Genomic DNA, 70015 nt, shown 5'->3' with positions numbered 1-70015 from the left:
TTATATTCATTTTAAGGATAAATCATTAAAACATTTAAATTTTTCTTATTAAATTAATATTAAATAAAGTGGAAACACAAACGAAAAGAAAAATATTATAATAGAATTAAAAAAAACTTGCAAATAAAATATTTAAGTTTAATAATATGTGAATAAAGTTATTGTTTAAAAATCTTTATTTCTAAAAAACTAACTTTTTCATAAAAATGAATTAAAACAGATCTTTCATAATATGTTTATGTGGTACAGAAATAAAGAAATATCTTTAAATATGTGACAATTATTAACTAAGTATTAATTAACTAATTATTAACTAAGTAAGTAAATTTTTTTTTCTTAAAAATCCGAGATTAAATATATGTATAAATTAATGCAAGAATATATAAATACAACAATAATTTAAAAAACAAGAAATATTTCAGTAATACTATATACTGTACGTAGTTAATTTCATAAAAAAACGTATTAATAGTTAATAACAAATACTTATTCGTATAATGCATCAATTTTAATATAATTTTTTGTAGCCTATCCATCTAATTGATTGATAAACTGACAATGAGTTTTTTTTATTGGTGAACCGAATTCTAAGCATTATGAATGAATAGAATTTCAATGGAAAACGAGAAATAACTATTCATGATGTGAAAATCGTTTCAATTCTCTATTACACGAATTTGTCAATCCATTATGAGGGACAAATGAACAATAACAAGACTCGTTTGCAGAAATAGTGGTTACGAATAAAAATATAGAAAATATGAGATATTATGCGTAAGTATGTAATGATCGAAACAAACGAGAAACGATATGACATTTATGAATTAATTTGTGACAAACAAGCTAAAATGTTTGGTTTCATGAATTTGAATTAATTATGAAAAATAATTGCAACCGATAATCGTTATTAATTTTATAATGTTTCTTATTATATATACATATATATATATGTATATATAATAAGGTCCATTATAAAATTAATAACGATTATCTTATTTTTTAATCTTACTATATACAATATATATAAAGGTATATTTATCGTTAATATAAAATTTTTCATATATAAATATATTTATCTTCAACATTTATGGTATAATAGAAATAATTAAACAGACTATTAATAAATAAGATTAAAAATAAAAAATAACACTAAATCAACAAAAATAAATCATATATTGGTTTTATTCATTAGCTTTATATGAAATCTAAGTAAAATGACATAAAATGTAATAATTATTTTTAAAGAATAAACAATCTTTTTGTATATTTAAGAGATTATTTTTTGTAATTATATAGTTAGAATTATATACACACTAGCAGTTTTTCTATTTGCATTTTTTATACATTTTATTTTAGAAATTATATTTACAGTGTGAATGATTGGTTAATTATTCTATTTAAAAAAAGATTATTTTTAATAATAATTTTCCAAATGTAATCTTGTTAAGAACACAGTGTTCAAAAACAATAATGTTGAAACAGGGCGAATGAGAGTGCAGCGTAATAATTAGTACGCAAAGTAATAAAGTAAAAAATTCTTCTCTTTCTCTCTTTCTCTCTCTCATATTACTTCTTTAATTCATACATCCAATAATTTAATAGAACGTTTTAACTCTCTTTGGAGTATTTCTCAGTTGATATATAAATTGATGGAACTCTTTTAATAATTGTCAGAAATAAGTCACATCAAATTTACAGATTTAACGTTATAAAAATCTATTGAACATTAAAATGTTAATAAACTTACAAGATGGTAAAAAGCAAACAAAATCAAATAAGTGACTCATTTCAAGTAATCGAAGAATACGTCAAAAGCCTTGGATCAAACACAAAATTATGATTAAATAGCATTGCGAGGATCTATTACTCATGGCATTCTTAAATATATAATAATATATCATGCTAACAGTAGTTCGTCATAAACATAACTGATACATTTAAATTCCAAGAAACAATTCGGTTAAACTAATAAAATTGATGCAAGTAAAGAAGAGGCAAAAAAACAAATAAGGTAAATGTACCAGTTAGTGAACAGTTAGTAGATATAACCCAATTCGTTGGACAAAGTGATACAAAATTGTAAATATTAAGCTTTTAATGATATATACAACTTTAAGAGATAAAAAAAGAGTTAAAAAGTTTAAGTGTAAAATTAATTAAGTTATAAGGAATTGCCATAATAATATCATTAATATATCGATAGAAAAAGGAAGTTGAATACCAACAATTTCCAATTCCTTCAATTTCAAATCTTGCATGATTAATCTGCTATAATCGAGGTAAGTGTAGAGATCTCATAGATGTACGAAATTTCTACTTGAAAAAATCGCCATTAAAGCAAAAATAAGTGGAATTTAACATTAAACGTACAGCGGATAAAATTTTATCTTTCGGAATGTTAATAGATTTTGTTTAAAAAAACTCCATCTCTTCGTAATACTATCAACGACCACTTCAATAGGAATATTTGTGAACAGAGATATAATGCCTAGTGAAATTAAAGTAAAGCCGGTTTTCAACTTTATACCAGACAATTTCTGTATTAATTGGAAATTGTTATCAATACTAAACTTTAATAATTATCTTGCTTCAAAATGTCGTTATGTCGATCGGCCGTTACAACGGACGGAAAGTCTTATTTTCGATCACGTTGCGATGTCCGAGTTTCTTGTAAGGCTTGTAAGCTAATGAGGTTGCGGATCCCGCCAAGAACTCTCACTTACACTTTGTCGCACGTTTATATTGTCAAGATTAGGTTGGCAGGTCGACGAGGTATCCGTAAATAAATTGCGTCTGTACCCAAGAGATTAGTTTGAGGATAAAATATTTAAACTTAATTCCATCCAAATAAATAATTCACTCAATGTTATCTGGCGATTCGTATGCCTGCTATATCGTTACCCCCTTTATGCTGCGAGAGATACTACAGTAATACATATGAGTGTAAATGTGAATACGTACGTATACACAACTGTTACAAAATATTTCTAAAATCGAGACTATTTCAACATGTTATTACTAAAGATATAAATTTTAACAGTTACAAAAGGAAAAAGTAAATCACTCTATTTGGACTGCTTTATCACAATCCTTCGTTTTAAGCCTGCAGGAATATTCTGAAAAAAATTATATTACAAATATTATATCCCAGTATTGCTTGAGATACATAAAAGTGTTACGTTACAACTCTCTCTTCCGTAGGAAGGACCGAGGAGGCTTCAACGAGCGTCATCAGCCGCCATTATGCTCACCTCGTGCTCACTCCTTATCCCTCCAATGTCACTAATGCTAATCAAATCTCAGGAAAGAAAAAGTACAAGTGAGTCAGTGCCCACTGAATTCGCTTCGTCTTCTACTGCGATAACTAGGTCTTAGTCCCGGCAGAAGAGTAGCTCCAAAAACGACACGGTACGATACGATACTCTCAAATCACTCAAAAACGTCAAAAACAGAAACTCCAAAACAGCCAGCAACGTCCCCTGGGCGCTCTAACCTCTCCTCGTACCGATAGCGGCGATAGCCACGTCCGGGTATCAGCAGTCGAGGAACGATACGATACAATACTCTCCGCCGCCACAGGAAGGCACGGGATTGAATCGTCAGCTCCCAGATCAGTAGGGTACGAAAAGAAATGAGGAGGTCTTGTCATGGAAAAGATTCCATTAGGGTGCCCCTTGGGGGGGGGGGGGGAGAGAAAAAAAATCAGTCCTGTCATGGGAAGGATTCCACCAGGAGGCTTCTTTGGGGAGTGGTTTTAATTAAGAGAAAGATGATTACTTGCAAAAAAAATTTATTATACTATATAAGAGGGGGGCTCGGTACTAGTGTGGTTCGACAACACGGCATCTGTTAAGTACGTCTCATGTGGCCCTTATCCGGGTGGTATGGGCCCAAATCTTTCCAATCCTCCTTGCAGCGAGGGCATGTGCGTAGGGTAACTCCCGCCCGTCCGCACCCAAAGCAGAAGTCCTCCGCGCGTGGCCGGGGGCACCCGGAGTATCGATGGCCGTTCTCCCCGCAATTCCAGCATCCCCGAACGGCCGAACGGGCGGTGCTGCTTCTCTGTCTCTTGGGAGTCCGCTCTCTCGAGCGGTGAGCCCGCTTAGCGCTCACCAGGTCCGGCAGAAGCGTCTCTCTGGGGCGACTCTTACGGTCGCGCCTCTCACATTCTCGGCTTCGGCTCCTCCCGGGTGCCCGGTGGGAACACTGGGGTGCATCGGTCTGCGTGCACTTCTCACTTCGATCGGGGCCATGCTGGACGGCCACGTCCCTTGTCGAGGGTAATTCCATCACCACAACTCCACGAGTGGTACGTTGGTGCTCCCAAGTCGCGCGGCACAAGTCCTCTAGGTCTTCTAGGAACCCCGGGTGCCGGCTCATGATGGCTTCGAATATGCCTCGACACTTCCTCTCAAACTCTCTTCTCTTTCTCTCCATGATTTCAGCAGCTAAAGGGGGAGAAAAGGAAAAATCTTTGAGATTCTTAATATTACTCAATCCGGAGAGGTATACGGCTTCAAGTCCTTCACATGAATCTTTCCTGCAGAAGCACCATCTAGAGCAGCAAGCTCATACACTACCGGCGACAAAACGCCAACAACTCTAAAGGGTCCCTGAAATTTCGGTGCTAATTTCGCAGCCACACTCTGAGCCGCGGACGACAATATATTTCGGTGCCTCCACACTAGATCGCCAACAACAAAGACACGATCTCGCCTGTAACGATTATAATATGTGGCCTGCTTCTAGTAAGCAGCTTTTAAATTTTCGGCAACCCACTCGTACAATGACTGCAGATCTTTCATATGCTTCGACCACTCTCGCACGTCGCGAGGCTCAACTTCGACCGTCAGATTGCAGCATTTACGCAACGAATCACCAGGCTCCAATTCGCGGCCCAAATTCATGAAAGCGGGGGAAGATTCAATCGACGAATGATACGCCGTGTTATACGCGAAACGGAAGTCGTTCAAGTGCACGTTCCACTCGCGGTGGTCACGATCCAGAAAAGAGACTATCGTCGTCTTGAGGACTCTACCCTTTCAACCGGATTCGCTTGAGGATGATAAGGTGACACCGTAGTATGCTTGATTCCGTTCTCTAACGCGAAGTCCCGCAACATTTTATTTACAAATTCCGTGCCGTTGTCGCAATTCCAATACTTCACCAGGCTCGCGGGAGTCACGGTCGCGGCATCGGCAACAGTGGCCGTGGAGGAGGCAGAAGGCCCCGTCCAAACGGCCTCAAACCGTTTACCTCTTCCGGCCGCCACTATTCCAAGAGTACGCGGAGTCTTTTTAGGCGGGTGGTACGCCAAATCGGGAAACAAAGATCTCTCAGGGGCCGGTGAGGCACGGTAGTGTGTTGCAGCGTCGTGGCTCACTTCAACACGCAAAGCCATCCGTTCCAAGAAGGCGAAATCATAGAATTTATCGCGCCGAACCGCAATTTGCAACCGCGGTAGTATATTACGATGAGCATAATTTAATTACTCAGGCAAGCTCCACGGACGACATAGCCGGTCAAATAGAGCTTGCATACACGTCAAGTAATCTGCGACTAGGGTTACCAGTCGTACTCTTTAAAGAGTACATGTACTCTTTTCGAGGTCGGAAAACAATGTACTCTTACATTTCACACTTATTGTACTTTTTTTTTTTTAAATGAGGCAAAATTAAAAAAATTATTATTTAATATTTATAAATTTGGTAAATATCAAGTTTAGGGGAGCCCCCGCCGATATTAGTTTTTTTTTTTTTGGAAAATGTACTCTTTTTGGCAACCAATGTACTTTTTTTCTGCAGCCTAAAGAGCGGTACCGAACAAGAACAACGTATAATATAATCGAATACTAACGGCAGAGACACAGAAAGATCCCAACAACACGAAAATCACGTCGTCAAGCGTGATCGAAATAATGCGGAATGACAACAGTAAGAAAAAAAGTATACTCAACGCGAAACAATAACACGCGAGACAACTCGCATACTATCACGAATATTCTCGAAAAGAATTCTTACGCGTGCACTACACCGAGATTTCAGGATCCCTCAATAAACTTTAAGCACAATTTCTCAACAAAAATAGCAAAATGAGCAACATACACTACTGCAAGAAAGAAATTAACATACAAGAAATACAAGAAAAATATACACAAGAAATATAAAAAAGGCACAAGAAATAAGCAAAAAATACAAGAAAATACAGAGAAACAAAAAAAAATAATATACAATATCACAAAATATAATCTCTTAAATCTCTCTCTCGCTCTCCGAATCCGCAATTAATTATTAAATCTTCTAACTCGAGCCCCACACACACACGCGTTGGGCGCCAAATTTGTGACCGTGCTCACGAGCGACGGCACAACTTCGTCGCGTTCTTCCACAATCTCGTTATGCGATAGCTCTCAAATAGGACAAAAATAATTTAATGAGCAAAAGTGCGATTGGTTGTCAATTCATATTTTGCGGTAGCCGGTAATTTACATTATTTGGCAAAGATCTCCCTTGCCGTATTAATTCTGTTGGGCACCAGGCACGAGAGAGCGTGCCGCACTCTTCGCACACTTACTAAGATAATTTGCTCAGACCTGGAAATTGTAGATTAAGCAGAATCTCGCGACGGACGAAAAACGGATAGCTCACAATCAGCCACGGAATTGGCAGAGGGGAGTGGTTCGCGGTAAGCGGGAAAAATGTCGGAGAACGAGATAGAGAGAGAGGGGCTGAAATAAAGACACAATAGTTAACAATAACAGTGGTGAGAAACCAATATATTATTCAAAAAACCGTTACAATAGGCCTGTTCTTTTTACTGAACTGGTGCATAGAGTGCAATAAGTTGAAGTGCAACAGATATGTTTGTTTCATTTCAACTTATTGCACTGTGTGCACTAGTTCAGACAGTGCAGACAAAAAGAACAGGCCTAATGATGACAACAGCGTTACTACGTTGACCTTCCACGCGTAAGTTCGCGGTGTTAGAACAATAACCGGCTTGTTAATCCATGGCCGGCGGCAAAAGTTACCTCGATAATAAATTCGGCGGACAAGAATACGCGGACAAATCTGGAATCTAGTGAAAATAAGTAGTTTCGTAGAACAATCGTAATACAAGATTCGGATTCTGCCTATTAAGGCGGCAACGATTCCGTAACGCGCAATAATTCTAGCCTCGTCTACAATGGATTCTCGTTAAACAAACAACGAACATCTATGACTTGGCGGCAATAAGGGCGAGCAACGATAATGACTTTAACTTCTCAGACATCGACAGACATCGACGTCCGAGCGGATGGCACGCAATCAGCAACGATTGCTCTAAACGCCCGTAGGCAGTCGATCCAGCATCGACAACTCTAACGCGAAAGTCCTGCGTGCGATCCACTCGAGACACATGCATCACGCCCCGCGATCGGTGGTTTTATAATACTTACAATTAGCAATGACGCTCGCCTCACCACGGCAGAATTCCTCGCAGCTCTCGCTCGGTATCTTCGGCAACAATATATCGGCTTATTCGCTCTGAGATCCTAAGTCCCCTTTACAGCAGCTGACTTCACCGCACAAGTGATCAGGAGCTTCCGCGGATCCACGCAGGCCCTTCTCTTATCGGGCCGCTTCCGGCTCTAATTGGCTTATCGCGACCACGCGACTTCGCGACAAATCACAGGGGGTCCTGCGGGTCGCGTATCCTTAAGGCTGCGCAGAATAAAAGGAACAGGGAACAGAGAACAGAGAATAAGAATTTCAACCTATCAGAAATCATGTACTATGGAATACACACTGTTTATTCCACAGTATATGATTTCTCATGGGTTGAAATTCTTATTCTCTGTTCTCTGTTCCCTGTTCCTTTTATTCTGCGTATCCTTTAGGCTATTTGGCGCGCATTTCCAAATAGACGGAAAAGGCTTTCTTGTCGACCGACGATGTTTCGGCGATCTCCACAGAACTTGGTGCTTTGACTAATGTCCAGAGCCAATCCTCCGAGGTGTCTGTAATAAAGATGCGATAACCACCAAACGATAGCAAAATTAACAACGATTATAGAGCAATACGACCTGCGTGTACCGCGCTCCTCGATGACGCAATTTCGATCCTCTCAGGTTGCTGTCCGCTTCTTCGGTACGAAGTCTTCTTTCTTCCGCCAGTGAGTGAGGTGGGAAAAATACACAAACCTAACGCAACCACCGTTCGCATCCAAATATGATTCAAAATGGCTGTAAAAGTGTCTGAAAAGTAACTAACGTATCTTATACAAGAAATATAATAAGTTTCGTACGCTCGCTTGTGCCCTTGCCCTTCGACTCTAGAGGACCCAGGATCTCCGCGTAAATTCCGTCAAAAGTGACTGACAAAAAGTGTCACGTCACAGTATCTTCTGTATTTTTTTATAATGTATGCGTTATTTTTATGCAAACGAATGTATAGTATATGTAATCATTATTGCAAACTTGTCTTCACAATTCTAAAATTATTCAAAAAGTTCTTTCTATCTAGTTGACGATCGTACGGAAAACGCTTGTTAAGAACAGTGAGTTGGAACCGCCGAAAGAGCATTTTTATCGGCCATGATCCACGGCATCCTAGTCGAGTTAAACTTAAAGATCCGGAAAATCACTGATTGTAAAGTTTAACTTCTCCACGTTGAGACTGTTCTCTTGAATATGTAAACGCGCTACTGTTATTCGAGAAGATGATTCCACCGTTATGGCCTTGGCTAAATCCATTATTACGCTTCTATAATCAAGCGCTGTTCCTGAACAATTCATCGCCGGCGGCCGAAATTATTTTCGCAGGTTTTGCATAGAAGCAAACATGTTACTTGTTTCTCAATTTACCAATGCTAAAATACTTTATCTAAATATCTCTCTCATTTTACATTGTACTGGTTGACTTTGATTTTTAAATACTTTTTATAAAAAATTGGTAAATATATATATATATATATATATATATATAATTGCATTAATTGCAACAGAAAAATATGCGCCTGAGATTTGATAGGATGTTATATATACAATATTTCTTTCATTGTGTTTTTTATGCTGTATCCACTTTTGAAATTCTAAAAATTATATAAAGTTGATCGTGTACACTATAAGAAATATATATTGTATATTCTCTGAGAAGATAATTGATTATTTATTTCATATTATTAAAATATTTTTAAATAAAGACGATTTTTATATATACAGTGAGTGCAAAAAGTATTTGTACAAGAAAAATATATTTTTTAAAGACCTTATTTTTAAAAAACACACATTATTCAGTGAGAAACGACTCATCAAATTGAATCGATATCGATACGATAATTTGGATACCATTTTGACGTCTAATCGATGGTCATTTCTTGCTGGGTAATTAACAATTTATTTATAAAAAATAAAATAGACTGTATATTTCTCAAAATAATATAGTATACTAAAAAGATGCGCATTAATTATAGAAAATATATCATTTAAAAAAACAGCAAAAGTTAAAAACTGCATTTGTTTGGATGCTTAAAAAATATTCGTACAGTCAAAAAATTAACTTCTAAAATTAAAGACACACTCGAAGCTTGTTTGTTTATGTTAGAATAAAATGTATTTGTTATATTAATTTATGCTTATTTTTTATAAATAAGATTTATTATAAAAAAATTTCTTGTACGAATACTTTTTGCAATCATTCTATATATATTATATATGTATTAAAATATGACAATTATTTTATTCAATATTGTAAAAGGAACTGTAGTTTTAATAGAAAAATATAATATTCAAACGTTTTAATTACTGTAAATATACATATATGTATATATATGAATAGAATTTCTCTTTGTCTGCAGACTTTTCATTTTTTTCTTTTAAAAATCTCAAATTTAACTTCTATATTTCTGAATGCAACGATGTGCACTGTTTTGGTCGAAAATTGAATTGATTATTGACAAAATAAAATATCAAAAATATCCGGACTCTTGCTTGGAGAAGGTCTCGATAGCTTTCCTGTTCTATTCGACCTGGTGAATCTGTATAGGTATAGCAGCACAAGAGAGCTGCGCGACGTTACCATGAGGGTTGATCGATCCACTGGTTGCGCGCGCGCTTGTCGCATGCGCGGAATTAACCCGCCGACATGCCGCGAGTCGCACGCACCCCCGAGCGAAAGAAAGGGAGAGAAAGAGAGAGCTGTTGTCGACCGATAACTCGCGAGGCCTAGAATCCGTAAATAAACGCACGAGTCTTTTTTTTCTCTTGGACTTTCTGTGACGTGTCGCGTACGGCGGGAAAGACACGCGGGCGTGGCCGTGCGGGGGTACGTGTGTGCGCGATCGGGGTTGTGCGAGCGGTCAGCTCGCGGCAGCGCGCGACGTGTGCGCATCATCGTCCATCGTACGAACGTACTAAGTCGATGGTACCATCGACGGCGACGGCGGATGTACGGTGAGCCTCGACCCGGCTTGGCCGCTTACGCCATCAGGCTGTCGCCACCAAGAGGGGAGGAGGTCTGTCTCGCGTGCCATCACACATCAATGGTTCAGGTGAGTGAATGAGGCACTCTGTGCAAGGGCGGAAGGTGCGCGACAGGGTTCGTCGCTGTCCCAGAAAGATGACGATAGCACGCGAGTGAGCGTCCACTATCGTGGAGATTTGTGCCATTTGTGATAACGGTAGTAGATGTTTGGTAACAGCGACAACACGACAAGCAAAGTACTGCTCGCCTTGCTTGTCGTGTTGTCACTGTTGCCCAACGTCAGCTGTATCTGACGATGAACGGACCGAGAGAGATGTCGCCACTCGAGACGAAACCACCCTCACGTGGTGGTGGTAGCAATTTTGGTTTTACTCTTGCTTTCCATCGATTTTATCTTTTTCCTGCCCTGTTTAATATAACGCGTGGCGTTATATATTGAGTTATCGATTGAGATTTATATTACGTTGGCAAGAGTTAGCGTCTATCATGCTGATTTTTAATTGATGTAATAAATTCGTGCAATCCATAACGTTGACAGTTACGATATGTTGCTCTCATATTCATAATTTATGACATTGATATACCGCTTTTCTGCGCGCGCGTATATACACTCTGTCCGTGCGAGATGGGTACATGTGTATGTAAAGCGTTATTTGTATCCGCTGTCATCGATAGCGGCTGAGATATCCATCGATAGGTACACTTATGAGCTTTTATATGAGATTTTATAGGAACTTTACCTATAACTGTAAATCATGTATTGATAAACGATAAAATGTTAAAATCTATATATTTCACTCGGTGATTCTAGTATAACGTGTACAAATAGATTTTTTAATCAAATAAATGTGGAATGAAATAAAAATTTCGCAATAAACCTATAGCTGTATGAGTTTGTAATAAAAACGTATATATGTATATCAAATACTATTTTAAACTTTTTTTAAATTCCGAGCAGCATTAATTGACGAATCGTTTCGTAATCTTTAATTCCCTTAGTAAAATCATACGCATTGAATAGGGGGAGGGACATAATTCGGAGCACAAAGAGTGTTACGCACGTAAATCGTTTCGTAATCGTGTAATTTCTATCAGCTCTTAGTTGCAATTGAGTGCAGGGTCATGAAAATCGCGCTGCATTCAATATAATTATCAATCCGCGATGACCCGAGGCAGGGGGGAGGTACTCCTTGAAGAAAGGAAGAGACTGGAAATGGAGTGCGCGGTTTAAATTCTATATAATCATTTCCGGTTCTGTAATGGTCCTTTATGTAAATGGATAATGGTTCTACAGCGGTTGGCTGGGTTCCTAGACGGTGAGTGCGTTGCTACTGCCGAAGGGCAGTTCATTAACTGCCAGACACCGGGTTCGATGAGAACTACAATTCGATAGAGAGAGAGTGAGTGAGTGAGTGTGTGTATGTGTGTGTGTGTGTGTGTGTGTGTGTGTGTGTGAGAGAGAGAGAGAGAGAGAGAGAGAGAGAGAGAGAGAGAGAGAGAGGAGGGGGAGTAAGAGAGGCGAAGGGGTGCGCGCGGTGCTGCTTTGAAGTGGTAGGCGCCTCGCGGGCGTCCAGTGCGGAACAACGAGAATTATCTTCTATTTCTCTACGTTCGCTCTTCTCCCTCAGCATCCGTTTATGCCCATCCATCCCTTGACACGCGCGCATCTATACAAGAATACGCTCCGTTGATTGGGACGCTCTAGGCGAGGCAATAATCGTGCCGGTTACCTGGCCTTATAAAAGCTCTCTTAATGACTTGACGGCAGACGAGAAGTGTTAATATATGTTACTTTTGTATTCACGTTTTTTATATTCAGTGAGTCTATGATGTCTTAATTGAGAATTGCCAGTTCATATATAAAGAAATGAAACAGTTTTATTTCTGTTTAAATGATGAATATTGCAAGGAATCGATAGAAAGAGATGAATATTGCCGAGTAAATAGTCAATAATGTGTATAATGTAGGGTCTACGATAGAAGTCGCAGTGGTCGTAGGGTCTAAAAAAAAAGTAGAAAAGTTGACCAACCATAATTTATTATTTTTCTTCTTACATTAATTATGATTGTAATGTTCTATGATTTAAGACTCAACGACTAACTGCTACGACTTCTATTGTAGACTCCGCGTTACTTGTCTGATTACAACTGACACGAACTTTGTCACAGTCTATATTAATCACCTGAACAATTTCGCGACATGCGAATAATTGAAAACCATTCTGTACCGTAATGAATGAGATTATACTATTTGTATCATACGTCAGAAACGAACAATTATACTTTAAGGATACATCTCTCATTATTATAGTCGCAATTATTTTCACGCGAGAAATCTTTTTTTCTCTTATTTTCTTGGAGAGGCAATCTCTGCATGTAAAATGATGCTGATATTTTACACATTATTATCTCATTACAAGTTTTATATACAGAAATTTATATATTATAAATAAGTTAAGCTAAAAATGTCGATTAGCGCTTTTTGCCTGTAATCAACAAGCAAATTATAATGATGGCAGCTTACCTAATTTCCTATCGAAATACTCTTTAGCGGCATAATCATTGTCCACGTAACGCGTAAACATAGTTTTCCAAACACAAGCGACAATTTTGTCCACATTTTACGCTTCCATAAGTCTGTATATGTTACTGAATGTGGAATCGACGGCGGTTTTTTCCTAATTGCGGATTCATCGCGCGTTAATTCATCCACTCTACTACGTTGTCCCGTTAATTATCGGCTTGGCTCATCACTCCGCCTGGCAATTATTAACGAATAAATCTAATAATTAACAGCGTTTCATTAACGGCCACATCGATACCGACGATTATTTATGTAAACTATTATTATTTATGTTTTAATTGCAGCACATTTATTATTCTACATCAGGTACATGAAGTCCTTTTTGCGACGAGCTAGTCGACGAGTTTGTAATGGTTTACGTTAATGGTTTTTACGCAAATACATATACTAACAATAGAAGCGTTAAGTTTGCCATGTTAAATGATAATAATTATTGTGCTCGCGCAAATATTAAAAGAGATAATTATTCATTGTATAATCATTCGCGGTAATGATTAACGAAATCTAGGAATTTCCTGTGTTCTATGTATACGTGAATACAAGTGCACATTCAGCAGAAGAGATTAAAAAGTTCTACATTTTTCATATTATATTTTTTTTATATGTAGTGCAATTTCTCTCATCGGTTTCATCTTCTCATTCTGTTCGCCGATATCTGTGCTATAATTCTGCTGATGTGCACGTTTGATAAAATATTCTGGCCATCTCAAAGCTCTTTTCATGTATCTCTACAATGAATAATTATAACATGCGATGCGCAGACGATACTTAAAATTTTAGGAATCAATATAGAAAATAGAAAATATTTTCAGCGACGTGGCAGTGTATTTTTCATTATAAATCGTCATTTCAGCACAATAATTTTAGTCTCAATCGGCGCAAATACTCAATTTTCAAATAATTTTGTCAAAAATGTCATAATTCTGAAATAGAATCAATTTTTAAATGAGTATTGATCGGCAACGCGCGACCGATGGCCCGAGAAATGGATTTAGAACTGCGGTGGTCAGGTGCCCTCAGAAATACAGTTACATCGTCGAACATTCGTAACTGGTTTTCGTTCGCGTTACGTTACGTCGTCGAATGAGCTGACGAAAATCAGCGTCTGTATAATCCGCCGGATGCTTGATTGGCCAGCCCGGAGCGAAAATATAGAGTACTCGACGTGGATATACCGACCTCGAAACGACCAATTTATTCGCGGTCGAGTTACCCTTCTGTGCCACTGCTCTCGTTGATAGTATCTCCTGCCAGCGAGCAGCGTCCGAAATCGTCGGTTCGATCTGAACTATCGACCCCCACGTGTATTTGGGATGCCCGATAGAGTCCTCTTTCTCCCATCCATCCAATCTTTCGCTCTCTCGCTCGTCAACCTCGTAACTTGTTTGATTTCAATCATTTTCGAGTGTTTTCAATACATTTTCCAAGTGTTTTCGATGCGAGGCTCGCGAGAGCGCGACCAGGTATATTGTTTTATCGTTTCCGGCTGTTTTCAATAGGCTCGGATGCGTGCCGGATATGCGAATCGAAAACGTTGCATTATAGTGTACGCCGAATACCGACACCGTCCGTCTGAAGTCCCTCGGTGCTCTGGACGAAATATTTTTATTTATATATTTTTTGTTTTTCGACGTCCACGCTTCCGTTTTGCACGCTTACACCGGAGAGGCCCCCTGTTGTTTTTTCACAGGATACATGGTGCCCGATTCTGTATGATGAAGTACGATCTTGGAATACGCATCGCCGCACCGTGCTGGATTTGATGAAGGGCTCTTATTAAAGGGCGAATACAGGCACGTTTTCGCATTCCGATCGAGTATAATATTTACAGATTTTAAAATAAGAGATATGCGAGAGAAAAATTTAATTTCACGCACGAAAAATTCACAAGAAAATTTTTTCCGTATACGCATTGTTGTATACAGTCTGAAAGTATGAATTAATATAATCTAGGTCGTTTGGTATTAATTAATTTAAAACAAATATAATCCTTAATAATTTTGGCCAATTTTTTACTTGTAGTACTTTTATTATATAACAACAACATTATGTTTAGATACAATTTCGTTACCAATAAGTTAGGAAACTTTTTGGCCGAAAATTGTGCTTCTGGTGGGACACAAGGAAGAAATAACTCTTGTTAAGATCTACTGAAGATGGCTAAAATATATAACCGAAACGTCTGGAATTTCTAATAACGATGTACTTACACTTCATGGAAATAAACGTCGTTGGATTTTATTACATCACTTAGTATAAATAAATAATTTTTTATTTATATTAACATTGCGCACCACTTACCGCGCTGACTCCTATCTAGCCGATTTTAAAATTGTTCATGTTATATTTATTTAATTTATTTTTCTCTCAGAGATGTATGCAACTGAAGTTATACTATTTTATTAAATACAAGTTTACCGAACATTCCTTTTTTTTTTTACTTAATCAGGATTCGATATATTTGCTCGGAAGAATTTGAAGTATATTATTTTAGAAAGTAAATCATTTCTCTAATTAGTTTAAACTTATTTAAATTTCTATTTGATATTTACGGAGGATAATATACTTTATTAAATTACACCGTTAAATATTTCCATATATACCTCGACAAATAGAAAAACCATATTTACAATTTACATTTCTAGCAAATATAGGTATGGATTTAACACTAAGAGTATTAAATATAAGTCTTTTCGTATTAATCTAAACTCCAATATGGACATGGTGCAGATTTATCGTTAAGGATTTAAAATCATGGATTAAAATCACAGCCTATATTAGTGTTTATACATTGAGAGAAATATATTAAATTTTAATAAATATTTATTTGAATAGTGCCAACTAAACATATTCTTACAGTAAATAAATACTTACTTAATAAAAAGAAATAATGGTCAGATCAATTTAAAGATTCTTGTATCAAATAAATATATATCTTTATATTTAGTAAATATTTAATAGCACTATTCAAACAAAGATTTATTAAAATTTAGTATATTTCTTTCAGTGTTTCAACGCGGCAAGAATGATATAAGCACAGCGTGATGTTAAATTGACACTTATATTTTTTAGAATGTAGAATTTTTATTTGTTACCTCAGGGAAGAAGTAAAACACATACTCACCCCCGGTTAATTTTTTATGTTAATAATAGCGCTTTGCGCATGAGATGCAATAATTATTCGTCGGAACGATTCCGAATGACGCAATTTACATATCTGAGAAACAGAAAATTTGAAGAAGTTTAGATATATCTATAGGCTTGACTATCCATCGCGTCTCCTTATTTGCGAATCATCGTGGACTTCCCTTTGCATCGCCAGCGGCTGTCAGTGACATGTCTTAGAATCACAGCTTGTTTAATTATCTCAGCAGTTATGCAAAGTAAACACGTGCAGCGGCAGGAAAATTGAAGATGCGCTAATTATCGCGTAAAGACGCAAAAAGATGGGTTCACAAGCAAGGCGACGCAAAAGGAGAGAAAGAAGAAAACGGGCGAAAGGGAAAGGGTAGTTGTTTAATTGCAGTGGTTTTGCCACTTGAGAGAGAGAGAGGGTGGAGACGGGCATGACTCTCTTTACCTTCAGCTACAATATATACTTCTGCTTCCCTGTGACTTTGCCGTAAGATACTCTTTCCAAGCACTCCCATCGAAAGCGACTAACTAGCTTTTACACTCATATGCAGTCGGTAATTACGCGAGTAATATTTCTGGATGACAGATTAAGAAACTCCCTTGATATTTTACTGCGTTATCATAACGATTTTAGCCACTTCAAACTTGATTTCAATAAAACTATATTAAAAAACATTTTTTTAAATTTAATTCAACAACACTTTAATAAGTAATTTATAAAAAATTAATTTTTTTTCACAATTTTAACTATTTTTGCAATATATACATTATTATGTATAATTGGTCTCAAATGATGTCGATAGAACTAAATAATTTCAACTGTAGATAATGTCTTCAAATTTAATGTACATTGCAATATTTTTACAGAATTTGAAGAGATTAATTTTGCAGGCAACTGGAATCTTTAAGGGTATTCGATATACCTTTAAGGTACATTCAATATTTTGATTGTAAATTTTGATAGATAATTTGACTCTTTAAAAAATAACTAAAATATAATTCGGCTTTTATGATGGAGTAAAAACTCGAATTAAAGCTTTGATAAGTATACGGGAACTTTTTCAAATTTTTATATAATTCGGAATAATTTGTAATAAAAAATTAGCTTTATTTCTTGAAGATCCCTACTGCTGACGAAAGATTAATTCATGTTGTTGGCGGATAGTCAAGTATAGGTACGATATAGACGAAAGAAATATTTTTAGTCACGTCAGAAAACATTTAGAATTCTTATTTTTTTATTTTTAAAATACCTTTAAGATATTACATCTCATTTCTGTTATTATCCGTTGTTATCTGTAAAATATCAGGCGAATTAAAAGAGAGCGATAAAAATTTAATCTGTGAAGTTACAGATAAGAAATTCATTGCAGAGTGAATTTCTATCGATTCTCATTTTAATCCACTTATTTTCCGTCGAAGATGAAGTATAATAGAAATTTATTAGCAGATAACGAAGTTTAGTGTACATTTTCATGAGCAAGTACGCCAGCACTCTTAAGCGCCTAGAGACAGACTTAAGAACGAAAACAAATGAACGAGTATACACCGAAAGGGTGGTGCCAGAGTAATAGAGTGATTTTTTTTAATCAAAATCCGTTTAGCATAAAACGATTCAACGAAGTATCGAACGTTCTGCGCTGCCTTCGGTTCGGCAGATACCGCTCTCGAGAGTTCGATAATACGCACGTTAGCCTATCGTCTCGGCCAAGGGAATAGGCGAGGATTCGTTTATTATCGCGGATCGCATCTCTCTCTCGAATGGCCCTTTTCAGCCGTTGTATCCGATGGTTGGGCAGTAACGGAGGGAGAGAGGGACGAGTTTCAAAGAATTTCCAATTCTCAGCTTTTCAGTGGCGCCTTCGACGTTGGCACCCGTGCACGAGATGGGTTACCGTAATGAATGGTATTCAGTTTATTCTCTAGCTAAGTTACGTTGCAGCGCGCCGACCGATGCGGCGCAGCGCGGCCCGCAGTCGTTGCATCCAGGCACTGAACCAGAAATAAAATGGAACTGCGGCGAAATTGAAAGGCGGAATTTAGTCTTTATCCGTTATCTGCACGCGGAACTTCGTATACTCTCTCTTTTTCCCTTCCTTTCCTCCCGTCGGCATTTGGCCTTTCTTTCGTGCCATTCCGCAACGGCGGCGCGGCGTATTCCGATACAGAATAGAATTTATCGTATGTTTTTAGGACGGCAAAATACAAAATACGAAATAAAAACAGACACGATGAAAAAAATGTATCGTTGGCAGACAAGGATTAGCGTACTATGAGATAACAAATCAAGATTGATATCAGGCAGAATGAATGAAAACAGTCTGTGAAAAAAAGAATATAGAAAAACACTGTTCATGGTAGATAAACCAATCATTTGATAAATAACAATACATAAATGGTGCAATGAAAAAAAGCTTACTGTGAGCGAAGTATGCATATACTTTTCAGAAATGATAAGCAAGAATGAAAATATGGTATCTGAAATGTAAATGTTGTTATTGAAATATGAAGAATCTAATTTATTAAAATGAACAAAGCCACAACAATAGAAAGGATTGTTATAAAGAAATATTCTTGAGCTTTCCGGCATTTTATATAGAAATACGTTACACCATTCATTAATAATTTTTATTATTACCGATATGTTTATTTGTTCGTTTATTTTCCCATTGTTTAATGAAGAAAATCATTAAGAAATGAACGACGGATGTAAAAAATTATTAATAAAGGTATGGCAAAAGTATCCGCATTCTGCACACAATATATAGATTCTTTTATTCTTTTATTTTATTAATAACAAGTGAAATTGTATTTTCTCGTCAATTTAACGGTCCATAACGGGGAACGTGGATCTCCTATTCGAAAACTGCGAAATCGCACGTTAGTTCGTGGTTTTCGGACAGCGTCGTGCATAGAACATGCGTCCGTTATCGAAGCCGTCCGGGATCCGGAACGTCAGGATACGGAAAAAAAAAAAAATGCACGAGAGTTATTTCTGGTTTTCTCCTGGTGGTTGAACGTGCGGAAATGTAACCGCGCTGCGTGTGCGTTATAAAAATAATTTCGCACGAATGTGCGATGGTCGCGCTCCGTCACGCACTGCGTAGCAGAGTAAACGATCGGCAATTTCGTAATCTCCTGTCGCCCGCTGAATTATAGAACATTATTGATGAGCGTATAAAGCGTGGAGTTCCGGCAATTCCCGAGCTGGTTAATCGTTTTGTACGGAAAAGTCCAAAATTTTAACTCTCCATCGGCTGAAGGCACGGTTGACTTTACAATTGTGAATTTAGATAAATTTAAATCTGTAGAAAATAAGTATAATATAATACAATCCGACTTCTATGATAGTAAAACTTGTTAAAACTTTCATAAGTTATTTGCAAGAATTTTTTCAGATTTTTAAACAACTCGGAGCAATTTAAAAATCTACATTGAAGCTTCAAAGACCTCCAGGTTGTTAACAGAAGAACAAAAAATTTCATACGGCCGATGGAAGGTTAAGAGAGTTTTAGATTGCAGGATACATTTTATTATCCTTTGATTATTACGGTTTCTGATATGTTTCAATTTTACGACTTTAGATTTTTTATGCTTATACCATATCTCTCTCAGAGCTGCAATCTGAAAATCAGGGAAATTATGGGAATATCAGGGAAATTGAAAAAAATTAAAGAAAACAGAGAGGTCAGGGAATTTTTTTACAAAAATTGTCAAGAAAATAAAAATTCTTGATTTTAAAAAGGTTTAATATGCGCACATCACACGCAGCTTTGAAATACTATACAACTTAATAATTAAATGCAAGCAGTATCATCAACGTTAATAGTAATTCACATTGCTATGTTAAATTACTCTTTCAAAAAAAAATTCAACAGTTTCTAAATCAGGGCAGAAATATAAAGAATTTTAAAATATTATTGAAAGCATTAAGGAAAATCATGAAATTTTGTCTTGAAATCAGGGAGAAGTCATAGAATTTTATGACAAGGAATTTGTGGCAATCTTTCCTATAGTAACACAATTCATTAACGCAACATCGGCTCAATATATACTTAACGTATGCCAATATTGAACCAATGTGTCGTCAATGAATTATGCTGTTCGGGTTGTATAGAATACGGTGAGTTGTATACGCAAGCGGGTAATCGCTGTAAAAAGCCAAGAAATTAAAACGCGAACGTCTAATTTCGAAATTGGTTATGAGATTTTCACAAGAGTTCGATCCGGGTTTTATCCCTGCCTGAAGCGATCGCGAACGAGAACCACAGCCCAAGTACACAATTTGATAATGGGTTAGTTGTGTAATGTGCACACATTCGATGGTCGGTTCCAGTCAGTATGCGCGCGCTACACGCGGCAGACTGAATCAGTGATAACAACGTGTTCGCATAATCAATCATGCCGTGACTCCACCTTCTGTATACATCGGCATCATCGCCGTGCCTCCGTTAGAGTACTTCGCATACTCTACGTTAGTATCTACACCGCCGGGGTTCTCGTGTACCGTGTAGAGAAACGTGTAGAGTTGTGCGTTAGCAAGCAGCTACCTGGGTGTGCACACGAGGTTCCATTGTGTTTGAATTACCATAGGTCGTTGGAACTTTGTACATCGTACGACCATTGATGGCGGGCCTTCCGATCGCTTTTGATTATTTGATCGTATAATCGATATCTATACGTTCGATCTCTCGCGGGAGCCCGAGGAATAATCAGATGCAAGAGCAAAAATAATTTCTATTCAGCCTAGAGTTCAATATCATCGGCGATATTATATGCATCGCTATTATTTTGCAGCATCAAAAATACAAATCTTTTTTATTTCTTTTTTCCTACCTTTCTTTTTCTTTTATTTTTTAGTTACATCGCTGTTTTCGAGCCTGTTACACATTTGCGTAAGTGCTCTTTGCTAACGGCCTCGGGAATGAATATCGACTAAACTGCGCGCGCCCTCGACAGTTGTGTTGTCCGATAAACGTTGATCGGCTTCGGCGATGCAAAGCGCAGATCCATCTATCGATCTTCCTCTTTCATCTCCTTCACGTGGATCATAGTTGCTGTTACCGCCGCAATCGCCACGTATTTGCAAGCGACGTCCACACGAGCTCCCAATGCTTATCGTACAAGGCGCAGTATTTATCGAGAAACGATGCTACTTTGTGATGGACTCGATTGACGAACGTTTGATGTTACTGTACGACGTCAATCGCTGACCGGATTCTGCAAGCAAGCATGATGAGATCAGAGAGAAATCATCTGTATTTCAACAGTTTAAAATTTAAAATTTCGCAGACGAAAGAAGAAAAATATCATATGTATTTTTTAAATCGTACGCATATTATTCTAGAATCTTAATAAGTATCTCATAAATATGAATTTGAAACATTCTTCCGGAAAGAGTATAGCCAAGATGTTACCTCAATTTTGTTGAGCTGAATACAAATATATATTTTTAGTTTGCACCGATTTTCCATTACAAAGTTATAGTTTTTATGTAAATGATATTATATGCATTATGTACATATATTGCACATGGGATTATATACATTTTGAGTTCAGTTTATTGTGTCGAGTACGATTGATGGACAATGTGAGCATTTCTATTCCTTCATTTGGAATGATACTGTAATCACATTATGATCATACGGCAATAGCCATGATTGCATCAATGTCCATCAATTATACTCGACATAGTTAATAAATTCAAAATGTATATAATTCCATGTGCAATATATGTATTCATAATATACATAATACATATGATATATAATACATAATAATATATACTCTATTTTGAAACGGAAAATCGGTTCAAAACAAAAATATGTATTTGTATTCAGCTCAACGAGATCTTTCATTTGGTATCTATTTAAAATTTTAATTTCACTGTCAGAATTGAAGAAATATGTTTCATACCCATTTGGCCGTACTCTCGATGGTTCGATAAAATTGTTTTCTCAATCTTTAAATATGAATTGATACACAGACTGATGAAAAGCAAGTATGATACGTGTGTATGTACGTGTGTGTGAGAAAGAGAAAGAGAAATCTGCACTCAAGCAGTTTGAAATTAAAAATTATGTGAACGAAGGAACAAAAATGTGTGTCATATGTATATAAATACTTTTTAAATTACATATTTTAGAATCGTCATAAATATCTCATGAATTTATCATATGAACTGGAAACGTTCTTCTGGAAATTACGTTAGTTTAATTAGATTTCTCTTACTTTAAATATCGATATAGAAACCGATTACACGAGCTCAGTAGTTGTGTACGTGATCTCACGCCGCGGTTCGTCTTTAATGGACTTTGAGAGAGTTTCCTCCGAGCTCGAAAATATTAAATTTCCCCTCTCTTTATGCGGCGGTTGCGTCACACCGGTCGCGCGTCGCCGGAGTAAAAGAGGGCAAAGCGGGGTGGATGGCCACAACCCTCGAAGAACGTAGAATCGAGACACTTCCGAATGCACATCCCAATGCATTCTGATATTACGTCTGCGACGCGCAAGAGAGCCCGACCGCACCAGCCCTCTCTTGCAATTGTAATGAGCGTCCGCTGTGCGCGACGTAGGGATTTGCTGGCAGTAATAGCATGCAAACATCCTTGCGGTGAGGGAACACGACGAAGGACATCCCCGTCCCTCTTTTACCTCTTTTCTCGCAGCCGGGCGCGACGTCACGACGAGTTAATACATCCGCCCACCAGACACGGAGGACACCAGGATGGTAGTTGTCCTCTCGGGCGGACGTCGACGGCGGCAGGAATTTTCTCGCGTTTTACACCGGCGTGCACGGATGCACTCGGAGGTTTCCGCACTGGGTTGTAAAAATCCCTGCAACTGATGTTGCCTCTCAACGGCGACGCTCCGTCCTTCTGCGGACGCTAGCGACATGTGCAACGAAGGGCATCAAGCAACGAGACAAGGAACGTCTAGAAGTTTCATAATACAACACGAAAACTTTTTAATAGTTTCTTATCTTAATAATGTCGTAATGTGCATATTGGCGAGTGTTTATTACTATATTTAACAAACATATGTATTATACTTATTACATATTATGCTTCTATTTACTTGCTTTTATATTTCTTGTTGTATTATTGTATAGGGGGAGGGGGAGGAGGTCCGGTGGGTCGAAGATGGTAGTGAGTGAAAGGTGAGAGGGGATGTTAAAAAGTTATAATTTCGGACGGACGGACATACAGACAAAGGAGGAGACGTTTCTTAATTTTTCATTAAAATCACCACTTTTCGATCGCTTGTATCTCCAGAACGGCTTGACCGATTTTAAATTTTTTCGGCTCAAAAATTACTCGTGGCGATGCCGCCTTTCAGGACATATAACATTCGATTCAAAATTTTTTATATTTTAATAGTTATGCACCCTCCAAAAATGGACTTTGGTGGCTCGGGATAAGAGACTTGTAGTGTCTTTCAGTTTTTGAACATGGCCGGAGACACTACCGCGTCTCCTGATTATCGCTTCTACCACATTAGTCTTTATTACTTATGTAATGCTTTTGTTCTGAGAAGAATAGTGCGGGAGCAGAATAATCTTTCGTAAATATAGACATTCATGAAAATCCTTCTATTTACAATTCACATTTGGAATATTCCAAGTATTATCATGTATTTTTCTTCGTATATATTGACTTACGTGATAACGACTGAAACATACGTCTTAACGGAGAATTTAACGTTGATATCATATTGCCCTAATAAAAGTACACTGCAAGTTGTTTACTCTTACTTCATTGCACGACATTTCTGTAGGTTTTCACGTACGTTGTAACGTTCTGCGTTTTTCTTTATTACGCAAAACAAAGATAATTGCGCCATCGAGGTACTCGTTCGCACTTTTTTTTTTTTTCGCAATAATGATACGACAAGCAACGAAATGGAACGAAAACATGATGATGGAAAAATCGCGTTTGCCGAACAAATTATAAGAAAATAGTTATGACGAAGTTGGTTGGTTTACGTACCGCCGTGGTGTGTAATGGCGGTCTTTCTCGGCGCGCACTAAGAAAAATATGGTACGCCGGAATTCGCGAGCTTCGGTTCGCCGTCATCGTTGCTTTAAACAATTTCGCCAGACGACTCCTTTCTCTGTATTTTTTCCCCAGTTGTACGTTTAATGGTTAAAGTTTATATATAACATTGTCGTTTTCAAATATTATCCGTGAAAACGCGTGGTAAACGTGCCAAACGAGCGCAACTGTATATGTTACTGCTTTGTGAGCACGTTACAAACGAAAAGCTCGATAGCAAAATAAAACTACACAAGCCGATCGCCTATAGTATTGAGGCAACAGCATTAAGCAATTAATTCCCATGTTAACATTTTGTTTTCTCAATACTGCAACATCGCTGCGGTTCTTATAATTGGATAATTTCACTTGCGCGGGAATTTTAAATTAAAACTGCCTGTGCAGCTTATATATTGAACATTGAAACTATTCTATTCGATTACTACATCAGATGTGTCTGGAGCGTTGGACAACTTTAAGTTTATTATAATCGACTGATAAGAGGAGATAAAAGGACTAAGCGTTGTTAAATTTTTTATGTCAAATTAGACCTAATTGATTTTAATTATTTCTAAAAGTCGCCACTGTTTCTAATCGATATATCATTAATTTAACCAAAACAGTGGAGTTTAACTCAGAAAAGGTATTAAATTTGATGCAAATTTGGTTTGTTATTTATTTAAATGCATACGTTAATATGGACGTTGTTTACTTTGAAACTGTTCACAGAAACGGATTGATTTACATTTTGACATACGTAGAAGTTAAAAATAACAAAATGTTATTTAATTCAAGGGATTTAATTATTATCATTGCTCTTTTGATATCCAACAGAGACATTAAGCAATTAATTTCTATGTTAACAATTTATTTTATTAATATTGCAACATTGCTATAGTACTTATAACTAGATAATTTCACTCGCATGGGAATTTTAAATTCGAATGGTCTGCATCCTATATTGAAAATTGAAATTATAATTTGTTCAATTAATATATCTACGAATATAAATGTGTCTGGAGCGTCGGGCGAGATTCGTTAAGCTTATAATTGACTGAAGATAAAAGAAAAACAACAGAAACTTCGTTCTTATTCATGATTCCACTCTTGCCTGCTGAGATAACACAGGAATATCGTGGAAGTGTCCTCGTTCCCGTTAGTTTCCCATCGGCATCGTGCTGACGTACTACGCTGGATGCGTCTTCGAATCGTCAAACATTTGCACTTGCCATATCCATCGAGTACAGCTTGTCCCGCGAGACGAACGGTGTGTAATGCGGTATGCATACGTGCATTACACATACGGGGTATGCGTTCTGCATACAAGCTGTACTTCGCGAGAGAGCGTAACATCGCGCGTAGAGAGAGTGAGAGAGAGCGAGAGAGAGAGAGAGAGAGAGAGAGAGAGAGAGAGAGAGGGAGGGAGGGAGGGGGGAGAGAGAGAGAGAGAGCGCGCACATTACGCGCACGACTCTTTCCGCACCCTAATGCATCCGATATCCGCTTCCCCAAAGTCGGTCAAGGCTCCTTCAGAAGATGCATTTCCACTCGAAACTTCCTTCCCGCGTTTGCGCTCGAAAAGACGACCACCGGCACCGCACGTCCGAATAGCCAACGTTTGCTCGTCGGTGAGGCCGCAGGTCGATGCGGGAAGGTTGAGAGGTTCAGGGGAGAGGAAGGGAGAAATGGAGGAGGAGGAATGATTTATATCCCTCGGGCGCGAAGATCTTACCTCGGGTGTTAGTTCCGCCGGTTGAACATCCAGATGGAAAGCGGGTGGGCACATGGGGCGGTTGCCAAGGAAGGGTTGCCGCGAAGTTCTTATCGGTGTGTATATAATTTTCGGTGGGGCTCGCAGTTAGTAGGTAACGCCGCGGCCGCTCTTTGCCCTCGGCGTGGAACTTGCTGCGGTGGGATACTTACGACCGACGTTTACGCTTGCGATGCAACACATTGTTCCCCCAAGGCACATTAGGTTGGATTTCCCAGCGTCGAGTGGTTAGCTGCGGTTTAGCGATTTTTGCGAGGGTCGCCGGTATTGGTTCGTTCGACTTCCCGGGCGAGTAACTTGACACGCACTAGGCTTTAGTATCGCATTTCACCAAGAAACCTTACTAGAGCAGTAAAGTAGGACAAGTGTCTCAGCTGAGTTTTTAAATTATTCATTATAGGGATAAAAATATAAATAAAGAGGTATAAAACACTCGGCTTATATATTCAGTTTACAATTGTGATTGTGATATAAAATCCTTTGAACGTTTTATAATTTTTTATTACTTTTTGTATTTATTAGTTTTATAGAGAAAATATATTAATACAGGGTGTGTTCGTAATTTAAATATCAAAACTTTGAGAGCGTGTAGAAGATCGATAAAGTAAGAAAAGAATCTTGTAGAGAGACGCTCGTCTTTGCTTCGTTTTGGAGAAAATCGCAAAAAAGACAAAACATAGTTGCTTCCTTCTTGGACGTAAAGAAGTAATGTTTTGGACATTTCGATCACCTGATCTGACATCACTGGACTTCTTTGTATGGAGAGTCCTAAAGTAGGAAGTTTATTCATTGTCAATCAACTCAAAAGAACAATTGAGAAATAAAATCGAAGCTGTAGTGCACTAAATATCACCAGATTATTGTTTGGCTGCAACACGAGCTGTCTGTACTGATGACATTCCTGCAAGAGGCCAACATTTTAAACAATATCTACATTAAGCAAGTGAATAAATACAGCATGAATAAATAATTTTAAAAAGTACAAAAACGAAAACTACGTTTCGTCTTTTTTTGTGATTTTCTGAAAACGAAGCAAAAACGAGCATATCTTTACAAGACCTTTGTTCTTAGTTTATCGATTCTCTACACGCTCCTGAAGTTTTGACATCTAAATTCCGAACACCCTATATAAACATAGAATAGATTGAACGGAAAAAAAAACTGATGTTGCTTGTTCATTCTTTCGTCTTTTTCATTGCCTTCGGGATCCGACGCTGTCGTTCTCGTTATCTTGTTATAGGATGACACAGATTTTTGCAATGGGTCCTGTCGGATAAGCGGACTCATCGTAATTAGGTAAAGCGGTCCTTGCTCTGCACTCAACAGTCACAACAAACTGTTATCGGTAAGTTGCTCGGCAGTTTACTTTCGCCAGTGACCGAACCACTTCTATGAGTTTGTTTAAAAACAACGCCAGCCGTTGCGGTGTTATCGTAAGTTCTTCGCTTAGAACGTCCATCGCACAGTGAGGTATTTTCGTAAAAACTTTCTAAAAAACGTGACTAACAGTCAAAATATGAAGTTGCAAATTTTACGTTTTTAAAGTTGCGGATTTGCGTTTTTATCAAGTTTTAACTAGTATGTTATGTATTATATTATACTATTTAATAATGAATTTTAATATATCTGTAAGATATTATTTGCACAAGTTATTTGAGTTTAACTGGTTTACAAAAAAAAATACTTTATTACTTAAGAAAAATATTTTATTTCTCGAAAAGAGATATATTTCTGTGTATTTTCCAACAATTTGTATAAGATTATATTGACTTTTAATTATAGCTGAAAAATATTTTGTATTTGGATCTTTTATATGACAATATTAACATTAATTTTGACGCAATGCATGGCCGGTATATTCATAGTCTTTATTTAAGAAAGTTTTTATATTTAAAATCGCGCGCGTTTTAAATTTATATTTAAGAATGATATATGAATTAGTTAGAAATCCATATTAATATTATAACATTTTTTAATTAGAATTACTTAAAACAGTTCTGAAAATAGGGACTGTGAATATTGATCCGTATACGTATATATTGTATACAGTCAAACTCTTATCACCATTAGGTACATTATTTTAATCCTACATCTTTACTTCATACATACCATATTTTTTGCTATAATTGATCGTTTTTAGATATTTTAGAGTTTTCAGATTTTTAGAGGATTATATTCATAGATCCTCTATATATCATTTTTTTTACGCGAATCTTTTTCTGCGTACAATTTAGCGTCTAGAAAATATATAATGCGACACTCATATTACATTTATTGCTAATTTTAAGAGAATAACGTTCTATACAGTTTTTGCTATTATTTCTTGCCATCGATTTAAAGTACTTTCAAAAGTACAATATTGAAAACATGTATTGCATTTTTTTTCTTTATACCTTTGAACAAAAATTATGTTTTTGACCATGTTTTTTTGAAATGGCCCCAATGTATGCCGTGGTAATCTCCCTATTTATAGAAGAGAGCGAAATATCCCCAGTTTAAACGCACCCTCGCTGGCTTTCTTGACTTTCCTCGCAAATACGCGCGAAGGATATAATCCGATTACACGTTTTGATACGTTCAGAGATGGTGTAGAACAACGTGTGCGTGCTTGACTGCATTTTGCCAGGTGTATTTTCCTGCCGTTTGCTTTAGTCTCGCGTTCTAGTCACAGAAACGATTCTTTTGGATTTTAAAGCTAATCATTTTATCGAATTTATAGCAGCTACACAGCTAAACAACAAAATGTTGAATTATAGTTTCTCTTTTATAATGTGTATCTAATTTAAAAAAAAAAGTTATCTTTGATTTAATTATTCCGTTAAATAGGATGCGTTTTTCTTGGGAATTTATCTGCTGTCAATAAACGACAAATTTTGCATATATTCCGATTGTATTTATAAACGACTCACTTGATTTGGCAAAATAATTTAGCTATGTTCTCGAAGCGTTAGTTCGTCGCCAGGGACTAATATAAGATTCGCTGTTATGCAGCGGGGCTTCATCTCGCTACGGGCCGCTTTATTCTTCTCACGTAACCCTATGAAATTATTCACGCTGGCCAGCGACACATTGTACCTCGCGGTTCCGGAAGAATAAGTAGCGAACATATATAAAACGCGCCACAACGAAAGAGGGCTGCTCCTTCGCTTTCTTAACTCGAACATGTTACGACAAGAACACACGGTATTCGGCTCACGATTATTTTCTATGTCATGTTTTCAGCAACTTTGCTGCTTTCTAGGAGAATGATAATTCGGTAATAACTTACGTCTTCGCAGCAGAGCTTGTATAGTTATCGTCGCATATGTATTATCGCTTTGTTTTATTACATATATTATCGAGATTGATATTATATATATGTAGGCCGATAGTTAGAGTCTGTTATATTTGAGATCATTTTAAGTACAATTTTAAGGTGTCATAAATCAATTACATATAGCTGTACTAGTATACTATTAAGACGCTATTTAAGATGGTCTCGAAAAATAAGAACTATGAATATTGGCCTTGTGAAAAGAAGATATACATCAAATATATTGTACCTATTAATTAAAAAACATCTAATTCTCTTTTCTAATTTTAAAACCAAAATTTCTACGTCATTGTTCAGAATTATTCTTGTCTACATCTTCGAAATCAAAATGTAAACTTTTTCTTTCCAAAATGATATCCTCGCCGAAAGGACGATCTGTTAAAGTACGTAAATATTTAGCTAGATAAAAAATCTGAAAATAATTTTGGGAAAATAATTACGTAGGATCCCAAGCTGGTTGTTAAAACGTCAAAATATTCCGCAACATTGTTCATTGCGCTTGTGAACATCCTATATATAATTATTTTAATGGTTCAATTATTTTTAGATTTGTATCCAATGTAATTAAAATAAATTTTTAGGTACTTTAGCAAAATCGTTCTTTCCATACAGTGCCCGCGTAGAACAACGTGAGCGATGATCGATCAGCTGTAAGTTCATTTTTCCTTGTAGCTGGGATGCCGGCCATGGAATCTCAGTCTGACGAGCGTGATCATCTTGGCGCTGTCGAACATGCTGCTGACATTTCTGCTGTTGCAATCGGAGACTTGTGCGCCAGAAGCGATCCCCCGGGAAGTGGATATGAGCGCCGTCACCGAATGGAATCTAGGAACTCTCGTCAAGCACGAGCAACAATCAGAATGCATCACGCAGGATTACCAGCCCACGTCACCTGACGTTAACAGCCTCAAGCTGGACATTAAGCTCGGTAGATGGGACGCCCGGCGGATATTCCGGATGTTCGACTCGGCGCTGGTCGGCAGCAGGTTCACGGAGCTTTCGCAGACGTATCGGGTGTGTCTGGCTACCCAGAGCTCCGTGGAAAAATTACACTCACTGGTACAAGTCGCCTTGCACTGGACCGGTCCGATGTCCGTAGCGCTCTATGCTGCCGGTGATGAAGAATTCGAGGTACTGCAGCTTTATCTGGTGTACCTGAGGAAGTGCTACGAATCTATCAGAGAGAGAGTGCTCTTCTCTCTGGCCGTGCCGAAAATGCGAACACCCAAGAAGCAGCCGCGCGGTTTCGAACTGCCGGACAGTATCGATTGTGCCAAACCGGAAGCCACCCTCAACGAGTTTATGAGCCGCGTGCCCAATGAGCAGACCAATTGGCGAATACGGAATGTGTATCCGCAGAATCACATGCGGAACTTGGCGCGTAAAAACTGCCAGACGGACTACGTGTTTTTAACGGACGTCGATATCGTTCCGAGCTTCAATCTGACGGTCGTTCTCGACGAGTTCCTTAGGAACGACAACTGTGATAAGTGCGCCTACGTAATACCCACGTACGAGTTGGACACGCGCGTGAGGTTTCCTCCAAATAAGACGGAACTGATTAGGCTCGCTAGAAAAGGCTTGGCCAGGCCGTTTCACCAGAAAGTCTTTATACATAATCAATTTGCCACGAATTTTACAAGGTAAATAACACTCTTTATATTAAATATTATAATTATTATACGTTATTTAATATTATATTAGCCCTTTATAAATTTCTTGAAAATATGTTTGCTATAATTTATTGGAAACAATTAAAATATTAATCAATTTAGTACCCATTAATTGAAATTAATTAAACGTTCAACGTGACAGTCTATGAATTCATAATGGTTTTTTTGCCAGCAAGTTGCATTATTTGTACTTCAGTAATAATTTGTTAATAATAATTTTACCATTGTTTAGAGATTGTATTTTTAGTTAATAATAATTATATGTATATGGCATATAATATATACATATATAATTTTGTAAAATGTAAAATAATCTTGTGCATATGGCATAAATATTAGTCTTTTTATTTTATAGGTGGCTGGGGGACGCGTCACCGAATCATGTACATCACGAAAATGTGAAGACGGGTAAGGTGTACATTAGTCATGACGTGACGAATTTCGAATTCCTTTACGAGCCATTTTACGTAGCGAAGGATATCGTACCGCCCCACGATGAGAGGTTTATGGGATACGGATATACAAGGAATACTCAGGTACGCGACATTTCCTAAGATAACGTAGTTCCTTTTTTTCTAGTAGCACACTCACTATCTTCGTGACGAATACGTTAGTGATGATATGAATCGAAAATTCAATTTTGTCCTTGAGTATAAGATAACATAAAATGATACAATACGTAAGTTTACATTCGATTTGAGTAAGTTGATGAATACGGTTCTTTTCTTTAATGTATAAAAATATTCGTATTGGGAAGATAAGCGCAATGCATGTACCAATATATACCGTAAAAAAAAAAAAAGAAAACTTATGACTATATTATTTATGAAATGTATTTAATCTATTAGCAGCGATATATCGATAGAACAGTTTGAATTAAAAATTACCACTTTCGCGGTAATGTTGTCATCAATATTCTTCCCTGTAGAAAAGCGTAAATGAATGATAAAGAACATAAATGGCTCAGATCCGAATGTATCTATGATAATTGCACAGGTGTACATCGTATATGAGCGTGTATTTCATCAAGCACGACCGGTTTATTCTGCAACGTCGGGGAGATAAAAAGTGTTACATTGAAAATTAATATACCTTTCGGAGTATTAGTAGGATTAACGGATAAATGGCAATAATGGAACCGGCAGCTACTGGCCATTACTACGTTTCTACGCTTCTCTGTAAATAGTCAGCATAAATTACACTAAAAGATGTACATTTTGGGATATTAACGATAAAAGCGGAATACCCTGCGTACATATATTCCCGTTTCATCAACCGAGAGAGAAAGAGAGAGAGAGAGAGAGAGAGAGAGTGAGAGAGAGAGAGAGAGAGAGAGAGAGAGAGAGAGAGAGAGAGAGAGAGATGTATTCCGGATTACGACATTTCGCTAACTCGACGAGGCGGCAAACTGTGCTACGGGAAAATCATCAATGCGGATGTAGCAGCTATAAAGTTACATATGCCAACGAGGGAGTATTAGCGAGATCATGACGCGCGAGCCAGGAAAAACGGCTAAAAAGGATCTCAACATGTGGCGAGTAGCAAACTAGAATGAGCGTATCCCATTGCGCACGCCGCGCGGGACATTAATTGAATTATATATTATCATTGCCGCGGCGTTATCGGACGATGGAGGCTCGTTTTGCGGAACTGACATTATTCAATTTAAACTTGATGCATCTCTGGCCGTGTAATCAAACGTTTGCATATCGGGGCGGCACGGTGTCGCGTGAACCGCAAATTGCGTTTGCTAACGTACTTTTCAGGCACGTCATCTTCACGCGAATTACGAAGACTCGCAAATTTCTTAGATCGATAACGCCGAACTTTGAAACTTTATTACGTATCTCGTAGCGAATCACGTAGCTTCGATATCTTGAAACGAGGAAAATTTATCTCATTAAAAATGAAAACGGCAAAATCATATTTATATACATGAGAAGAACGGTTTCGATGAAGTATTAAAAATTTAACTAGGTACGGATTTGCAAATATGGTAGTTTTGTTGTAATCATCAAAACTATTATATGTATAATAGGTTGTTCAAGTTGATTGCTAGAATGTTAGAAGTTTTTGCAACATTGTTTATGATGCTTGATTTTCCCACACAATTATTTCATTGGTCGAATAAAATTATTTTCAAACTTGTATCTATCTACATTTCAAGATTTAAAATTGCTTTTTTTTCGTATATTGTATGTTCCAATTTCTATTTTCCGAAATCTAATCGTAATGTTTTTTCTATCATTTATTTAAGCAACTCAGTTATTTAAACGACTCTATGAGAGAAAGAGGTCGCGGTGACTAAAATTGCAACGATCCTTAAAATGTTATTTGTGCCGAAAACCACAAAACAAATGCGAGAACCTTCCCGCTTCCAGTCCATATATATACCGAGCATTGTATTCCTCTGAACGTATAAATGTTCCTTCGTGGCACACGGATCCCACATTGTTTTGACAAGAAAGTACGACAGTACCGACCGCTTCCGACTCTACGACGGAAATAACGAAATTCCATCGCACGGCAAAAATCCAAGCGCGACGAACGTGCACAGTTGCAATTCGTAAAACGAACACGCGAAGTATACATGCAGCAACAATAAAACAGGCGTAAAATCTACGTATGTATGATATCGGCACAACTGCATTTGTACAAGGAAATTTTATGATCTGTGACACATTTACCGATTTTTCTGATCTTCCCCAGACAAGATAGTTAATACTATATATATTCACCGTTAAGTGCACTGAGAATCTCGTTTGGTTGATTCAATTAAACTTTTGTTTGAGCAATATGGACAATAAAACAAATCCTTCCAAAAAAATAAAAAAAAGTTTTGTTATTGTAACATTTCATTTATTTCTAATAACACATAAGTGTTATTACTACATAAATAGTAAACAAAGTTAAGAAAATAATTATATTCATTATCATTGCCCTTACTCAATAAAAATGTTTATTTTGTTTTTCATTTACATATGTCTTGATATTGTACTGTATTAATACCTAAAATTATCATAAATTATAATTTTTTCATGTTTGAGATAATTATACATGTAAGATTACTAATATTGTACTAGTAATAATCTTAAAAATAGAGCTCTTAATCATAATTATTTGTTAAGGGATTTAATATTTAATAATTATTTTACTCTACAATTATAATTATAAATACCAAATACCTTTTTTCAGTACACTATGTTTGAAATTGTTACCACCTTATAATTCTATTTAATGTTTATTTGATTGTTTATTTTTCTATAATGGTTACCGGCGATCTATACAACATATATTTATATGTTAAATAAAAAGTTTAGTGTCAGTCATCGCGATGATCATCATAGTGAATGTGTTGAATCATATTATTCACAACCAATAAGAAAATGCCTTTAACAGTCGAGCTGGATCTTAGGTGCTAATTATAATTGCGTGTGAATTTATATATTACGTATGTAGTCTTTTAAACCGTAATATTATTCAATAGCATAAGTGAAAAGTCGTTTATTAAATATTACAGAAAAATGTATACATACGCATCGAATAATATTAAAGTGTTATATGTATCGTGGATAGGATGTCGATGCTATCAGTCGTGTGAGATTCTTGTTGTGATAGTGGTGATGTTGGTGGCAGCGGTGGTGATGCGGCTAGCATTACACGCTGGCGGATATCGGAAGTACGTACGAGTACGTTGGTACTCGCGTCTCTCCTCTGCGGTTCCTGTCGCATGTCTATTCCCCGTGAAGGAATGAGAATGAGTATCTGTTTACTCTCTCTTTACCATCTCTATAGTCAGTTACCAAAGACTCACTTCTGTTGTATACTGAGAGAAAGGTGTTTGGTATTTGTGACTATAATCGCATGGTAAAATAATTATAGCTAGGAGCACCATTTTTATAATTATTACTTTTATTATTGTGTAATGATAATAATAATTATTATATTTATAGGTCTATACAAAAAAATAAGTTGGCATCGAAAATAACTATAAATGGGACACTTTGTCGCTCTGATTATGTTGAGTTGCATATAAATAATACATTTCACTGCAATAATAGTAATTATTGAGTATTGGAACATTTATATTATCGGTTTATTCATATATATTAGTGACTATACGGTAAAATAATTATGGTTATAGGAGCTCTATTTTTATAAGTATCACTGCTATAATGTTAATATATGTATATACATATATAATAATCATATTTATAATTCTCCAAAAAATATAGTTAACACGGAAAATGATTATAAATTACAGTTAAATTGTGGTAGTTGCAACCATTTTTTTCTCTCAATATACGCAACGCTCAAGCTTAGTTCTTTCCTCGTTCTTTCAGGAACGCAATGTGTGACCGCATTCCTCACATGCTTTAAAAATTCTTGTCCTCTGCTATTTTTTCTCATTTTTATTAAAAAGTTGTTTATATACGATTAAATTCTTTAATATATTTCATTTAACTGTATACGTCTGAATATTGTATTGTTTCCAAAACGTGACCGATTCGATCAATTTCAATATTCGGTGTAAATTTACAACCGCGGTTGACGTCTTTTCTGTTGTTACCTTGTACATAGACATGAGCCCCTCGTGAGAATGCATAGCCGCGCCATCGGGCTAATTTTATTTTACGTTAATTAATCTTCGGCTGTTTACGTACACAATACACGAGGACAATACGGTATACGCCATAATTACGATGCAATTACGTTGGTTTTCCGACTCGCTTCGATTGCCCGGTAAAATGAGCATGTTAATTGCCGATCGATTCGTTAATTCTCCATGCCGATCCCCGTGTAGCCTTTGTCCAGCCGCGAGCGGGAGCTTAACGTTCCCCTCCTTCCTCCCCCCCTCATACAACCTTCAATTACCCATCGATGTACCGAGTACCGAGCGACTGTCGACGTGGCCAATATAAAGGATTTGGCTCCTGACGATGTATGGCACGTGCTGGTCCCGCTCGCTCGCGACTCTACATTGGCGATCGATTCTGTCATCGTCGATTCGACACGCCATCCAGCGTAGTCGGACCTGGCGGGATTCTTTATTGTCGTGTTTATCGAGTGCGCCGATCGCGCCGGCACGAACCGCCCCGGCTTGATATCTCATCAGACTGGCGTTATCGGATTGATTTCGACACCCGGGGCTGGCGCACCGCGATAAGCGAGATAAGCCTGGCGTGGAAGGCGTCAAAGTGTAGAGGAACAGAAATAAAAGTCGGGAAATGAGCACATTTCGCGATGTATTTTTAAAGCGTATGTTTCGAATTGTAATCAATTTGAATTGTGATTTTTGTAAAATTTGATAATTTGAGGGTCTTTTTTATGCAAAAATTAGAGGAGAAATTGATATTATACCTACGTATTATAATAGTTTGAGGAAAGATGCAATAGAATGACGGTGATTCTATTCAAGTAGAACTTAAACTTGTTAGGATATCAAAATGGCGTCAAAATAGTTCCAAAATCATTTTAACTTTCACATGACGTCGAAATAAAGTCACTTTGAATTTCTCATGACTTGGTACCGGTATCATTAGCTTCGCGAAATGACACATTCTCATTCACGATATGAATAAGAAATAAATATCGAAGTCGTTTATTATCTGACGTTTCGTTTCTCGATCTATTATTCATTATAGTAGCTCAAACCAAATCATAATAACATCGACTCGAGGACGTTGATGTGAGTACTTCGGCAGTCATTGTCAGTTGAGGAAAGCATCAAAAGTGACGCGAACACATCGCAGGTGACTGTGATTAAGTCAGAAACGGGATAACTCGTTCTAGACGCTTCAACGCAGCAGTTATTCCGCGATGATTGAGCGATTTCGTCGACCTGGGATCGTAAATCAAAGACGGACCAACACAAATAAAATGATTCTCGGAACCGGTTGCGAGTGGCTATTTCGATCGTTCACGATTCACCGAAAGTCATGAGACATGAAGAAATTTAACACGTGTTGTAGATGTAAAAGTACAAATAAGGAAACAGAGAGGTACGAGAATATAAAACAAATTGGAATTAATTTTTCGCAAAATGTTGAAAGACTTACGTAGAAAATCAAATGCTGTTTCAAGCCTGACGCTTGTGCTGCTTAATTTTTTTCCAGTGATTAAAATGGTCATCAGCATATTTGCAGCTTTATATATACACGCGACGCGCGTTGACGAATTATTTTGCATGCAATTCGTTAATGCTTGATCCGGCTTTCGGCATAATTTATTTTAGCTTAATTCGTTTGATCATACTACGCTAATTTTTGATGTAATACTCTTTCGCGTCAGATATGATTCGCCGATTTCGTAAATAGATGTTTAATATGGGATTAAATGATGCTGAATAAGTAAATTTTATTTTATTTCACATTACGCGAATTTAAATTTACATTTCGCAGCAAAGTGCCGAGCAAATTAACCTGCGCGAATTCAAATTATTAGCGCATATATCAAGCACCATATAGCACGGTGACTGCATTTCATAATGCAAATTCGATAATGGAGTAACAAAAATCTTATTCGACTTCCGTATATGCGAGCGTGTCTCCGTATCGGTGTTATTTTATTGCCTTTGTGCGTTTAATTATTTCGACGCATCTCTGGCGATCTTTTTCCGCTAATCATTTTATCATAATTAAATCGAGGCGAAAGTGATTTTCAATTAGACCGTTCGAGTATTCCGCGCAGCACGTCGGTAGTCAACGATCCAATTCGATCCAAAGGGTATCCGTAATTTAGCGGCTAATTCTCTCGTGGAAGATCAATGGCTCGCGGCTCGCAGGCACCGTATAACAAGCGGCAATTTAAGTGTCTCGCAGGATAATGCAAGTTCTCTCCCTCGAAAAGGATCGATCGGGCTTAACTGTATCGTATATACGAAGCTCATGCAACCGGAGTATTGTCGTATTTAATCGACTAAAAAGAACGTATAGTTTTTATCAACTTTTTCATTATTTTATATATACACTGTTGGATATTAAAGGAGCAATTCAATTCATTTGAGTTAAATAACATTTTATTATTTGTAATTTTCATGTGTCAAAATGTACCTACATAAGTCAAGCTATTTCGGTGGTTGAATTGCTTAGGTTTGAAGTAAACAACGTTCATATTAATGTATGAATTTAGTATTGTATAAACAATAAATTAATTGTAAGTAAATAATTTTATTAAGTTACAATATATTATTAACTTACTATTTAATTAAGTAAGTAATTCATATCAAATTTAATGCATTTTTTAAATTATTTGACAGTATTAATGATAAACGATTTATTAAGACCGTATATACCTATATATGTGAATATACAATAAAAAAAGAGTCTAAAGATGTAACCGTCGAAGCTGGATCTTAAGTGCTTAAATATTATAATTTACATGTAAATTTATATACCACATACGTATATAGTTATTTGAACTACGCGCCGAATTAAATTTTCGAACTTAGAAACGCAACTGAACTACTGTAGCAATATCACAAATTAAATTGACAAACCTCGATCGGGACTCGAACCCGGATTTCTAGCATTCCGTGCGAGCGTTCTAAGCCTTTAGATTACCGAGGCTAAATTCTCCATTATTTTAGTTAAATTAATGACATATTGAGCAATTGCGACCTATACACGGAATTTTTTTTCAAAATTTAGTCGTGAAACTGCCACATTTTCAAAGTAAATTTTCGAAATACATACTATACGAATTTTATGGTAAATCTTTTTCATTCATTAATAAAACTATAATAAAATATAAGTTTGATTAACTTTATTGAAGTGCATGGTAAACATTTTTAAATATTCTATTGTACCATAATTACTATATCATATTTTCAGGGTAAATTTTAAGAAAAACTTCTTTTTGTGTATAGAAATAATTAAAAACGACTCGAATTGTGGATATAATTTGGCATTATAAATTTAACAGTGTATCGTAAAAATATTTTTTATTTTAATTCTCGCAAAATGACATTGAATATATTTAAAATTAAACCGGCTTTCGATTTCTGATTCTACCTAAGCGTCGTCGAAATGAACAAGAACTTTGCGCTCTCTTTTGCTTCTCGCTACTTTAATTCTATATCAAGCCGCACCGGTGCCCCCTTAATGCTGAGAAGATAAGTGGAGGCGCCGCGCCGTACGACGACGACGGGACACGTCATATTCGCGAGGATTTACGTCGACGTGCGATGGCATAAAACTCAATTATCAGATTTAGCTCGCGGCTTACTGCCGCGTAGCCAGCATATTACTCCGCGATGCCATTTGGAAAAATTATACGACCCTGCTTACCGTCGCCCGCCCCTACTTTATGTCGGCATGCGCCGGCACGTCTTCATTTTAATGCGTGTCACTTCTTTGCGTGCTTTGCGTTCGACGAAACACACACGTTTTCTACGCGGCGAGAGATCCGACGTTATCCGAAAAGTGCCACTCGCGGTTTTACCGTTCTGCGACGGATATTATTCAGCGTTTCGAATCACGGCTATGGATGTACCGTCGCAGAAATATGGGATATCCGAATGTCGAGCTGTCGAAGTTGCCATGGTATTATATTGGCGTCATATTTAAATCGAGCGAGGCGACTTGATAAAGAAAAATTTGTGGAAGAGTTGTGTTATAACTGTAATTAAACGAATGTACAGTAATATATTTATAAAAGACAAAACTGAGCCATTTGACTTTATTATTGTTGAATATTTTTGCCTTGTAAATCTTTCTCAAGCATTTGTAATATAATTGAACTGAAACGAAGTTTTTTTGCTGAAAGATTTAAAATTTTGCTGTGTATAAATTTAAAAATAATTTTGTTGAAAAATAAATCGGAAACTAAAAAATGGTACGCAGTAAAACATTTTGATATTTTAGCTACCAGTTTAATTTTCAATAAAATTATTTTACAAATTTATCCAGTAAATCCAGTAAAATTTTAGATCTCTCAGCAAAATGGTTCTCTCCGCGTGCTGATATGTAACACATATATATGAGAGGATTACATTACGAAGATATATGAAGAAGAATGTTTAGATGTGTTATAAGTAATTATTTTAAGAATTTTATGTATAGAGAATAAATCGTAATATAACCAGAAAGAGAGTGATTCTACTTGAAAAAAATAAGTTGAAAATGTAGAATTTTATATGAAGCTTTTGTTTCGGATAACATTTTCAACTATTTATAAAGTAAAAGTTCATTGTGCACGAATATCTGTTTTATTGTGTATTCTCGAATGTTTAATACAATAAAATCGTGAATAAAACAGAACAGTGAGATTTGTTAAATTGAGACAAGTATCTGGCGAATATTTAAAGTCGATTTATTCAAAAACAAAAGCTCATGTGGAAAAATTCCGTTATACGTTTTCAATTTATTTTTTCATGCACAATCTTTTTCTCGACTGTATCACAATTTCCCTAACATCTTATATTGTATGCAATTATACTCAAACTTATTGAAACTCGTATATTCGAAGTATTTTTATGACATAATTGTAAAAATTATTTCGAGAAAGTAATTACTTATAAGGATTCTGCGGAACGGAAACTTGCGGACAAACTGGTGACCAAATTAAAGAGAGCCGTTGCGGTTTACGCGAACTAGAGGAATTGGTATGGGTTTCTCGATGAGATTACGTCAACAAAGCTAAACCGTTGGTACGCAATGATTTCACTGAACCACCCGAAACACGTCGGTACGTAAGGAATTCGCAGTGAGCTATGGGGGTTCTTGAATATCAAAGGGACACTCTGTCTTTGAATTTCGAGCATCGGGATGCCACAAAATCCTTCTGCAAACGGTGAGGATTGAGTCGCGCAGCTTGCGCCGGCGCTGATTTTAGTCAATATAACAACACAGTAATTACGTCACGTCTAATTTGCGAGATACATGATGTGGCACAACCCGGTATGCATTCCGTTGCTTAGGTTGTGACACGTAATGTATTGTGTGCGGCGACGTTGCAGGCAAACTAAACCAAACTTAATACTTCAATCATAATGAAGAAACGTTTGTATTACGTGCAGTATATACCATCTACAAATGATTAAGTTACGTATTTTCAAAAGCTTTGAATGTAGAGAAACTAACGTTAGCAATAAAATTCTTATACCTTAATAAATACGATTCTGTTACGCTATCATCTTTTCCATCATGACAAATGAGACAGTAATACTTTTGAAAACATGCAATTTTTGAAGTCATGTAGTACAAATTCAATATTCTGATTTCTTTTGAGTAATTTAATATGACTCCAGTTTTCATGACGTCCAAACTATCTGATGTTTCGTTTCGATTAGCAAAGGTAATAAAATATGTTGGATATTACATACGTATCGCTGCATAGGATGTCATCTGGCCGTACAGCGACTTTTCCGAGCGAAATCGAACAGGAGCTGCCGTGACGATGGAATGAAATAAAGAGCGTGAACTGTCAGCATGGTGTCAGGATCGTAATGGTCCGCAGCGATGATAGTGACACCGTCCATTCGATACCGAAGCGTGAAATTAACCCGGGCGCATTTCCCCTAGGTACCAGGAACGTAAGCTTGTCCTACGCGCGACATGCAATTCCATTTTTGCGAGAGCGAGATGTACCGCGTTCACGCTTCCGCTAGTTGTAAAATTTTAACTCGCTGTCCTGTATTTGAGCGTATGTACCTCTTTCAGTCCGGACGTGGCAATGCTCCGACGCGAAATAAATAAAACACCAAATGAAAGCCGCGAGGCATATTTATTAATTGGTACAAGCGACTGTCCCTATAAAATATAAATTGTTCAAATATTTCATAATTTTTCAAATTATACAAGTTGTTCGAATTTACGTAAATATCGTACGATTCTTTATTTTAAAAGCGACATAATTAAAAAAACCATTTCGAATTATTATAATGAATAAGTTAGACAAACATTATCTTGTAAATCATCAAAAGGGATGATTTTTCTGAACTAGCTTGATTTACAAATCTAAATAATAAAAAAAGATGGTTTTTCAAGGGTTGTGAAACGAAAATGACAAAAATAACTGTAAATATAATAATAAAATGACGAAAATTAAAAAAAATGACAAAATTCGATTTATGTAGATATATTAAAGAACAGGTGAGAGAAATCGCGAACACAGGTAAATGCAAACGATACTATTACAGTTTATTAGAGTAGTGATAACTTCTCATTTCTTTCCAATGTTCAATTAATGCTTAATACCGCATTATAATACGTAACCATGGAACACACATACCGTTTTTAAAGTTAATATCATTATATGTTTTTGATGATTTTGATGTAGACGAAAATAGAAGAATTGCAAATATCTAAAGAATAAAAATAAAGTCAACGATATTATTTATCAATTATAGAAATCTTTATTCAAAATTTATACTTATATTAATAATACATAAATTAATGTATTATTAATATAAACTGCAATTTTAAACAAATATAACAAAACTGATTCAGTACTGCCACGTATGGTTTTGTTGAAAATTTTAATTATTAGTCATTAGGATTAAAGCAAAAATAATTGGAGTTTTTTTAAATAAAGCCTTTTATTAATTTTTAAGTAATCGTTGCTTTATTCAATTTTTACTTCAGGTGTTTCAGTTTTTATTTATCTTTTTTTACTGGTATTTGATTAGTCAATAATTTTGTATCAAGTTAAAAAATAATTTTTTTCATTTTCTCAAAAACTTAATTTTGTTTTAGTTCTGTTACGCTTAAAGTAAAGAAGCGATTTTATTTTTATTTTTTTGTTAATAAATAAGAATTTCTTATTTAAAACAAAATTGCTCTTTTATTTCGAAAATAATGCAACTGAAAAAAAATCTTATTTTATAATTAATTTTGTATCATTTAGATGCAAGACGTCATATTTTATTTGTGTGACTATAAAGTATAATAGTAGTAATATGTTCTCTGTATGCCGTCGCACGTACTTACAACTATGTGGTCCGATTATCTGACGCGCTATATGCAGATGCATATATGGAAATGCACACTCGTGATTAACGCAAATACAAACCGCGCCGCGTTGGTGACTCACTGCAATATTCTGCGTTATCATTCGAAAGCCGCAAACGGTTACCTTATCTTCCATTAAAGCGACAAGTTGTATGTTATCTCTAGTCTTAAAAAATGATCTCTTTTCGTTATAACAGTACAAAGATATTATGTGTGTACTATTTTCTTTTTCACTTTTTTTCACGCTTCTTCTAGCCATGAAATTTATTGTTTTTAATATAGCAATAAAGATAATAATTAGAATTATTATTATCAATAAAAAAAAACTATAAATTTTTAATCTCGCGGTAATCAAAAAGCAGTTATGAAATTGTTAAATTCTTTTCTCATGCTCTTTACTTTCTTACCATTAATTTTGTTCGTGAAAAATATGCATGAATAGTAACGATATTTTGAGAGAAAGAGAACTAAACGCTTCCCATGTGCCTGTTAAAAGGGTCATTACAAAACACACAGAGCAGAAGATAGATTTATGTGGATAATATATTCCATGCTTCTTGCATAATACCTTCTTCTCTGCCTCCCGTGTGCCCTCGGTTTATTCATTTTTTACGCACACACAGCACCGTCACGACCGCCCTTTGAGTCCTTTGAACCGCGCCAGAAGAGAGATCGTGCGTCGAGTTCCGCAAATTGTTCATCCCGCCGCAGAAAAGTTGCAACGGGCCGTTTCGCCGCCCCGCTTCGCATCCTCGCGGGAGCTTTGACGTGTATTATGCGTTATCGTGCGTTTACGGAATGTTTCCTACTTGGCCACGATGGCAGTCGTCGATGTTACGCATGGTGGTTCGGAGGGCTCGCGGAATTCCCGGAGAGCAAGTTTTGCGGGAAGCATATGTCGGGTCTGTGTCGCGTTTTCCCCTCGTTTCGTATTGAATAGCTACGTGCGTCGGTCGTGTATCGTGCACTGTACATCATTAATGCCGTGATGCCCACGGTACATGTATTATCCAATAATTGTCGCGATGACGAAAGTTTCGCGTGGAAACAGAGAGCGCGCGCTACGGCACGACGTGCCGGTATGCATTCGCAAGCGGTATCAGGGCTCGCGTAAGTTCAGCAAACATCATTACGCCCGCGACTCTGTAACGAATGTGAGGCCGCAGGGTTTGTTAATTAAGAAGATACGTCAGCCAGCCCGTGTTGTTTAATGCAATCTGTTCCCCGGAAAACCCTCGACAAACAGTTGGTCGTCCTCTCTCCGCAACTCGGGTACGCGCGAGACGTGCACTTTAGCCGCCTCCGCAAGAATGTGATCTGCGCGCGAAACTGAAAGGAATTTATTATCTGTCCAATTAAGACGGATAATTATGCAGCGGTGTCCGCCGCTCCGGCTCTGCGCTAGCTTGTTAGTTGTATAATTCATGCGGGAATGTCGTGCATTCGTTTTGAAACCATCACGGATCAGACTTTTATCATTTCTCATTCGAATCGCGTGCTCTTAAAAACGCTCCGCTGTAATTACGTTTTTATTTTAAACTTTTTCTCGATGTTATATTACGTACCTCGATGAAATTTCCCATCTTTAAGCATATATTATCTCTGTATCACTTGTGTATAAAAACGTTTTTATATATTATTACCAATAACATACGAGTGTAAGGACAAATTTTCTGAAGTATCTAAAAATTTAGTTATATACAGATTTGATAACAATTTTGTTAGACTGTTAAAATAATTATATATATTATAGGATCTCGAACTATGATTGTTAAATATCAAATTTGTTTTCATCGTTGATCACCATGCTTAATTTTTCCACATAAATTTTTTCATGATTTAACAGAATTTTTTTTCGGACCTGTATTAATTTAATTTTTAAATAGTTTAGCAAAATCGTTCTTTTCACGTAAGCAAATTAATCTTACACGGATAAAACGCTTTTGCTAAATAAACTGAAAATCTAGCTAGTTCACAGATCTGAAAATAATTTTGTTTGAACCGTCAAAATAATTATATTATATAAAAAGCTTAAACTAGCTAGAATGTTGAAATTTTATTAGTTAAAATGTTAAAACTTTTTTTAGCATTGCTCATCGCGTTTAAGATTCCTACGTAATTATTTCAAATAATTCAACAAGATTACTTTTGGATGTATCTAGCGAAATTTTTACATACTACAGCACAATCGCTCTTTCCGTATTTGTTACATTTAAATTTCACGGCAAAATTTGTCAACAGACGGAACGATAATTGCTCATTAATTACATTTGAAATGTTTTAAAAAATACAATTCCAATTCTCATTACGCGTAAATTCGTTAACATTGCATGAGTGCTCCGTCACCCTTCTGTCATGTTCGCGCCGCATCATGTTAGGTGCTTTCACGGCAATTGTGCGGGACTGGACTCGCCCGAGGAAGGAAATCGATGCGGGTTATAAATGAGAGCCCGTCTCGCCGATCGCGGGACGTATATGTTTTGGCAGTGTCAGCACTGTAGTAACGTGACGAATTGTGTGCATCCATCGCGACGCGTACTGCGGAGACAATCCTGGGGCGTCGTGGCGTCTGTCGCACGCATGTCGCGTCGTCGTTATGTATAATTATTCACCGGGCCACGTCTCCAAGATCTAGAACATGGCAGATTAGATTCTGTCTATCAATTTCATCCGACAATGTAATCCATGTGCATTGCTATCTTCGTGGATTACTGCTTCGTCGTATTAACTAACAATGTCCCTGTCCCATAATTAATACCATTATTTATTATCCGTTCAATATGTTCCAATTTTAATCCATCATTCAATTTCTAATGCGATGAAGATCTACCTTAGCGCTTAATCCGTCTTTTCTACGTCTGTAAACAAGCGTCGCTTTTGGTGTGGACATTTTCTTTTTTCTTTTTAACAAATGCATTCATAACCTAATAACTCGCGTATCAATGTGTCTAGTAACAAAAAAAGTATCAAGATCAATAGAATTTACTGCTTGTTATCAAAGATTAAAAATTCAAAATCAAAAGAAAAGATACACCTTAGTTATATTTTATACTAGATTATTACTGCCATAACAGTAAAAAAAACTGTGCAAAAAGAGATGCATATCGCATGTGCTAATTTTGGTTTGTAAAGTTCCGTGGTGAGAATTTCTCCGTTGAAGATACGTTTAGTAAGCCAAGTACAATGGATGATGATCAAATCAAGATTTGATCGAAAATAATCAAACCATTCAAGATACCGCAGGAAAGCGAAAGAATATCTAAATTGAGTATTGAGTTGAAAGACACTTGCACAAAAATAAAAAATGAGAAGACTTTTCAGCCAACTCATATTTTAACCATTATATATTGAATAAGATGTACAATTTGATATACTTTTGTATCTGTTTTATTATAATATATAAAAATCTACGGTATCAACTACTTCATTGAAATAAATATAAAAAGCTGATTGCGGAAAATAGCGTATTTTTGCAGATAAAAATCTCAAATAGTCACGATTAAAATAATCACGATTTCATAATAAATATAGAGTACAATTTTTAGAGTAACGTCTGTCGAAACAAAATGAGGCAGTAAATCGAAGCGAGCTTACTCGTGCCTATATAGTTTTCAATAGTGAAATGCATCGTTACGCGTTAAATGCAGAGGCAGAGGAGGGTCATTCGATACGAGATCAATCGCTTTCGACGAGGATGCATCTCGGTTGGATGCACATACATACACAGATGTATTCGCCGTACATTGTTACGTGCGATTATTCACGAAAACGCATTCAGACCGGAGGAGAACGGGCGAACCGGATCTCGTCCGTTAGGTCTGTCTGGCTTGTCCCGGATGGCAAACTGAGGGCGAGATTACGACGCCATCCGCCTTTCTCCTTGCTGTCGTGCTGCTTACGTTGTCGGAAACACAGGGCTTCCCGCGAAGACGTCACTATCCGGACGAATATCAGCGGTATGTTCCGAAAGCCACTTCCGCCGAAAATGGAACGCACGTTCGGAAGTTGGCACGGGACTCGCGCTCATCCGGAAATCTCGCAGTGTCATATACTTTCATGGAAATACGTTTGCCGGTCGTGTACCGCTCGTCGGTGTCTGATTCGTCGTAAAGATCTATTTGGACAAAATAAGTCTTGACACACACAATGCTTTACCGTAACGTGCCAAAGTTGTGTCACTTTTTGTGCGCGTATAGCCAGTATTTGTGATTTGATTCTGTAAATAAATTTTTTGCGCGTCAAAATATAAGTTTTGACGTGCAGTTTAAAGGACGTAGTATATAAATTCGTATGAAAAATTATATAAGCACTTAAGATTCAGCTAGACTGTTAAAAAGCATTTATCTCTTATTCTATTGGTTGTCTATCCTATAGAACACGTATGGTTCTATGAGATTTTTTAGTTTAATATTATTTTTATATTAAATAATTACACACAGTAATTATTTCTCCCCTGAATATTACTTAATCTTTCATAAACACACATATTTTTATTTATTCCGTAAGCTCTTTGAGTCTTTTTTAGCCTAATTCTTTTTACTGTTCCAGTCTTTTGAAATATCTATAGCAAAATTTAGGATTACTTTTAAACTTCTCTGTTACAATGTTAAATAGTTATTTAATTTAAATATCAGAAAAAAATTTAATAAAATTTAAATGAAGTTTATGACAAGAAATTTGAACACATAATTTTCCTTGGGTTAAGAAAGACTCAATGTGCTTACGAAGGGTAAATTGTTTCAGATTTTCTTTTATTTTTAGAAACTTTAATGACAGATTTTTTCAAACTTAAATGAAAAATGTTCCAGAAACTTTAATGAAAAATATATTAAATAGTGTAAAATTAATCGGCAAGTGATGTCTCTTTTGTTTATTTGCGACTATATTTTTGCGCGTTAAATCGATATTTTGAATAAAGGAAAACCATCTCGGTTCTTGACGGGTAATAACGTTCTATTCTTCAAACGCACTTCCACTATCAAACGCCTCTTATAAGAGACAATTTCGATATATAACCGAGTATTCTCGCACCTATTCACAGGCGAGGCGTATTGCGACACGTGCTCGTATTAAGATTGTCGTTTGCGCCGACCTAACGTCATTCCCCCGGTTCGGGTCGTATTCCACAGGAATGACGGGCATGCATGTCGCTCGTTTCGCACACATGCACGCGCACGCAGATGCAGCAGGTGCACGATGGCTTACGTAGACACCCGCGTTTATTACGTCGCGAGGCAGCAGAATCTCCACCCGTCGGAGTTTCGAACCAGAAACACCCCCTCGGTTTCGAAGCTCGAAGCGGCTCGTAAAGAATCCGGGCACACTCGTTCCGCCGTTCGTTTCGTCCGTCCGCAGTTACCACAGATCGACGCGGAATTCCCTCCGTGTTACATAGCTGCTCTGGGACACGAGGGGTCTCACCGTGGAAACTGGATTGGCCCAATGGGATTGAAAACGAATCTCCGCACGTTTCGCAACCAGAGCTTCATGACCGCGTGACGAATTCTTACTTTCCAATGTCGCTTTTGGTCGAAAACGTTATTGAGTAACAGATAAATTAAATCGGCTAATATCTAGACGTGGAACATGGACGATCGATTGAACCGCGGTTCGGTTTCCGGTATGAGATATGTATCAATTTTCAACATTAATTTTATTTCAGACGGTAAATTTGTCTCGTGTAACACCAGCCGCTCGTTTTTCTTGCAGGTTTACGAGATGTACGTGACGGGTTATCAGTTCAAGGTACTATCACCGGTATTTACGGGCCACTGGGGACTACAGACCAGGAAGACCAGGCCCGCTTGGCGCGAGCGTCAAAACAGTGCCAACAGGAAACAATTCGAGACGTTCAAAAAGGAAGTGTTTGCTCGTTACATGCGAGATCCGCTGAAAATGATGAAGAACGCCAACTGACGAAAGGCTCATCGAGGATCTCATTGACTTGAGACTCCTCCGTTATTTAAGTTCGTCCTTATAGACTTAACATCGAGGAATCCAGAGTAGAATTAGGCCTCTGGCTACTGCCAGTGTTCACCACGTAATGTAGTTGATGATAGATTCGAAGTGTTTTTCACGTGATCAAACAAGTCAACGAAGAATTCGCCCGTCTAACATTCTTTCTTTCTGTACTATTATTTCATGACATTGTAATGTATCATACAGATCTGATAATTTTCTCTCTCTCTCTCTCTCTCTTTCTCTCTCTCAAATTTTACTTGATTTTTATATAAATTTGAATTATATAATCACTTTTTCAACCATCAATATCAATTTTTATGTTATATAAACAGGTGTTTAGACATTCTAAAATACGATTATGCAGAATATAGATCGAAATTTTTGACGAAAGATTGTCGATCTTATTCTTCGGAGTGGGAACAATGATAAAATCGCAATTAAGTGCAACGATGGAGTGCCACGGTATGCTCGAGAGAACAGATGCTAGATCGTCTAACCGCGATCGGCGGATTTGCGCTACTTATCGAACCTTCCGGTTCAGCGATTCCGCTAGGCGGAATCAACCGCGAAAGCTCTTGTTACTTCCACTCACGATTTCCCAAAGTCATCAGAGACCCGCCATGCGGGATCGCGGAATAAATATCTCGTCGTGAGTTTCGCGGCACGTACTCGCGCACGACGAGCGGGAAAACGAAGGAGGGAGGGAACAGGGGATCTTAAGTGAGCGTACCTCGTTAGCTGTCTGGGGCTTAAGAGGGTGGCGTTTAAATCCAAAATCGATACTCCGCTTGACGCTACTAGTGTAGCACGCCGAACGTAAAATAAACAAATGGCATAAACTGTCAGCGTAGCGTATGGTCTCGGATTTGTACTGAAAGAAGACACGAAAGTAATTTATATATAATGTCTTTCAAGTCGCAGTACCCTTAATTAATGAGTTCTTTGATTAATTTCCAAGTTAATTTCTTTCTCTGACAAAACACGGCATTAATAATTTTTTAATTGCAAGAATGATATAATTTATAAAATTTTATGAATTAAATATTGGAATGGAAATTAGACAATAAAAAGTTTCAAAAGATATACACTTGGCCGAATTTTATAATTTAAGGTATAACGATTAAATTGGATAATTTTTATATAACTGTTAAGTCACAACTTTAAATAATTTATAAATAACGGGATACAAGGAATTTCAAATATTATCGTAGATAATCAATTTGGGAATAGTAAATATGAGTGAATGGAAAGTAATAATTTTGCATCATCGAAACATATCGCGCCTGACGAGTCTAGGGATCGACGATATTTGTGACATCCCGAGGCGTAATGTATATTTCATTTAATAATATAATCAAGCAGCTTCGCCGGATGCACGTCTTTACATTATAAACTTACAGAATTAATTATGTTGAACGAGATGTCACAAAATTTGCAGGCGCGAATGGTCTTCGTTTGTTCGCGCGTTGTATAAGCTCAACAGCGATGATTGCTCAATAAATATCATCATCGATAACGTTCCAATTTGTTATTTATTCTCTTTCTCTCTTTTAACTGACATGGTACGTCTTCTCAGAGTTTTATAAATTCTTTTATTGTAATAACGAAGTGTTATTGAATAAAATTTTATTTCAAAGAATTTACAAAAAGAGATAATAAAAAAGTATATAATTTATATAACATAAATATAGATACAAAATATATTTATAGATATATAATTTTTTGTATTTATTCTAACTTTCAAAACTACGAAATACCATAAAATTACTGATGTCAGTTAAAAGCTGAAACGTTTAATTTAAGACACAGAGTCATCTTTATATTGTAATGTTTTTACTGATAGATTTAGATGTATAAAATATAATATATAAATGTGTTGTGAAACAATAAAATTGTAATAAAGAGAATATTATACTATATAGTTGCTTCTCTAATTCTCCAGACATAAAATTCACTGATAAGAAGCGCAATATTATAAGATGCTTTTAAACATTTAAACTAATCTAAAGATAATTATACAATTTCATACTGGCACTTCATAAAGTATTATAAAACTTCAAAATATCTAATATATAAAATAGTTAATTAGACAATTATAAATATTACGAGTAAAGTAAAATACATTTCATGCAGAATTAGAACGTTTATTAATTCACACAAGAAATATATATAATATATTCCGTTTCGACTAAATATAAACATATGTTCCGTTATTTAAATAGATTTATTCTCATTATTCGTATCTCTAAATTCGTATCCCATTGTTTAAAATTTCCTTTGAAATATAACGTTCTCTTCTAGTTATTGCAACAAATATTATTACTGAAGCTTCGATAGTCGAATTCAGAAATGACACCCGTTCCGGAAAGTTGAGAATTCATAGTTCAATCTGGAGATAATGTTTTTTGCTATAAATTATCTAAGTTTTTTTAGTAGTTTTTAAATTTTTATTAACATACGGCAATTGATATTCTAATAAAAAGTACTTATTGGCAACCAATTTAATAAACGATGTTATTTGATTTTGTTCATGAATTAATTTCTATTTAACTATATGAGTCTGTAACTATTACAAAATGATGAAGCGAAATCTTGTTTTTCACGCATCGGCGTGCAATGTCTCGAAGACAATAGCACCGTTCTCGTATTATGTGGCGTTGTTCCACAAGATAACACTTGACTTCCCCGTTTATCCTCTAATCCCGAAAGCTACGCAAATAATCCGATTAAGTATGGTGCTATTGTGCTTTGTGAGCTGGAATGCGTCAGTTTTTTTTTCACGGTTATCTGGAACAATCCCGTGAACGTTCGGCAGTTAACTCGAATCGCGGATACAATGGTCGACAATAAAAAGTATCTATATATAGTGAAACTTCACCGAGTGTGTGGGATGAAAATGCTAACGATCGAGCGGTTTCAGGGCACATTCCAACGTGGCTCTATGGCGCCAGGTTGCGGCGCATATAGGTACGTTTTATCGTGTTACCGCGGTTGCATCGCGTGTCATAGGTGTCGGCTTCGAGTACATCGAGACTTTCGAGTATACCGTGAAGAGATATCGAGGACACGTGCGTTGAATATATCGGAAAGTATGAAAACGCGCGGATTTCTTCGGGGATAGATTTTTCAACAAATGTAGAAACGTTTCTTCTGTAATAAAAATATCGATAGATAGGCTATTATTGATTACAGCTCTCTAAAAATTTTTACTATCGGACAGGAGACAGAGAACAGATATCTTAATTAAAATTCACTGCGAGTCAAAGTTTTATTTTCCCAAAGAGCTTTTCATTACCAATGGCTTCCAACCTGAAAATTATATTACCTTTTTTTAACATTGTTGCGAATAACGAAAGCTCGAATTTCGTCAAACTCGAATAATATCTCTAAGATATCATTCAAGCTTTCTGGCGTATCTTGCGTACATAGAAATAAATGATTCTGTGTCTTGCTTGCATGATCTCTGCAAGCACGGAGATTATTTATTTGGTCTCGATTTCTGTAATTGTATTTTCAGGGCTTTTTTCTTCACGAAGAAAAGAATCACGAAATCTTTCTTTCCGATAGTTGCTCGTATATCGGAAAACACGACAAGAGTTTTCGCAGCCTACGTCTATGTATTCGGTGACGTAACTTAACGTTTAAGCTCGAGATATAAACCATTTCCCTCTGGCGTTCCCCGCGATCGTTTCGGTTTAGTAAAGTTTGTTTACGACTATCGTATCTCGTTATGGAAGATCGGGAAGGATGCGAGAATCCGTAGTCGTAGTCGTCACCGTCGCCGTTGTCATCCCTGTCGTCGACTACGTCGCTGTTATCGTCGTTATCACTTCTTGTTGGACCAACGCACGGACGCGCTATCCTGGCTGTTGTAAAGGATTACCGTACGCGAGAGAGCGGAAGTTCTTTAAAGGGAAAAAATGCGGATTTACTTACTTCGCAGCGCGCCGAACGCAAGGAAGAAGGAGATTCTACTACACCAGTCTCGCTATACTATCAACGTGCATATATCCTCGCGTATACCTCGCCACTTGTGAGTATCGTTAATCCTGGAACGAATTTCTTGAAAGAGCACGCGTCGCACACACCACGGTTTAAGTATAATATATTCCGGCGCAAATGTTAAAGCTCTCGTTGTATATTCAACGCCGTATATACGGGTATATATGCTCATTAATAATCATAAGAACGCAGAAGCGCACCTCTAATTGCGTAATGGTGATCATGGTGATTAGAATTTAAAGAGAATATTCAGTTTGGCTGATGAAGAGATGAGATATCACTACTTGTAAAGTGAAATGATAAAAGATAAGAATAATTATGTGTCCTCTGAAATTTGTTATTCGCATCTTGTTATTTTAGAATAAAAATTTTATTTTCTAGTATATATTTTATTCAGATAAGCTTTTCATTATTATTTAAAAGATAAATTTAAATACCTGTACACCTTCGCATAACTGTTTACATTTGTATTTAATATTTAAATGCTTCCTTCTTGTTCTCTTTCCACTATATCTTCATATTGCAACAGCTTAGCTAAATGATACAATACAACAGTTTTACTTAAATAACGACTCTTTATACTTTTTATGCTGCCAATTCGTTTTAAAAATAATTTAACTGATTAATGTCCGCTTCTACCAATGTAGATTAATTTTAATCTCATTTTAATTTATTCTTTATCTTCTTTTCATTCTTAGAACTCAAGAAAGATAAAAAGATAGTTAAAACCAGGATTAAAGTTAATCTACGTTGGTAAAAATCCAGTAAGCAAAACGTCATTACTACTACAACGTTGTTACAACGATTTTTAAAAATATGTAATGTAACGTTTTCGAATATGTCGTATTTAACGTTGTGTGTTACATCATTATATAACAAAATTTGATCATAATATTTGGAGGTTTCTATAATATTAATATTCTATTATAAAATAATGTTATAAATAATGTTGCATTAATATTGGGTTAATATATCAACAACGTTGAACTATAACATTGTACAATGTTGAAACAAATATTGCAGAAACTTTCTATGTCGTTAGAGTAATATCGTACAGACATTATAGTATTGATACAACATTCATAAACATTAAGATTTAACGTTTATTTAATATCATATAAGCTTCCAACAATATTAGATCCCTAAATTAATTTTTACATAAAATTAAACGGAATATTTACAAAATACATTTGCTTTCATCTTGATGCCCTTGAATCATTTTCTAAAAAATCATTTCATTAAAACACGGATGAAGAATTTCATAATACTACGCCTTTTATTTTATCCTATGTAATTTTAAAGACGAGAAAATTATTCCGCTACGTAAGTCTATATTGCGTACTATTTTCAAATAAGCGATTGTAACATTAACTTATTCAATATTATTTCAATGTTTCAGCAACATTGATAATCAATATAAGAAAGTCAACAGAAATTTAACGTTGAGAAAACATTCACACATTGACATTTAATATTGTAATGTCTCAACAACATTTTTTCAACATTCTGTGCTACAAAATATTCAGAATTACGTTATTAAAACATATCTTAAATATTCGGAAATATTATATTATTAGATAATATAATATTACAATTACATTTAAAAAATATTAGATAAAAATGTAGATAAAATTCATATAAAATTAATGTCTTAAAATGTTAATCCAATGTTTCTTGCTTATTGAAAATCAACACGTGATGTTTCATTGAGATAAATGTTTTGTTTCATTATTATTTTAGATATTAATGTAAAATCATGTATATTTTTATGCAAATGTTTATATTTGTACTTAGCGTTTAAAACGTCTTCTTCTTCATTGCGTTTTCGTATTACGACAGCTTAGTTACGCAATTTAATAGTTTTACTTAAGCAACGACGACCTCTTACACTTTTCATACCGCCGCGCCGACTCGTTTTGAGAATGGCTTAATTTTCTACACGTTGCTGGCTATTTAGCTAGTTCTCTGCCAGTTCGCACGAGTCTGAGGGAAAAAGGAGATGATGTGTGCATGAGAGGGATTCGCCGCGGGGTACGAAGGATGCAGACAGAACGGTAGATAGGACGCGCGTGTATATGTACTTGTAGATATCATGTAGGTGCGGGTCGTAGGTAGATATTACGCGATACATCCCCCTACTTACCCCTGTACCTGACTAAATTATTAGATTCACCCTCTTGACTCCTCATCTCCCGTTTTTCTTGTCGTAGTCGACTTGAGTAGTAACTTTTTTCACTCCACTACGGAAAGCCGCCGTTTCTCCCTTATCCTCGTCTGGGTTTTTCTATTAGGCTCCTCAAAGCGGCTCGAAAAGGTATACGCAAAAAACGTCGCTACGCGAAAGAAAAAGCTCGTACATAACGGGAATATTAAAATGAAGTTTTGAAATGGTTCGCGTGTCGATCTACTCCTCAGAAGGCTAGTGGTTTTGAGATTAAACCATTTTGTAGGAGTGTAGCGAAATGTTAGAGCGTAAATAGATTTCCCGTCGTATTGGCTACCAGTGTTATATCTGATTAATTCATCACGAAAACCGTTTGTAATTCAATTACGTTACCGAGTAATATTAATCTTGGAATGTTGATACAGTATTGGTTTTCAAATTATGGCGCTGTTTAATTTCTAAAATTAAAAAAAAATTATTAAATTTCTATTTATATGCTTATTATAAATAAAACTGTCTCTCTATTCTTCTCTCTCAAAATTGAATGTGAATGTAACACCATGTCTATATAGTTTAGAGATGTAAATTAAAGATGAGACTTCTGAATCCGGGAGAAAGAGAGTAATCAAGTGGTATGAATTATTGGACTTATTTTATATTGTTATGTTTTAATTAACTACTAACAGATAAATCACATATATTTAATTTACTAAGTTATTTTTTTTTTTAAATTTGTGATTCTTTGACCTGGAAAAATTTATAATACCAGCTGTTTTGGATTTTCAGAAAATTTTTCTAAAATTTTCACCTCCAATTCTTTCTTCTTTTCCAAAGTTAATTTCTTATGAATATTTATTAAGCATAGATAATCATTTTTGTTCTTTAAGATTTAGGGAAGTTACGATTCCCTGCCTTTTCTTGATTACGTCCATGGGAATTGATATAAACATGGATTTTTAAATCATACTGTTAGTATAAACACCAGGGATTTTACATCAGATGATGTTAATATTAATACGCTGAGAATTATATAAATCCACACCAATATTTTTTAGAGAGTAGATTTATTATTAGTATTAAATACGATCTATATGTAAAACACAATAAATTGTGTGTGTGAGATCGAAGAAAATGACAGATAAATGAAAAGAATCTCCGAGAGAACGTACAGAACACGTCACGCGTTCGAAAGAGCGAAACTCGTCTTGGAGCGTTCTAGCGATTCAATTCTATTTCGCCCCGTCAGATGTTTGACGCTTGGTTAAATTCGTTTATCCGCACTGTCGCGAATTTTTCGTTGCCGGTTCCGAGGACAAGTTCCGGGCGCGCAGATTGCGCCTTCCTCGCGACACACTAAGTTCCATCTCGAAGAAGCGGAAATTCTCTTGCTGGTAGATAGAATTCCAGTCGTCCAGTTCTGTTCGAGAAGTTCAAAATTCGTTACGGTAGTTTGCACTCCATTAACGTTATTTACCGGCAATTTTTAACGCGTTTAAAGTATATCGAAAGGATACCGGAATGATGAAAATATTGAAAGAATTGTGTTAACTTGGCGTTACTATACTTGCAGTTTTTAAACAATTAAGGTCGAGGTAGCAACCGGGAAATAGCGGTATAACGTTAAGCGAGCGGTCGCTAACGGGTAACACCGGTAGCCGGTGTTCCTATCTAACGTCGCCTAATACGGGGACGACTCTAATCCCGTCTGATCTTGAATAATCTGAACTAATCTCGTGCAATCTAACGGCAGCTTTCGGCGCTGGGTATGAGCGTCGGTGGAATAGGTCCGTTTTCAATTAGAGGGAACATTTTGCTGATGGCGCCTTCCCCGCTGGCCCCACTGGTTTGGATGTCTGCCGAAACTTCGTGCGGATACGGAAGGAAGGTTTACGGATACGGATGCCGGTGGGAATCTGTCAGTAGGAGCAATCCCCATAGATAATCGCCGGATTATGCAACCGGATTAGGATTTTCTACAATGCACGCGTGCGTGAACTTTCTTACGGACACGTACCTTACCTTGATTAAATTTTAAACGCGATCAGCCGAGAGGTCTCACGTAATCCCTCACTTTAATAGAATCCTCCGTGTATTTTCAGTGTTCTGTTCTCTCCGCTCTGTCAGAAATAGACACGAATAGTGCAAAGTCGGGTTTCGCGAAAAAGCTGTGTCCATTTGGAAATTGCCGTTCATCAATTGTATCCTTCTCGGGTAGAACCGTTGAGATCGAAATGGAATGTCAAGTTGACGTTTCGACATATACTACGTGCATTGTTTGAGCAAGTTTTTGTGTTAGCGACTGTTTCTGATTGCTAACGGTACAATGCGGCTGTACATACGCTACTTTTTTCTCAATTCACGGTACATTTCAGCAGCATTGCGATATATACACTTTCACGCGAATGCAATCAATCTCGAATTTTTATAGAATATCGCGAATAAAGTAAAATTTAGCAATCTTGGAAAATTCCCCATTTTTTCGCATATTCTCTCTACAAGCGAAATGACAATTTACTCAGAATTGCTATGTTTTTATAATTGTAAACTTCCACTATTTTCAGTGCGTAAATAATATATTTATAAGACATTAAGTCATAATTTGTAAAAATTAAAATATATTTATTAAGTTAACTACAACAATTATATATGCAATTAACTTTGTTGGTAAATACAGTTGTGTTTGTAAATTATGTCTTAAAATAAATGTAAATTATATCTTTCAAATAAATATATTATTTACACACTGACAATCACGAAAATACGAAATTTACTTATATTTGATTTATTTTTGGGGAATTACAAAACTATTTTTATTTTAATTTAAAAGAGCTAAATAACATTTAAGAAGTAAAAACTGATGACTCACATAAAGTGCATGAACATTTTGACATGGTTGTTAGCGGTAACATCATCACGATGTCGGTTAAAGATTCCGATAGGCAACGCTTTCGACGTCAGATGATGAAGAATGGTGAAGGTGAAGTCATGGCATAATACGACGCTTCGTTATTCGTCGCCGACGTGATGTTGGTTCCCCGCGTGCTATCATAGCCGCTTCGAGTGACTTCGGCGTGCGTTAAACTTGCACGGCACCGTCGGATCGTCGGAAATTTTGGAGATCTGACGCGGACACCCAACGAAACTTTTTGAAGTCGCATAGTGATAGCAGTCACGAAACTTAGTACTTCGCGTCTCGAGAGAGAAGTTCGGTTGTTCTTCTATACACGAGCGGGACGAAGAGACGTGCGTGCTATCTCACCGCGTCTTCTTAATCGAAATATATTTTCGCACTGTTGTTGCTAGCACTTATAGTGCAGAATATACTCGACGTTATAGATATCTTTATCTTGTTAGACAAGATAGGGCAAGAATTATTTTTAAGAATAAATACTTATAAGTATTGTATCGTAAATTACGCATCTGTTCTTACAATGTTCATTTAGAAAAGAGAATGATTAAGTCATAATTAATTATTATAATTAATATTAATATTATATTATAATAATTAATGTTAATATAATATATAATGTTAATATTATAATAAATATGCTAAATGTATAATATATAAGCATTATATTAATAATTAATTGATATCGTAATTATATATTACAATACAAGTACACTGATTTAATTTTAACGTGTAAAAAGGAACCGTACGATTCTAAACTTCCATTTTTCTTTATTTTTAAAAACGATTATTTTCTCCATTTGCTTCTTTTAGATTATTTTTCCCAACATGCCTTTAACTCGTGTTCATTTTTAACTTTCCCTCGAAATAGTTTTTAACACATAGATATTAATATTGTTATTCATTACATGCTATTTAATTCCAGATTTAATTATAATATTTTAAAGTTTTGCAATAAACTTTTAATTTGAAATTATAATATTGTATTACACACAATATTACTATTATATACAAAATAACAACATTACAATTATTCATGTTGTAAATAAATTTGACATCATAAATGTATGTTTTAATAAATATGCAAATTCATAATTCATATTTAGTTTTGTAGTTTTAATCTTTGTTTTTAGGGCTGCTACAACATATGTCGTATTTTAATTTACCTTTTTTTTTACAGACAATGAAATACTTCTCTGCCGGCTTGTGACATGAGTTATGAGTGTCTTTCATAACGAGCATTGCATAATTGTACATTATAGCGGAGAAGAAAGCATTTTTATCTTAACAGCTGGGTACAGAAAATAATAAACAAAAAAAAAATGTTTTAATCTATCTTCTTAATCCATTTTCCAACTGTGACTTATTTTCTACGGATAGCACCTGCTCCCTGCAATCGTGCACGTCGGATTCTTCCACAATCTTCTTCACTCTTCCACATTAATTTACCGCATCCATCCCTTGCGATTTCGATTTTGCAATGGTAGGATCTTCGTGATTCGTGTAGATCGTAACTTCAGTGCTTTTTCCTCATTGGATTTTGAGTGTCAAATATTTGCAGAGAGAGCCTGACGGCAGAAAAAGGATGGAGAAAAGGGAAGAACATCCACGATCCTTCTCTAGATTGCACGAGGATGCGGGTGATCAAAAGTTCCGAACGGTTGGGACGGAGAATGCGAAGGGAACCGCGCGGCGCGGCGTCGCAACGACGGCAGTCGTCCTGTTGGGCCGGTAGGCGCTTTGGGCGCCTGCAGGACGAGAATCGTTTTGTAATTGATAGGAGTGTTTGTTCGCGTTTGTAAATACCATTCCATTAGTGCCGCCGCGAGCACGAACTACACGAACTTTGGCGCGCACGCCGAAGTTTCGCGTTTCCCGGAGCCACTCTGGCCGGAAGTACGACTAATCATGCCGCCGCTGTCTGCCTTCCCGCTCCGTAACCCTCGCGAGTATACGGTAACTATACACATAGTTTGACGCATCATGCACTTTTTGCACACGTACGAAGACCGCACACGAGGAATGTTTCAAATCACATTTATCATTTTGAAGCTAATTGGATAATTTTCTAATTAATACTTAACGAAAATTAAGTTAAATTCCATTTTCATAAATGTCAATTAAGCTTAAGTAATATTTAACCAATTCTAAACGAAACGATCGGAGGTAATTAATTAAAATTTGAAATGTTGATTTAATTTGAGAAATGTATAGTTTAAATTATTTAAAATATAAGTCAAAGTTTTGCTGATTTCTCTTTGCTACTATTTTCATATAGAAATTATTGTGAAAGATGCGGATTGCATATTCTATACATATTTAGTATACATTACTAATACATATAACTCGTATTGTATATTATAATCTTCCAATATGTGATTGTATTATATAGGACTATACATATTATAGCAATCGAAGTCTAATTAATATGACGTTAAGCATGAACATAAGCTGATAATGCAGTTATATTACGAAATTAATTGAATGGATTATGACATAACTTCTAAAGTGGTACTTTATACGATTCTGAAATGAAAAGTCGTATTTTTACACTACATATAAAATAAGACCCATTTACGATCTACAGTTACGTACATAATATTTTTTGATATATATGTATACAATATATACAATAGAAATGGAATTCTGTAATAGATACGTGGAAATTTAAAAGCTTCTATATATATATGTATATACATACTCATACAATAAAATTGTTATTTTACTTTAAAATGGTACAATTAGTACGTACAATGGTATAAATGGTACTTTAAAACGGTATGCATTAAATTAAGTTTTCCAAAAAGGAGAAAATTTAAAGTTGAAGTTACAGGTTTAAATTCTGGCCAAGATGAAATTTTCGCAATAAGTTCTTTGCAGTGTTTTAAGATGATTATTACGTACCATCATTAAACCGACGATCAATATAGCTTGTGATGTTATCTCCAGCGTTAGTTTAGAATTGCGTTTCAAATCCAATAAAAATTGTATCGACGCGCAGTTTATAAAACTGAAAACTGTATTTATAAATTTGCATATAAATATTATTAAGCACTAAAATCCGTTTTGATTGAAAATAGAAATAGAAAATATTTCTGTATCATTTAATTTATTTTCTTTATTTATTTGATGCAATTTTCACTTATAATTTAAAAAAAAAGGATTATTTTTTAATTTGACAGAAAATTATTGATCAATTAAATAATAATGACATACAAAAGAAATACAAGTATTTTAAAAAAATTAAATATTATTTTTATTTCACAATTCTTAAAAAATTACTCTTTTTGTGTTGCGACAATTTTGATGATTTCTAATTGAAGATGAGTTATGCCACTTTTAATGAAGCGTTTATTTAATTCATTCATGGTAAAATTCAAAAATTAATTTTTTTTGAGTTACTTTTAAAGAAAAGGGACAATGTATATAGAATTTTCTCAAGTTTTTCTATATTTATATACGCATGAAAGTATAATCATGATTAAATAACATTTTTTCTTTTCCTCATTAAATATAGATTTTTAGAATTAATCAAACAGTTATAATATATTAAAGCTATATGTTTAATCATTTACAATAGACGAACGTATTTGCATATATCATTTATAAATTTTATGGATAAAGATAAATACGTTCTTCTTCTTTAATTTGCAAAAATAATCGTCGATAATATCATAACGTAACAAAAAAGCCTTTTCACAATAGAATGAGAAGGATAAATACAACCTAATAAATAAAGGACGTGCTGAACGTAAATACCGATTGCTCGTTTCATTTGAACAATGTCTCGGGTTGGTCGTTGGCTTTCGTCGAGTAGCAACGAATGCGCAATTTCGTCCGCACAATTTCGGACTAGCTCAGCCGAGAACGTCATCCCGACACGAATTTTACGACTGATCACTCGCGGAGCCTCCTCTTTTGTCACGTTCTGCGCCGTGGTTTTCCCGAAAGAAAAACGGATCCTCGGATACGAGTTCTTTCGATTGGAACGGATGAAATTCCATTTCCACGGAATTCCGCGTAATTTCTTCGGAGCACTGTCGCGTATGTGTCTCGAGGAAGGCGTTATTCTCCGTTTCAGTCACCTTTTCGAGATACGGAGTGATATATCTTTCAGATATATTATTAGTCTTTTAATAGCAACAATATATTTACTGTTTTATGTACAAATTTTAAAAGTTTATAAACTATATTATATTAATACTTGTCAAAAATATAGAATATGATATGAATTCATTTATCCGAACTTCGATCTGTGAATTAATTTATTTTTAATTAATCGTTGATAAGATCGGATTACAAGAGAGAGAGAGAGAGAGAGAGAGAGAGAGATTATTATAGAAAGTCTGTTTCGTTTGTGATGATGAATTATGTAAATGACGATCAGGAATTAGGCCAGTTCTCTTGTCAAGAAGCGTGCGAGTTGGCTGGATGTCTATTCGTGAAGCCGTGCCGGAAATTCATTCTGGGCCGTGCGTCATATGAACTCGCGATACTTGTCTCGGCCGTGAGTAATTAAAATGTAAATTACGCGATGTGAGTAAATATGTTTGCACGAATTGCAGCCAAGTGCAGCCGGCGTCAGAAGGATTATCCTTTTAATGAGACTCGACAATGCGCGTGTTAATGTCACGATGCGTTTTATGGAGGTCGGGTCTGGAAATCACACATCAAAATAGAAGAAGGAAGATTCATCTGTCCAATTGATACAAATTATTGCTAAGCTAATCAATGATATATTGTATAAAATATAGTCCTATGCTACATAGGACTTATTTTATACATTTACGAAAAGAACGATTTTGCTAAAGTATCTAAAAATTTATCTCAGCCTACTCCTGGCTGAGATAAATTTTCACAGATTAAACTTCAACATATTACATGTAAAACTTCTTTAATAGATTATTAATCAAAATTTAATTATTGTGATTTCAGTAGTTTAGCTTGTTAGTGTTTTTAAGTCCGATAAATTTCGACACGCAGTTCCAAAATAACTATACAAATATATTTAACATATAATATTATAAATTCATATTAAATTATTTAAGCATCAAAGAGAGATCCAGCACCGTTATAAGTCTTTAATTTCTATTTCTTATTGGTTGTGTTCTCACATGTATAGTCTAATTGTCTAATAATTTAGCTAGATGCAAATCTAAAAATAATTTTGTCAGGCTAGTAAAATAATTATGTAGATCAAACTGATGGAATATAACATCTTTTACAACATTGATCATCATGCTTGAATTTCTTCATAAACATTTTAATAATTTAACAGAATTATTTTTATATCTAAATCTACCTAATATTTTTAGATATTTGTGTATGTACGGAAAGAACGGTTTTGCTGAAGCATCTAAAAGTTTAATTAGATTTAGATCTGAAAATAATTTTGGTGAATTGTTAAAATAATTATATATAAGAACGCTCAAATTGGTTATTAAAATTTCAAAACATTTTATAACATTGATCATTATGCTTGAGTTTTCTACATAAACATTTTAATACTCTAATCGAATAATTTTTAGACTTGTGTCTACTTAATAATACAGGTATTTTTAGATATTTGTGTATGCATGGAAAAGATAGTTTTGCTGAAACGTCTGAAAGTTTAGCTAGACAGATTTGAAATAATTTTGTAGGATAACTAAAATAATTATGTATATTGTATAAGAATGCTGAAATTGGTTGTTTAAATATCAAAACCTCTCTTTAAAACGATTGTGCTATGCACATATAACAAGAATTATTTTATTTTTCGGTGAACTCTTACGGCACGCTCGCAGTTTTGACGGCCATAAAAGGATTCTATGTTACGTCTATGCTATCAAAAGATCCACGACCGTATTCCACTCGTTTCGCCCTTTTCGTGGCCTAGAAAAAAATTCTCGACACGTTCACATCTACGTTCGCGCTCACATCTGTACGCGATGTAAATCGCGCAATGGTTTTTTCTTTTTCATAACCCTCGTACACCCTCACAGTTCTCTTCCTGCACCTTTCCGCCCTACCCGCTTTTCATCACCACTCGGTCCGTCTCGTGGCTTTCTCTTGTTCTCACTACTACAGTCAAATAGGCTATTTCGCGGTTTTCGTACCCCTCGCCGAGGCGTAATTACCATACTTTAGGCTGAAGTTGGTTGTAGGACGAGCAATCGCGTAAAATGCGCCCGCGACGATATTCGCGACGACGCGGAAATAATTCTACGTTTGGCGCAAGTAAATGCTCTCTCCTTCTCTATGCTTTGCCTCGTTCTCTTCTCTCTCGTACTCCCTCTCTTTCTCTTAGACACTAAACCGCCTCTGTATAGTGCCTTCCTCCTGCTCCAAGTTCAGCGTTGAAACCGTCCTTTGTTTTCGCCACCGTCTTCACCTCGGGGCGACAGGAGCTACGGTGCGATGCACCGGCTTGCTCTCGCGCGCACAGCACAATGATAATCCTGTTATATGGTAGCTTGTCAGTGACGGACGTTCCTTTGGCGTAACCGGTACAGCTTCCGGCTCGTCAAAGTGCAAGAACCAGGAAAGGGCTATGTCAATATCAGGATTGTTTGATGTGAACGCTGTCTTTCAGCTACATATGTGTTGCCGTCAGAGCATTACTGCAGTTTGATATTTTATTTACCTAGAAAATTCTGTATTATTTTTATTAAGTTTGTCAAAACGCTCGCTGCTTTTCTCTATTGTTATAATATTACATTTAAAAGATAACGAGTGTTCTCTAGCTAGAAATCATGACAATTGTTAATTTAAGTATGAGCGTATTTAGGATTTCAGTCGAGGAGGGGGGGAGGGTAAGCAAAAATTTATTTTCATGCAGAGCTTATTAAAATATTAAATAACTTATGTTAAAGAGTCTTCAAGGAACTTCTGCGAACTTACGCGTAGAGCTATGAATTGAATAATGAACGTTTAATTTTTTATCATAAAAAATGATCTTCATAATTGTTTCTCTTTGTTAAAATTTAGGAAAGGGGCAAGCATTGCCTTGTGTATAAATTCCAATAAAGTGGAATTTTCAAAACATATTAGACAAAAAATTTAAGAAATAAATAGAATTAGATTTACATATACATCTCTCTCTGCGCTTTTTTAAACTTTGCTTTTAATCGACATTTTAGTTTTATTTTTAAAAAGCGACAAAAATCAGTTACACCGTGACCGAAATTAATTAACGTTGGCGGAATCGACTCTTCTCGTCGCTTGAAACCAGCTTCCAAGCTCGAACACGTATCGATTCGCGTTCTCTCTGCCCTGCGCACGTTATTAGAAGTGCACCGCACCGAGACGCAGTTTGCTTAAATTCATTCGGCAGTTACCGATAGAAAATAGCGGGGTGAATTTGGTAGTGCGGAGCCGGCTTATCAGTAGAAGACCGACTCAACCGGATGCGAGAGCTGGGTCCGCGGCCGGCCATCCGGTTCCATGAGGTTGAGGGCCAACCGAGCGGTCATCTCCCAGAGGCCTTGTACTCGGAAATAGACTGGGTTATGTATATATAGGTGCCGTAACTCTGCCCGGAATACCGGGGCTAGTATTGATAATGCACGGCCCATGCCCCTTTGCGTTTACGCTGTGGGTGTACGACCCATCCTGTCCACCTCGTTCGGTACTAGTGGTTCTTCATATCTCCCTGGACTGCGTATCTGGCGATTTTTGCCCGGCGTTTCTGATCCCGGTTAAAGTGCCGATTGCCATTTGTATTGGAAAATCGATAGTTTAGTTAAAATATTTATTTACTTTACTATTCTATTACGTATGCAATATTTAGTTTATGACGTTAGAATGTATGTGGTTGACCATTCCGACCGCTAAGCTTTTGTACAATAACTTTTACAAATTTTTAATTAAAGTTAACAAGAGATATAAGGAAATATACACTGTTACATCTATCGTGTCAAATTAATCTAACATGAGTCGCTACTGCTTCTAATATAATAAATAAATCATTATTTAATACTAAAACGATAATTAAATTTGACACCATATCGTGTTAATTTGATATTGTATAGTGTCAAATATAATCTGTTTTGGTATAAAATAATGATATAATTGAGTAGGAGCAGTGGTGACTTACTTAGATTAAATTTGACACTATACGTTTAACAGTGTATATTGCAAAAAAATTGTATTTTAAAAGAACCGATAAAAAAGGTTACATAATTATTATATATCAACTAGACTATTTCTGAAGATATTTCTAGCGTAAATAATGAAATAATTAGTATATTCTTTTATACAAACTTATGCGAGCTTGCATATTCCGCCGGAATATTATCCATTATGTGTTCGTTTCTATAGCTCGTTCCTTCCTTTCATTTTATTTTTTTATATACGATCGTTCGTCACAACGACACGAGCGGGCCGTATTTCCCCCGAGTGTTTTTCGCAGCCGTAGTAATTGTTTACTACCATCGTACCGACCGTACGATGCTGATCGCGAAGTCAATTTTTCTCCGTGCTTTCAGTAACAGTGTTCAGCACTTTCAGCAGCCTCGATGCTTTAACAACCGTGAAGTCTTAGCTACAACAATAAAACTTCATATCAAATCTTTATCATCCATCTGAACAATAAGAGAGTCTTCGCTAACCGTACAACAATCATATTCTTTTTAATTAATAGTAATAACAAGAGTACACAGCAGAATTGTCATCATATTCGCGGAGATAACGAAGGTTGTGATGTTTCATGCAATATATTAATAACTAATAATTTATAAAATACATTAATTGTCTCATTAATAATAAATGATATTATATCTTTGTAATTATTGGTAAGCGATTACATTATTCCCTTTATATTTCAAAAGAGATGACAACTAAAAAATGTAATTTTTGAGTTATTACAATATATTTATCGTAATATTTGCGTGTTAAATTGATATATAGTCGAATGTATTGTTGTCCTTTTCCATGATTCTGATTGGTTTTTTCGCTTTGTTCACTTCTTTTTGTAAAATTAATAATTAGCACAAGATGTTTTAAGAATCCCGCAGGGGGTGTGGGGATCCCTGGGGTGTTCTCCCGCTTGTCGGGGGGACCCCTGGGGGACTTCGTGGGGGTTTTAATGGGTAGTCTCGTCCGGTTAGGACAAAGAGTCCCACATAACCTTGCTGGGCACCCGTAACCTGGCGGGGTATGCGTAAACGCATTTCTCCTGCTTTACAAAAAGAAAAAGATGTTTTAAGAACTTATACAAAGGTTAAATTATCCTGATTGATTTATATACTTGCGTATTTGTATATTTATAGACTTTGTGCCAGTACGTGTAATATATATCTAAGTATATATGATATAATATAGTTAAATAGTGCGTCTGTGTTGTCTACTATCATGAATAAATTAAGTAAAGATTACTCTATCAATCATCAAAAGTTAATTAGCTATTAATTTCACTTCGTCCATCAAAACAGCATTTGTAATGTTCTTAAAATTTTCAATAAAATCATAATATCTTCTATATGTAAAAATGTAATAATTCTTCTATGTGTAAAAACATTTTAAGTTGAGTTTGTTAAATAAGAAGTTTTCTATGAGGAACTTAGAGTTAATACAGTTTGTTTTGTGTGTGTATGTGTGTGTGTTAGATCGAGTTTAAAAAATTATTTTATTTTGCAAAGCGTCAAATAAATTAAATTTATAAACGATGATCGAGTTATAAAAATACAGATATCAATTAAAACATTTATTATCGAATTACATTAAAAAGAATTTTTGTATTTCGAATTTAGTCATTTTAGCTGATCAAGGTAAATTTAAACTGATAATATATATATATATATATTTCGAGTTATTTTAATAAATTATCTCGGATTTGTAGAATAATTGTGCAGGTTAAGTTATTAAAATCGTCATAATCAAATACTCAAAAAGGATGATGTTATTTTAAAGATTATAAAATGGAAATGATAAAAATAAAATAATTTAATTATGTTTACACAAAAAAATGTATTCTTTTTTTCGGTATTGTTCAATTAATCAATCACTTTCTGTCAAGTTAAAAAATGATTTTTCTCCTTTTCTGAAAAACTTTTTTAATTATCACTTTTGAAAAAAGTAAAAAGGAACGAGATGTACATTTAAAACATTTTTTTCTACTCATATACATGTATGAACTCTATTAGAAAACAAGTGTATCTTGCGGGAGCCAATGTTAATGGTTTCCGATAGGTACAACCAGTACATGAAGCATGCACGGCATGCTTGGATATATCAAAGGTTTGCGTACGCAAGCATCGGAACAATTAAACCGTACGAGCCAATTTAAGATCGTGTTTATTCCGCGCGGTAATTCCTGCATGCGGTCGGGGTATGCGGTACAGACGCGGGGGAGTTAATCCCCTGTCCATTTGCGTCGCGCAAGAATCTCACTTACGGCTATCGGCGCGACCCCGGCGTCGTCGCGTGAGGAATTCCGTATTAAAAGTTTACCCGTCCTCTTTACTCCTTCGGGGACGGAACGTTCGTAGGACGGAACGGTTCTCGCTTGCGGGAAAGGACCGGAATTCCGTTGCCGCGCGGCGGAACCCGAGGTACCAGGAATTCTGTAGTTACCTACGTACGTTAGGTCGCCTCCTGTTTCGCTTCCCCGTTCCATCCTTCGTTCCGGTTCTACGTCCCACCAACCCGATGTCGCCGTAGTGTAAACCGGACCTTCTGACTACCGTCGCGTCGTCGATGGAAATCGAGACCCTTTGATATCGTACACCGGCTAGGCGTCCACGCGAATATTTTTGCGCGCTTGACTTTTATCCGCCGCGCTGTTACGGGGGAAAATACCGTGACGACGTCGTTGCATTCTCCATTCGAACGACTAGTCACCGTTTTCTCTTTTCCTCCCTTTTATTTTATACCTTTTATTATCTTTCCATCGTGGAAATACATGATAATTAAAAAATTCTGTTTTCCGAGTCGCTTTGATGGGTAGATCAATCGTTCGGCAGACATCAATTTAACTCCGTTGCCATACAGAAATCCTTTTTTAAGATGTACATTTTATTATTGCAGATACATCTCGATCCAAATGTAGAAATGCATTTTATTTCATTTCTATTCCTGGTAGATTAATATTTGAGCGTTTGATGTAATTAAGTCACGATTTAAAATCTTTCCTACCACATTCGTCACGAAAACCGGACTGAAAATTTGACATATAATTGTATTACAAGATAATTTAAGTTTGGAGCTGTCAGATGAAAAGTTCCGCGGCATGAAATTTCCAGAATGTGGAGAGGGTAAATAAGATCAGGAGAGGTTGTGGTAATTCGATTTCATTCAACAAGAAACTCGCATTTATATCACACGTTTTGCCAAGAATTCTGCTCGGTCCCCCCGTTTGCGTTTTTTTTTACAGCTTTACGAACGGAGGCGTTATATTCTAGGCATCCGTATCGCTTGGAAAGCGCGCGCCTCGCTGTTATTCATCGAAGCGTGGAATGCATACTGCTGGTAGAGGTATCTATCGTAATAATTCCGCGAACGTATACGCGCAGGCATATGCGTCCGAATACTCGCGCGTTCATACGCTATCGCTGTCGAACCGTAAATCACCGCGAAATAACGGGCGTATATGACGGCAACTATTGCATTTCTCGCGACGGGATGTACGCGACCCTTTTCCTCGACACATTACGACTGTCGTCCCAAGTAAACCGCTCGATGCTCGACAGATATCACGACACGATGCCATCGGACGTTCGTTCGTGTTTGCCTTTTGTTATTGCGATCGACTCAGTTTACTTAAATCAAATCGGTTTCTACAACGTGTTTTCGTTGTTTCGGTGTATCTATGTCGATCAAATTCTATCGTACGTTTTACTCAATAGAGAAAAGAGAAACAGAATATATCGTCGCATCTTTAGGCCGAAAAAAGTCGCAATTGTTAAAGTTGATTTTTCAAAAAAATTGTAAAAAAAAAAAAGAATAATACCGTTGAATCGCAATGTAAAATAAATATTTGCTTTTTTGTGTCGGGGGAGATGTATTTTCAGTCGAACCTATTTACCTCGATCGATCTTATATAATTTCAATAAAAAAAAAAAAATGTAATGTGCCATT

At 36.1% G+C, this 70015-nt stretch overlaps 1 protein-coding gene across 1 annotated transcript; it reads left to right on the top strand.

Annotated features, from left to right (window-relative positions):
- Positions 1 to 10368: 10368 nt before the first annotated feature.
- LOC108778455 (beta-1,4-glucuronyltransferase 1) lies at positions 10369 to 48920 on the top strand. Its single transcript, XM_018545640.1, has 4 exons — positions 10369 to 10530; positions 29972 to 30942; positions 31328 to 31508; positions 48633 to 48920. The coding sequence occupies exons 1-4, from the start codon at positions 10426 to 10428 to the stop codon at positions 48837 to 48839; spliced, it is 1464 nt and encodes a 487-aa protein (XP_018401142.1). The 5' UTR covers positions 10369 to 10425; the 3' UTR covers positions 48840 to 48920.
- Positions 48921 to 70015: the final 21095 nt, after the last annotated feature.

Source organism: Cyphomyrmex costatus, unplaced genomic scaffold, assembly GCF_001594065.2.
Source record: "Cyphomyrmex costatus isolate MS0001 unplaced genomic scaffold, Ccosl1.0 scaffold119, whole genome shotgun sequence".
Lineage (NCBI taxonomy): Eukaryota > Metazoa > Arthropoda > Insecta > Hymenoptera > Formicidae > Cyphomyrmex > Cyphomyrmex costatus.
Note: the sequence above shows the minus strand (reverse complement) of the source record. Positions and strands in the feature narration are given on the sequence as shown.

Excerpts from the sequence above, each read along its gene's own strand:
- LOC108778455 (XM_018545640.1), top strand. The coding sequence starts at position 10,426 with ATGTACGGTGAGCCTCGACCCGGCTTGGCCGCTTACGCCATCAGGCTG. Across the intron at positions 10,531-29,971 it reads ATCACACATCAATGGTTCAG|CTGGGATGCCGGCCATGGAA; the intron begins GTGAGTGAATGA and ends TTTTCCTTGTAG. Across the intron at positions 31,509-48,632 it reads GATATACAAGGAATACTCAG|GTTTACGAGATGTACGTGAC; the intron begins GTACGCGACATT and ends TTTTTCTTGCAG.